General features: G+C 52.8%; 5 protein-coding genes across 21 annotated transcripts; 4 read left to right on the forward strand and 1 right to left on the reverse strand.

Annotated features, from left to right (window-relative positions):
- The first annotated feature begins 1,500 nt into the window (after positions 1–1,500).
- Positions 1,501–9,703, forward strand: SH2B1 (SH2B adaptor protein 1). Of its 6 annotated transcripts, none has more exons than XM_045848834.1 (10): positions 1,501–1,620; positions 3,587–4,614; positions 4,878–4,979; positions 5,228–5,319; positions 5,429–5,604; positions 7,273–7,476; positions 7,653–7,864; positions 8,005–8,232; positions 8,632–8,731; positions 8,910–9,051. In XM_045848834.1, coding segments are annotated over exons 2-10 (2,055 nt in total). In that variant the 5' UTR covers positions 1,501–1,620; positions 3,587–3,675; the 3' UTR covers positions 8,912–9,051. The 6 variants fall into 6 exon arrangements, with proteins under 6 accessions (XP_045704790.1, XP_045704787.1, XP_045704788.1 ...); XM_045848835.1 differs by having other exon boundaries at positions 1,502–1,620; positions 8,005–8,176; positions 8,910–9,089; XM_045848833.1 differs by lacking the exon at positions 8,632–8,731 and adding an exon at positions 3,194–3,221 and having other exon boundaries at positions 1,527–1,620; positions 8,005–8,176; positions 8,910–9,703.
- Positions 9,704–13,718: 4,015 nt separating this feature from the next.
- ATP2A1 (ATPase sarcoplasmic/endoplasmic reticulum Ca2+ transporting 1) lies at positions 13,719–29,760 on the forward strand. Of its 2 annotated transcripts, XM_045848830.1 has the most exons (23): positions 13,719–14,039; positions 14,363–14,380; positions 14,790–14,872; positions 16,273–16,377; positions 17,107–17,245; positions 19,188–19,268; positions 20,141–20,226; positions 20,382–20,679; positions 20,857–21,023; positions 22,706–22,794; positions 23,054–23,156; positions 23,402–23,533; positions 25,482–25,604; positions 25,720–25,938; positions 26,650–26,985; positions 27,174–27,394; positions 27,495–27,697; positions 27,886–27,971; positions 28,064–28,197; positions 28,311–28,428; positions 28,627–28,744; positions 29,025–29,068; positions 29,475–29,760. In XM_045848830.1, exons 1-22 carry the CDS (start codon positions 13,922–13,924, stop codon positions 29,027–29,029), a joined length of 2,982 nt encoding a protein of 993 aa, XP_045704786.1. In that variant the 5' UTR covers positions 13,719–13,921; the 3' UTR covers positions 29,030–29,068; positions 29,475–29,760. The 2 variants fall into 2 exon arrangements, with proteins under 2 accessions (XP_045704786.1, XP_045704784.1); XM_045848828.1 differs by lacking the exon at positions 29,025–29,068.
- Positions 29,715–40,905, reverse strand: RABEP2 (rabaptin, RAB GTPase binding effector protein 2). Of its 6 annotated transcripts, none has more exons than XM_045848837.1 (13): positions 40,263–40,904; positions 39,602–39,811; positions 37,432–37,589; positions 34,991–35,101; positions 34,554–34,904; positions 33,563–33,658; positions 33,366–33,464; positions 32,419–32,697; positions 31,406–31,583; positions 31,252–31,263; positions 31,109–31,164; positions 30,745–30,888; positions 29,715–30,315 (listed from the first exon to the last, which is right to left on the reverse strand). In XM_045848837.1, the coding sequence occupies exons 1-13, from the start codon at positions 40,555–40,557 to the stop codon at positions 30,214–30,216; spliced, it is 2,091 nt and encodes a 696-aa protein (XP_045704793.1). In that variant the 5' UTR covers positions 40,558–40,904; the 3' UTR covers positions 29,715–30,213. The 6 variants fall into 6 exon arrangements, with proteins under 6 accessions (XP_045704793.1, XP_045704795.1, XP_045704797.1 ...); XM_045848839.1 differs by having other exon boundaries at positions 30,745–30,861; positions 40,263–40,903; XM_045848841.1 differs by having other exon boundaries at positions 32,419–32,574; positions 40,263–40,902.
- A 3,232-nt stretch (positions 40,906–44,137) lies between these two features.
- On the forward strand, positions 44,138–50,226 carry CD19 (CD19 molecule). Of its 6 annotated transcripts, none has more exons than XM_045849075.1 (15): positions 44,138–44,287; positions 44,551–44,790; positions 45,331–45,522; positions 45,638–45,931; positions 46,943–47,053; positions 47,348–47,396; positions 47,718–47,806; positions 48,126–48,317; positions 48,440–48,541; positions 48,634–48,705; positions 48,821–48,880; positions 48,992–49,048; positions 49,594–49,686; positions 49,787–49,888; positions 50,056–50,226. In XM_045849075.1, the coding sequence occupies exons 1-14, from the start codon at positions 44,203–44,205 to the stop codon at positions 49,876–49,878; spliced, it is 1,728 nt and encodes a 575-aa protein (XP_045705031.1). In that variant the 5' UTR covers positions 44,138–44,202; the 3' UTR covers positions 49,879–49,888; positions 50,056–50,226. The 6 variants fall into 6 exon arrangements, with proteins under 6 accessions (XP_045705031.1, XP_045705032.1, XP_045705028.1 ...); XM_045849076.1 differs by having other exon boundaries at positions 48,198–48,311; XM_045849072.1 differs by having other exon boundaries at positions 44,156–44,287; positions 44,554–44,790.
- A 5,348-nt stretch (positions 50,227–55,574) lies between these two features.
- On the forward strand, positions 55,575–64,795 carry LOC123825641 (nuclear factor of activated T cells 2 interacting protein). The gene is made up of 8 exons (XM_045849233.1): positions 55,575–56,048; positions 56,600–56,672; positions 59,878–59,998; positions 60,654–60,734; positions 60,826–61,012; positions 61,994–62,138; positions 62,275–62,384; positions 63,805–64,795. The coding sequence occupies exons 1-8, from the start codon at positions 55,662–55,664 to the stop codon at positions 63,961–63,963; spliced, it is 1,263 nt and encodes a 420-aa protein (XP_045705189.1). The 5' UTR covers positions 55,575–55,661; the 3' UTR covers positions 63,964–64,795.
- Positions 64,796–66,641: the final 1,846 nt, after the last annotated feature.

Raw genomic sequence — 66,641 nt, forward strand, 5'->3', positions numbered from 1 at the left:
GCTGCCACACTGAACAGTGCTGATACAGAACATATTGTTGGACAGCTTAGGCACATTTCCAAACTTAACCTCATCACTAGCCCCTTGCCTTCCTTATATTCCTCACCTGTGTCTCTGTCCTGGACCACAGTGGGTCCAACTGCAGCAAAAGGATGTGTGAGGGTATCAGGAAGGAGGAAGATGACCAGAGAACTAACACCTTTTTCATTGATATCTTTCTGTGAACTGGGTCAATGGATGACTAAAGATGGTGATGGAGACAAAGGGCATCTGTGAGCTGATGCTGGTTCAGTTACAGCTGTAGAAGCTGGAAGACTAAGGCTGGATAGTCCAGAACTTGCCCTTCCACAATGAAATTTTCCAACTCCATCCAGCAGTCTCAGCCTTGAACATTTCCATGTGAATTAAGGCATTTACCCATCACCAAACTCTTGGGTCACTTGCCTCTGTGTTCCAGGATGAACACTTAATCCAAATCAGTAAGTTAAAGTCAATTTTGGGATATTGCAAATCTCAGAAAAGAGGCACGCTCCTATTAGAGTTGCTAAGCTATTAGGACTATAGTCCTAATGGTTTGGAGCTATAGAAAGCTATTTCACCACCAAGAGAGGAAAGCCTGCCTGAGAATGAAGCCAAATGTGTGGGGAAAGCAGAGCCTAGAGAAGATGAACCACAGGTTCCAGATAACTTTTGGCCCTTTTATTCAGCTAGCCCTGAAGAAGCTTAATCTACTCTGGAATTTTCAATAGCTTGAGTAAATAGATTCCCTTATTGCTTAGGGCAATTAGAGTTTGGTCAGTGAGAGACTTGAATTGATTAAGGATTTCTTCATGCTCTTGACTTAAACTACCCTCTATACCTTAATGATTCTCAATTCCTCTATCTGGTCTTGATGGCTCTTCTAAACTGCAGACTGTATGCTCACCTGCCTCCAGACGTCCACGAGCACGTCCCAAACTGACCTTATTATTTTTGGCTCCCTCAGTCGCACCCCTACTCCCGCCTTTATTTTCTGTCAGAGATGGAGTCTACTCCAACCTCCAGCCTGTTTCCTCGGAGAAGCCAAGGTCGCAAGTTCATGCTCCGCCTCCTCGCGGGGCCTCACCAAGGTCACCCGTTTGTTCCCTTGCCCAGCTCCTTGAGGGCAGTAAGCCGTCAGCAGCCGGGCCAGGCGCTCTAGGCTGCACTGGGCCTTCAAAAAGCTTTCTCATCTCTCTGGTTTCCACTACTAGGTGGCCACTCTGGCTTTCAACAAGCCCTCGGGACTCTACCGCCTAAAGTGGCTTTTCTATGGTTAACTTCTTTCCTTTGTCCTGAATTTCCTCTGGGAAGACGCTCTGATGGCACCCAACTCCCCCCCTACGGCTGCTTCTGTCACCGATCCCTCCAATAGTGACAACCCTGTTAGGTCTTCAGGGTTGCCCAGAGTGGGAGGATGGCGGAAGTGAGTGTGAAGGTGCCCTTCCCTCTCGCCACACTTCTCTATGATCGCTTCCTTCGGTGACGAGAAAAGGGGTCCCGGAGCTTGCGCAGAACGGGGTTGGGAGATTGTGGCGGAGGGGGGGCAGGGAGCGGGAGCTGCCGCCGCCGCCGGAGCTAACCGCGGGGACCGAGATGCAGGTGGGACCGGAACCGGAACCCCCCCTCTTCAAGTCCTTCTTCCCTCTCCGCGGTCCGGCCCCGGCGCCTCTGAGGAGCCCTGGGTGGGAGCGGGCGTGGGGGGCCAGAGGCAGGAGGGCACTCGGCCCAAGCGAGTGCAGCAGATAGGGCTGGTCCCCAGAAGACTGCGGCCCCGGGGTGGGTAGAGCGTGTCCAGAGAGTAGGGTCGGGTCAGAGTGGACTGCAACGGGCCCAGTGGGTACGAGCCAGGAGCGGAGCTTGAACCCTCCACCACCCGCCGTTCGGGAAATACCAGAACTGAGCCAAGAGGCAGGTGCACGGGGAAAATGTGTCTGAGTCCTGCTTGACAGAAGAGAAACTTCAATCACCGGCTCAGTAGCCGCAGGGTCAGCGGGCCTGAAGGGGGCTGGGTCTGCCTATGGTTAGAGGGTTGGGTGGGCCCTTGTGAGCTGAGGTGGCCTCTGTCTAGAGATTGGTTTCTCTTCTGTGTCTGCACCTCTTGGCTCAGTTTCCCTGTGCTCCATGACTCGTGCAACGACTGGCTTCTTCTCATTGGTTTGGAATTGTCCCTGTGGTTGGAGCCATCTGAGTGTGTAGGGCCTAGGCCAAGGAGGAAGGGGAGGGGTTGCTGACTGTGGTTCTGAACAGGAGTCTGAGATTTTAGGGAGACTTTCCTGAGCTACCCTCACCCCGGTCCTGCTGCCAGTCATCTTCCAGTATAATATGGGGGAGACACACTGACAAAAGAGCCATGGCTTGTAACTTCCATGCCCAGTTCTGCCATTTGCTATGTGTAAGACCTTGGGAAATCTTCTCTAACTTCTGTTCTAGAAGATTGGAATCCATAAAGATAATAATAATGGCAGTCGTTATCATGTGCTTACTTTGTCAAGCACTGACATGTTCCATTTAATTCCCCCGACAATTCTAGGGGTTGGAGATCATTAGCTCTTTTTTGGATACAAAAACTGAAGCTCAGAGAGGACATATACTTTGTTTGAGATCACACAGCTAGTAGGTGTGAGAGCCTGGATTTCTGATTGCATAACCCACGGCCTTAGCAGGCTAGCCAGCCTTTAGGGCACGCTCCCGAGTGAGAGAAGACAGCTGTGAAAAGTCGTAGGGCCCCAGCCCCCCGTAATGTTTTATTTACTTTGTGGTCAGCAAAGACTTGCCCTGACCCAACCCATAGTCTTTCTTCACCTGGTGCTGCTGCCTCTGAGCCCCAGACCGAAGGGGCACCAAAGAAGTGGGCTGTGACCATTCCAAGCCTTCCTCGTACAGCGCTTGGGTGTAGGGCTCTGGGGTCAGCTATCAAGACAGTTGCTGTTCGAATCCATCATCCATCCATCCTCCTCAGTGTGCATCCTCCCTCCTCAGAGCTGGACCTCATGATATATGAGGCAGGGTCTCTAAGCTCTGCAGACCTAGCTCCTCTGAGAGCTGGGGCAGTGAGGGGCTATGACTGAGCCTGGTCCAGCGAGTCCCTGGGGACAAGGACTATGCAGTGGGAAAAACAGTAGACTTGGAGGTCTGAAACTTTTCTGAGCTTCGGTTTCCTCATCTGTTGTAGAGGTTATTAAAGCCTCTCACAGGGAAAGGTAAGAACAGCATGTGGGAAGCATGTGATAAATATTGAAGGATCTGTTTTAGAGAAGGGAGATGACATGAAAAAGATTCCTTTTTAGAGGAAGGAGCTCCACAGCCATTTATCACTCCTGGAACTAAAGCCTGGGAAGCGGGGTTGGGAAGACAGCAGGATAGGTGCAGGCTAGACACTAGGGAGCCGGTTGTCTGGGGCTTGTGGGGTTTAAAGGTCGGGGAGAGGGAAGGGAAGCAGTTGGTGTTCTTCCCCATTGCTTTCTGAGGAGCCTAGACCAGAGTAGGGAGTCTGGCTCGGGTGGGGCTCTGCCCCCAGTCCCACCTCAGCAGTGACTCGGTGTATGTGCCTCTCTTCCTTCTGCAGCTGCTGCCGCTCACCCCGTGTCTTCTGGCCGCTTCCCTCTTTGCTGCCCCTCCCCACAGGTTCCCCCTCTCCACTTCCTGGGGACCATCATGAATGGTGCCCCTTCCCTGGAGGATGGGGCCTTCCCCTCTCCTCCCCCCTTGCCACCACCCCCGCCCCCTAGTTGGCGGGAGTTCTGCGAGTCCCATGCCCGGGCTGCTGCCCTGGATTTTGCCCGCCGTTTTCGCCTCTACCTGGCTTCCCACCCCCAATATGCAGGGCCCGGGGCTGAGGCTGCCTTCTCCCGCCGTTTTGCTGAGCTCTTCCTGCAGCATTTTGAAGCCGAGGTAGCCCGGGCCTCTGGCTCTCTCTCACCACCCATTGTGGCTCCTCTGAGTCCTGGTGTGGAGATCCCAGCACGTGACCTGTCCCTTGAGAGCTGTAGGGTGGGCGGGCCCCTGGCTGTGCTGGGCCCTTCTCGGTCATCTGAGGACCTGGCCGGCCCCCTCCCTTCTTCAGTCTCTTCCTCTTCTACGACCTCCTCCAAGCCGAAGCTAAAGAAACGCTTCTCCCTCCGCTCAGTGGGTCGCTCTGTCCGCGGTTCAGTCCGTGGTATCCTACAGTGGCGGGGGACTGTTGACCCTCCCTCCCCAGCCGGGCCCCTAGAGACCTCATCAGGCCCCCCAGTGTTAGGTGGAAACAGCAATTCCAACTCCTCTGGTGGAGCTGGGACCATTGGCAGGGGACTGGCTAGTGATGGAACATCCCCGGGGGACAGATGGACTCACCGTTTCGAGAGGCTGAGACTCAGTCGGGGAGGAGGGACCTTGAAGGATGGAGCAGGGATGGTGCAGAGGGAAGAGCTGCTGAGTTTCATGGGGGCTGAAGAGGCAGCCCCAGACCCAGCTGGAGTGGGCCGGGGAGGAGGGGCAGCTGGGCCTACCTCAGGGGGAGGAGGGCAACCACAGTGGCAGAAGTGTCGCTTACTGCTTCGAAGTGAAGGAGAAGGAGGAGGAGGAAGTCGTCTGGAGTTCTTTGTGCCACCCAAGGTGAGACCCAGAGGAGGGGGGTGACTGGGAATGAGTGATTGAGTTTCCAGAGTGGTAATAGCCTATATACATAGTTTTGCTTACTTTGGTTTTTAAAGCTAACTTCTGACTCTGAATTAGTAGCTCTGGGCAAGACTGAAAAAATAGTAGTACTCATTTTGTCTAACTCCCTTAGGATACAGAAGGAAAGATGAATCTCTGGAGGGACGGGAAAGATGGTCTTGGCCCACCAAAAATCTGGATCTCGTTCTCTTCCAACCTAGGCATCTCGGCCGCGACTCAGCATTCCCTGCTCTACCATCACAGATGTGCGGACAACCACAGCCCTGGAGATGCCTGACCGGGAGAACACTTTTGTGGTTAAGGTGGGGGCTCTGTGCTCCCCTGCCCCCTTGGAGCACCTGTGTTGGGGAAAACGCACTTAGCACATATAAGCAAGGGACATGGGTGGAGGGAGGTGCACGTGTGTCAGGTTCCTTGAGAATATGTCCCTGAGGCTACAGCTTTTCTGGGAGGAGGGGAGAGAGAGAGGATGTTCTTGTTCTTACTAGGGGTGGCTTAAGGCCTCCGGAACTGGAAATGGCCTGTGGGCCTCCTGTTGTCCCCATCATAGGTGGAAGGCTCCTCAGAGTATATCCTGGAGACCGCTGATGCTCTGCACGTGAAGGCCTGGGTGTCCGACATCCAAGAATGCCTGAGCCCAGGGTGAGGATCCTGATTCTGGCACTTAGGGGACCACGGGCTGGGTTGGGAGCGGCCTTGTGCCGCTCACCTCGTGATTTTCCTCCCAGCACCATTTTCCCTGTCTCTGCAGACCCTGCCCTGCTACCAGTCCCCACCCCATGACCCTCCCTCTGGCCCCTGGGACCTCATTTCTTACAAGGGAGAACACGGACAGCCTGGAGCTGCCCTGCCTGAATCACTCAGAGAGCCTGCCCAGCCAGGATCTACTGCTGGGACCCAGCGAGAGCAATGACCGCCTGTCGCAAGGTAAGGATGGAGCCTTGAGAACCACGAACCTCAGAACCTGCCACGTAAGACCTCTTCTGCCAGGCTCCACACCCTCTCTCCAGACTGTACTGTGTCACCCCATTCCTGCTCCTCAGCGACCCACCCCCACCCACCAATTGTTTGTCTTTTGTCCCCGAACATGCCAAGACACAGTTTGCCACTGAGGACCATCAGCATCACTGCCCCACACAAGCCCCAGCGAAACTCCTAGCCTGCTTTCTATGCCCGGCCTTGTCACCTTTTCCATAGCTTTATGCAGACCACCACTCTGGCTGGAGATAACAGGTCTCTCCTTCAGGCCTCCAGAACACTTTGTACACATCTCTGTCTTGCTCTTACTCTGTGTCTCTGTGCGTGTGTGGATGGTGCCAAATTTTCCTTTGAGTCTGTACTTGCTGGCCTGGCTAAACACACGCATCCCTCACTCACACACGTAAACACACAGAGATCCCTAAGTCTACCCGACCCCAGCACACCTTTCTAAACTCCAGTGTACCCTTTCCTCATGACCCTCCATTCTGAGTTTCAGTTTCACAGTGCCTTGCACACAGGCTGTATTCTGTGAGTAAAACAAATTATAGAATCTTAAAGCTAGAATGGACCTTGAAGCCGTCCGTTCCAATCACCTGTGTTCTCAGGCAACCAACAGCAGGGAGGAGAAACAGCGTTTCTAATCTCACCTGAGAGTCACTGACAAAGACAGGCTATGCCAGCTTGATGCCTGAGTCACCGCCCTCCACACCGCATATATACCTGTCTTCTGAGCAGCGACTATGCATGACAGTCCTGTGGGCTCAGGCCTGCCACTCAGCAGACATTTGGGAATGCCCTAGTACCGGCCTGGCCCTGTGCTAGGCTCAGGGGCAGGGTGGGGGAATGCAGACATGCCTCAGATGAGCTCCTTGCCCTCCAAAGGCTCACAGTCTAGCTGAATAAACATCACTTTCTAAAAAGCAGGACTCTAAAATGGAGAGCCTGTGCTGAGTGGCCTCTGAGCAGCACAAGAAGGAAGTACCTTTGGAGCTCAGAGGTGGACGAGAATCAGGGAAGGTGGAATAATAGCGAATATTACAAAGAGAAGGTGAGAGAAAAGAACACAGCTGGCGGGGTGGGGAAGAGCACAGCTTGGAGGAGGCACATGGTGAGAGTCGAGACCTGAGATGCAGGGAGCCTGGGAGATTGGAAAAAATTGGATGGGACAATTGGGTTAAAGTAGAAGATTCATGAATACAAGTTAATGTGAAGGTCAAGTTGGTTAGGTTGGGGAATTACTAGAAGGAAGATCTGATGCCTCTGAGAGTTGAAGGCTTTGTCCTATTGGCCAAAAAAGAACCCATTTTAATGCAAAAATATTTGAGGTATTCTTCGCTCCATTTCTACAACAGTAGCTGTTGATTCAAAAAAGATGAAGGATCTTTTGGATTCAAAGGACCTTCTTTCAGTAAGTGTAGTCCTTGAACAGTGGATGAAACAAGTTAGGAGCCATTGGTAAAAGACATCGGGGGTCCCTGCCTAGAGTAGGATCCAGCATTTCAGCCAGCTGACCCTGCCAGTGCACACGGGGTGAGGGGGCCCAGGCCCACCAGGCCTGCCAAAGAGTAGCTTCTCCAGTTCTCAACTTTGCCCCCCTCTGTTTTTTTTTTCCAGGGGCGTATGGGGGCCTCTCCGACCGCCCCTCAGCATCCATCTCCCCCAGTTCTGCCTCCATTGCTGCCTCCCATTTTGACTCAATGGAACTGCTTCCCCCAGAGTTGCCACCCCGCATCCCCATTGAAGAAGGACTCCCAGCAGGGACAGTGCATCCCCTCTCAGCCCCCTACCCACCCCTGGATACTCCAGAAACAGCCACAGGTACCAGAGGTGTGGGTGTGTGCCTATGTCCAGGTCCAGTTGCCTGCCTACTTGAAACTCTTGCCTTGGGGTCCTGAGGAATCTGACCCAGGGGGAGGGAAAGCAAGGCTTTCTTCTCCCAGGATGGGGGAAGCTTCCTTGACACCCAGGTTTCCCTCCCTCTCTCCTTCCTGAAGGGTCATTCCTGTTCCAGGGGGAGTCAGAGGGAGGTGAGGGGGACCAGCCCCTCTCAGGGTATCCTTGGTTCCACGGGATGCTCTCTCGACTCAAGGCCGCCCAGTTAGTACTGGCCGGAGGCACCGACTCTCATGGTGTTTTCCTGGTACGTCAGAGTGAGACAAGGCGGGGTGAATACGTCCTCACTTTCAACTTCCAGGGCAAGGCCAAGGTGAGTGCCCAAGGAAAGGGCTCTGTTCTACGCAGAGAGCTTGCGGGTGGAGTGGGGGGAACATTGTTATCCAGGGGAGAAGTGTTCTGTGATCGGTAGGGGCTTGGGCTCCTGCTTCACCTCGCTCATCCTACCCTCAGCACCTGCGTTTGTCGCTGAACGAGGAGGGTCAGTGCCGGGTCCAGCACCTGTGGTTCCAGTCCATTTTTGATATGCTCAAGCATTTCCGGGTGCACCCCATCCCTCTGGAGTCTGGAGGCCCCAGTGATGTTGTCCTTGGCAGCTATGTCGTGTCCTCCCAGCGACAGCAGGGTGAGCAGAGCAGGTCTGCAGGGGAGGAGGTGCCCGTGCACCCAAGAAGTGAGGAGGTGTGTGTGCCAGAAATGTGGGGTGGGGGACTGTGAGGAGCAGAGGCTTTGTTAGGGTGAGCAGGGAAAGAAGGGGCCAGTGTGTTGGGATTTCTGCGAGAAAGAAGTACACTGAGAGGAAGACAGAGGGTGCCTGGCTAGAACTGGGGAAGCAGCTGAGAGTGGGTTGGCGCATCCCCATTCCATCAGACCCTCTGTTCCATCATCTGTCTGTCTCCCAGATCCATCTTCCCAGCCTTGTCTTTGTCCTTCCTCACAGCCTTGCCTTGGGCCTGCCCTTCTAGGAATGCTCGGTTTGATATCCCTCCCACTTCCCTTGATGTTCGATGTCCCTGTCTGATCTGTCCCTTTTCCCCACCCCAACGTCCCATCTGTCCCCACGTTGCCCCTCCCCCCCAGGCCGAGAGCAGGCCGGGAGCCATGCAGGGGTGTGCGAGGGAGATCGATGCTACCCCGATGCCTCCTCCACCCTCATGCCCTTCGGAGCGAGTGACTGTGTGTAAGTGTGGTCCTCCTCTCACTGCCGCCCATGATCCATCTTCCATGGATGGGGGGTTGCTCAGGAGACTGGAAGTGGGGGAGATAGCACATGGCTCCTGGGGGGTGAGTGAAGGGGAGGCTGCTGCAAGAGCTTGCCTCCCTCCACAATCAGTCTGTCTCTTACCATTCCTATCCAGAACCGAACATCTCCCACGACTCACCCCCGCCCCCTGAACCCCCTTCATGGACAGATCCCCCACATCCTGGGGCAGAAGAGGCGTCGGGGGCGACAGAAGTGGCGGCAGCAACAGCCACAGCAGCCAAAGAGAGGCAAGAGAAAGAGAAAGTGGGCAGTGGAGGGATCCAGGAAGAGCTGGTCCCCGTGGTTGAGCTGGTCCCCGTGGTTGAATTGGAAGAGGCCATAGCACCAGGCATGGAGGTCCAGGGAGGCTCTGGATCTGGTGGGGTCTCTGGGGCAACACCGATGGTGCAGCTACAGCAGTTACCACTAGGGGGCGATGGAGAAGAAGGGGGCCATCCCAGAGCCATTAATAACCAGTACTCCTTTGTGTGAGACACCCTACCCCCACCCTTTCTCCACTTTCTTGCTCCCCAGCCCCTAGTTCCTGAGACTGGGGCTGAACAGGGACATAGAGGAGCGGTAGGCACCCCCTCCCCATATGCTTCCTTTCCCTTGATGGCCAAGGGCATATATGTTGGTACAAGAAGAGGTTCAAGAGCCCTGTCAACTCCCCAGTTCATACACTACAGGTGCCCCATCCCCTGGGGAGGGGGTTCGGGCTCCATTACCTCCCCAAGGGGCTCTTAGGTCAGCCCCACCCCTGGGGGCTATTTCCCCATTAACTACCCCCCAGCCCAAGGAAGGGTGAGGGGGAAGGGCTGTCAGTTAATGTTAAGGTGGTTGTTGTTGTTGTTTTAAACAAAATGGAGAAACATAAATAAATAAAAGGGTTTATCTCAGTTCATTGTGGTGGCTGTGGCCAGTGTTTGCAGTGGGGGCTGGGACAGGTGGGTCAGGAAGGCAGCCCACTCGTGCTGTGAGCTCCAGAGCTGAGAGACAGAGGGCTGGGTCAAGTCACGTCCCTGCCGCTCCCTTGGCCTGTGCTTTGCTCCTCTGTGGGCTGTCCTGTTTGTAGGCGGTAAGTGCAGAGCCAAACAGTGCTTCTCGAGGTCTCCAGCTGAGCTCTCTTAATGGGACAGGACAATGAACAAGCAGTGCTGACGATCTCCAAGGACCTCCTGCTCCGAATTCCTCAGCTAAGGCTTCCTACCCTGGGTAGAAAACAGGCAGAGAGAGATCATGGGGGTGGGGCTGGGGGCATGGTGGCTGTATTGGGGGAGGTTTGATGTGGCGGCCATGGAATCTGGCTGCAGAGGGGTCCAAGGACAGGCTGATTGTCCCCCTTCCCAGAGCCAAGCTGGGAAGCTGGAGAATAGATGGCAGAGACCACTGGCTTCTACTCCTGGCTTTGCCTCTTGTCGTGTGGCCTGGGCAAGGTGCAGCCACTCCAGGCCTCAGCATCCTCATCTGTAAAATAGGAAGTTGCCTCTAGGTTGGAGCTGTTGACATAATTTGCTTGTCCTGGATAATGTTTCCATTGCAATTCCACATAAAAGTTAAAGTTCAGATTATTGGCATCTTTTGAAAATCAGATGATCTCATGCGGTTCACCATCCACATTTTCTCCATCCCCACCAGATCACTTCACTCACATGACGTGCCTGGCCCTGTGGGTACTTGAGTTGGCAAAGTCTCCTCTTCCTCCTTGTGCCCACACCCCCACACCCGTTTAACCCAGGCTTTGCTCTCCAACCTGCAGCTATGCCCTCCGCCAGTGGAGGGCGCCCCCGGGCTTCCCAGCTCTGCACAAGGTGGGTGCCAACATGGAGGGGGCAGATTCTGAAGTCTTATTTCGCTTTGCCGTCTCCCCTTCCCACCTCCATTCAGCTCTGTCTCTTGCCATCCTGCCTCTCCCCTTCCCTCCCAGGCAGCGTGCTGGAGTTCTCCTGCCTCTCAGCCTCTGTCCCCACCTCTAGGCCCTACCCGTGCTTATGACCTTGCTATTCTGGGCCTTGTGTCCTGTTGGGAGATGGACAGGAGACAGCTGGGCTCACAGGCCTCCCAGGCTTGGGGCTAGCTGGGGGAAGCCTGCTGGCTCTCCCAGTTTTGTTTAATCCCTGGGACTCCCCAAAACCTTGGCTTCAGGAGACTGGAGATGGAATTGGCCTTGCAAAGGTGGGATGGTTTGGGGATCTGGGTGCTATATATTTTAAAAGGGAGATGGTGAGAAAAGATTATGGTGTCCCAGCGTAGGCAGGACCTGATCCTCTCCTAATCTAGCAGCAACTGGTGCTACCAGGCTCCCCCTCCCCCTAAACCCTGCCAGCTTTCTGGGACTTGCCTTGTGAAGATGGGTGGGGAGGGGTACATGGACCCTCCTGTACCCCAAGATTCGTATGCCTTGGCTGGAGGAACCTGAGACTATTTCCCTCTTAGCTTTTATGGAACGTTCAGTTCAAGTTTGGAATTGGTCAGGGATGGGCCAGCCTCTGTCTCCATGTCCTTCAGAATTAGACCTCTCCCATTCTGGGCGTCAGCCCTCAGATAGGAAGGGAAGAACACCTGCCAGCTCTGGGCTTGGAGACCCCCAGTGGGAGGGATCCGAGAGCACAAGGGCCTCCTCGTGAGCCTTCTTCCATCCCAGTTCACCCTGATGGTGGTGGCGTTTGCAGCTCTTGGCTGGTACTTTCCCTTTCTGGCTTCATGTTCCCCCTCTGGGAAGTTGAGGGAGGGGGATACCACTATCCTTAAAGGGCCCTGTTGGCAGCAGTGTCCTGTAAAGCCTGCCTCCTTTCCTCAGCCTTATGCTCTCAACTCCCTTGAAGCTGTGATCTGTCCAGTCTTCTCCCCCTTCTCCATGTTTGGGCATTCCTGCTTCTTTAAGACAGTGCTCCTGTCACTCCTCCAGGTGGTGGCGGGGAGAAGCCAGCCAGTGCAAAAAGCTTGGCAGATGCTGAGCCTGACTTTGGCCTAAGAAGGTGGGTGGGTGCTGGGCCAGGTGGAGGTGCCTGTCGGTGGACACTCATACCCCATTGTCTGAGCCCCCCTTTCCCCAAGTCACAGGAGGATTCTGCTTTAGGGGAGGGGTTTGTCGGAACCATGAAGAGGGGGAGGGAAGGAGTCCCGTGTCCTTAACTCACCCTGGAGGCTGCCCTCCCCTAAATCTAGGAGGAGGAAGGGATGAGTGTGGGGGACTAAATCCTTAAGTGTCATCTACTCCTGCTGGCCTACCCACTCTCCAGAAGTGGGGCTTCCCTTTCCTTTGCCTCACTGTCTCCTATACCATTGTCTGCTTAGGAACTTGAGCACCAGAGAGGGAAGTAGCCTTGAGAACCCATTGAGTAGACTATAATCCTCACTGTTCATTTCAGGAAATTGAAGCCTAAACCGAGGAAGGAGTTGAGGTCAGGGTCGTGGGGCTGCCTCCCCTCACTGACCTTTCACTATTACTGTCATCGAAACTCTCTCCTCTCTCTGCCCTCCTTTACTCCCGGCCACACACCCCATGCTACCCTCCCGCTGCTCCAGCAGCTGCCCTTGTAATAACCAAAAGATGCCCCCATCCCAGAGTGGGGGTGGGGTGGGGGGCTCAGCAGCTGCCTCTCTGAGGAAGCTGACACCAAGGCCAGCCGCTCAGCAACAACTTGTGGCTTTGCACCCAGCCCGGGGCCCCCACCTACCTGGCTGCCACATGTCAGCTCTCTGCTGTCCCTTTTCCCCACTGCTCCTCAGACTTCCCTCTGACCCTGGCAACTCTGCTTCTGCTCCCCCAGCTCCATTCTGTCCTTATTTTCTCTAGACTTGTCCTCATTGATCTGCCCCTGTCCATGCCTTTTGTCTGGAGCCTCTGCCGCATGCAGCTTCCCTGGGCCCCTTTCCGTGATGTCCCCTCCCTCGTGCCTCTTCCGATGGGGTGTGCCCAGGCTCAGAGCTCCGATCCTCCCTCTCTTTGAGGACAGCTACTTCAGGGCCAGGTGCGGTGCAGACCACAGGCTGTCTGGGGTCTGCCAGGTAAACCCCTTGGGTTAAAGAGAACAGTGTAGAATGAGGTAACCCTTATTCCATGACTTGGGGTGACCCCCAGCCCCATCCTAAAACACTTATCCCTCCCCCTCTGCCATCAGCACATTCTGTATGTAGCCTCTTGGGTTACCTTGCTGCCTGGGTATCCCATTTTCTTCAGGGCGGGGATTCACTTTTAGGGATGGGGGGGCCCTGAAGGCTATGTTCCCAGAGGCTGAATTAGAGCAATGGGGGTGGGGGGAGTTTAGGGGAGAGACAGGCAGTCCTGGCTTTGCTCACCAGGGCCTGGACACTAAATCCCTTGTTGATGGCTGCAGCAACCCCTCCCTAGGGTAGGGTTACCGTCTTCTGCTCTGTCCCCTTGACCCTCTCCCCTCCCTGTGTCCCCTTATTCCTCTGGAGCCGCTTCCTCTAGCCCCCAAAGGATGTCCTCCCCCCCTTCAATCCCCTTAGGGTTGGAGTGTCTCTGCTGTACTTTAAACAAACGAGGTGAGGAAGGAGGCCGCCGTGGACAAACAGGTTTAGGGTGGATGATGGGAAGTGGGAGCTGTGAGGAAAGTGGAAGGCGAAGGCCTGAGAGTAGAAGTGGGCTTAAGGGAAGACCTGGAGGGATGGGTTTGGAATGGGAAATTCAGTGCAACTGAGGAAGTTGAGGCAACTGGGGGAGGGGTCAGTAGCAGATGACAGAAAGTGAAGTCTCTCCCTAAAACCCCCTCCTTCCCTGTGGCTGGGGCCACCTTAGCTTCCCTCTGAGTGACATCTCAGGCTGCAGCCCCACTGTTCCCCCTCTGTCAGCAGAAATATCTCTCTTCTGACCCCTCCTGCTGGAGTCTCCGCCAGCCAATCCCTGATCTGGGTGAGGGGGGAGCCTGGCCCCCCCCCACTCCCTCATAAGGACCAGCTGGGGGCTGGGGGTGGTGGCCGGCTGCTGCAAGTGGTTCGGGGGTCAGAGCTTCGTGAAGGGAAGAAAAACCTGGGGGGGGGCAGGAGAGAAAAAGGAAGAAACCCAGACAAACAGGCAGGCAAACACACTGAGGAAGGACCCCCACGCGTGAGAACCCCCCAGAAGGAACACCGCCCCCTGGCCCCCAGGAAGGGAGCACAATGGAGGCTGCACACTCCAAGACCACAGAAGAATGTCTGGCTTACTTTGGCGTGAGCGAGACCACAGGCCTCACCCCGGACCAAGTGAAGCGGCATCTGGAGAAGTACGGCCCCAATGGTAAGTGTTCTTTGGAGGAGAGGCTGGCAATGCCCTCTTGAACCCCCACAACACCCACACTCGAATACCCTGGAGGCTCTCCCTCCGGGGTGTCTTAGGGTAGAGCTGGGCTGGGCTCCAGCAACTACAGTGGGGAAGAGGATACTGACAGAACAGGGTCCCCAAGACCCAGAGTTTGGGAGGTTTTATGGGATGACCTTGGTGAACCTCAGATGCCCTATCGATGGTCTGATTCTCCTACCTTAGTCACACACTCCTGGGTGTGGGGGCCATTGGACTGAACCCCAAATGAATATGTCCTTTTCTTCTTTTTCCCTGGGTAGAGCTCCCTGCTGAGGAAGGTAAGTTACTGGAATCCCTGAGCTGTCATAAATGACCCCCTCTTCCCTCAGTGCCCCACTTCGTTCTCCCTGCCGCCTCCCTACCGACTCCTGGGCAAACACCCCTCCCCAAAAGTTAGAGTCTGGCTGGGGACAGAAGTTTCCGGGCACTTGCTCCTTGAGGCATCCAGCCCTTGAACAATTGCCCATCGCTTAGAGGAAGGAGCCTGTTTTTGGAGCCTTGGCCAGCTCCTTCCGCCTTCTGTAAGTTCCAAGTGGCCTGCCCATGGCCCCAGAGCCTCACTGTTCCAGGCTGGAGGTCAGGGCACTTTCAGTCTCTGGACCCCAGCTTGCACGGGAGGGAGTCCAAGCGGTTCATCCACTAGACCTTAACCCTGGGGCGGGCTCCTCCTCTTGCCTCTTCCCCCAGGGAAGTCCCTGTGGGAGTTGGTAGTAGAGCAGTTTGAAGACCTCCTGGTTCGGATCCTTCTCCTGGCTGCCTGCATTTCCTTTGTAAGTGTGGGAGTGCATCTGGGGGATGGTTAAGCATGTGGGTTGGGGGATCTGGAGAGTGCTGGGGGTTGGGCTCCGAATCATAGGCTGCTGTAGCCCAAGCCCTCAGCATCCTATTCTACAGACCAGACTGAGGGAGGTGGGGCTCATTTTCGTCATCTTCTGTCCTTCCCCCACACCCCACAGGCAGGTTTTATTTTAAGCTTTAAGAGCGTTCTCAGCCAAAACACAGAAGCTAAGCCACCCCTGAAGCTTCAAGGGCTCCGATGGCTCAGGTTACCCCCTGAGCATAGGGCTCCCCAGCTCAGAGACTGCTGCCACCCCCAGCACCAGTACTCCCTGCATGCCCTGGGCGCATGCAATAGCCCACCAATCCCTGAGCATCCTAGTGCCCCTGCCCCGCCCTTCTGGCAATGATTGGTGGAGGCAGACTCCCTCCTAGAGGCGGGAAAGAGCTGCTGGTGTGAGGGTAACTCCAAATGCTGGAAGGCCCAGACTCACCTCTCTGGCCTTGCCTCCCCACCCCTCATCAGGGCTGGAAGTCCTGAGATCCCCCTCCTCACCAGCATGGCCTGACCTTCCCTGTCCCTGCCCTGCTCAGGCTCCTCACAGCCTCAGGGCTGGCCCCACCCTCTCCTCAAGGTCTTGGCACCTCTGGTGTCCTGGAGTTCCCCTCGGCACCCACCTTCCCAGCAGTCCATCCTGCATTTGGGAATTTCTTCCTTAACATCTTAGTCCTGCTGGAAGACAAGACTCTGGAGGCAAAAAAGACTCCTTGTCCCCTGGTCTCCTTAATGGAGGGCCTGTGGGCCCCTGAGCACTAGTTGGCAGGGCCTCACTTCTGCCGTCTCAGATTTGCTCCTTGACATTTGCCTGTGGCTGTTGCCTTTGCCTGGCAGAGGCAACAGCTGGGGTGGGGTGTGTACAGGAGGCCCAGTAACACTATCCCCCCTCTCCTGCTCCCTCATGAAATTGGAGCTTCCCTGGCTTGGGCTGTGGGGGAGGGGTATGGGTGGGCCAGGAGCCTGCGAGGACCACAGGGTTTTTCCTACGGAGTTTTGGCTCCCATGGGATGGATGTGGCCGTGGGGGTATTTGGCCTGGGTGTCCCCTGAGCTTCGTTTACAAGCCAACAGTCAGTCAGGGAAACCTGAAAGCATTCCTACTTAATCCCTGAGTTGTGCATATCTGTGCCCGCCTGTTCCCGCTGAGTATCAGCAGTGGCAGCGCTTGTGTGAGCATGCGCCTCAGAGCGCAGAACCTCGCATGGATAAGTGATGTAGTGCCCCTGTGACACCCGCCCCGTTTGCTCCTGCACCTGTTCTCACCTTCATTTGCTTTCTCTGTTTACCTGTTGAAGGGGCTCCATTTCCTATTATTCTCCCTTTCCTTGCTTCCCAGGTGCTGGCCTGGTTTGAGGAAGGTGAAGAGACTGTCACTGCCTTTGTTGAACCCTTTGTCATCCTCTTGATCCTCATTGCCAATGCCATTGTGGGGGTTTGGCAGGTTAGCTTTGACCCCCGCCTCACTCCTTCACACCTCCACACTGAATGGGAAGCCACCCTCCCCCCACCCTTCTCCATCACTTCCCTCGGGCTTGCCTTGCTCTCTGGTCCTGTCGCTCCATTTGGAAATGAGACAGAGTGTCGCTCCATTTGGAAATGAGACAGAGTGTCGGAAAAAGTGGGGGACTGTCGTTCTCACTGTCACTGGCTGGCTGTGTGACCCTGGGCAAGTCCCTTCATCTCCCCGGGCCCCAGTCTCCTCATCTATAAAATGGAGCTGATCAGCCTGCCCCTCAGAGCTGTGGTGAAGCGAAGAAGACAGTGGGTGCAGAAGTGTTTGGCGCGCGCCTGGTGCATAGTAGGAGCTCAGGAAATACCAGTTTGAATTTCTTCTTTCTCCTGCCTTAGCACCCTCTACTTTCCCTCTCCCCTGCTTTCTGATTTTCTTTGATTCTTTTTTTCTCCCTAAAACCCCCTGTTTTCAGCCGTAAGTGACAGTTTACTCAACACAAGTACACAGACCCTCACCTGGAGCTTGTCTCCGTCCCTGTGCAGGAGCCAGGCCTGCGAGGCCTCCTTCTTCCTCTGTGATCTCCCTGTTGCCCCCAGGACTCTGGCCCCTGCTCCGCCATCTCTACACGCCCCACACACCCCACCCCCACCACAGCCTTCCCTCCCCACACCCTTCCTCCTTGTGATGATCCTCCTGTCCTCCGCCCTGTGCCCCCAGGAACGTAATGCAGAGAATGCCATTGAGGCTCTGAAAGAATACGAACCCGAGATGGGGAAAGTCTACCGGGCCGACCGCAAGTCGGTGCAAAGGATCAAGGCTCGGGACATTGTCCCCGGGGACATCGTGGAAGTGGCCGGTGAGCGATGGGAACGAGTGGTCCAGAATGGGTTTGAGGCCAAGAAGATGTGTATGTTGGGGGAAGGGGCTGGTCAGCCTGATTCTGGTTTCCAGGAGGTAGCCAGAGTGGTGGAGTTTTTGCTTCTCCTTCCCAGACTCCTCGGGAGGTCGCCCCAGGGCACTGTGGCCGCCGTACCCCCTCCCCGTCAGAGTCTCAGCAAGAACAGCCAGTCCTGTCCCTGAAGCTGCAGGCAGACCCCCTGCTCCCCCGCCTCTCACCCAATACTTGCAAGCAACAGGTGGAACCCAGTCCCTGCCAATGGTCCCATCTCCACCCCCTCCTAAGGCCTGGCTTCCCTATCCTTCCACCCACCCCCAAGCTTGGTCAGCCTTAAATCTTGACCTCTCAGTGCCCTTGAGGCCTCTCAAAGGGGAAGGAGTGAGGGTAGAAGGGAAAGGGGGGGGCCAAAGGCTCAAGCCCCCGACCATGTAAGGGAAACTCAGGCCCCAGCAGAGAACACGGGACCTGGGAGGAGGAGAGCTCAAGGAGGGGCCCCGCCTCTCTGGTGAGGGACACTTAATGCCTGACCAGGGAGAGGTGGGGGCTGGGTGGCTAAGATTACTGGGATTCTGCCCCCTTCAGCGGTTTTTATATTTGCCCTTCGCAGGCCTTCCCACATCTCCAGGCCACTGGCATAGGGGAATGTGTCTTTCTCAGTGGGCTTCCCTCCACCAGACACCTCCGCTGCCATCATGGGAAACTTGGAGCGGGCGGGGGGAGGGGGGGGCAGGCTGAAGACCCCAGTGCCCCATCACAGGGCTGTCTTGCTATGGTGACAGTTTAGAGTCAGCGCCATGAATGTCTATAAATATCACTTCAACTTGGGTGACAGGGTGTCCCGCCCAACACCATGGCCAACCTCCTCCCGCCTCCATCAGCTTCCTCTGGCACGGGAGGTGGGACCTTAGAAACAAGGGAGGAAAGCAGTCAAACCGTGTCCCCAAAAGCATCCTTGGGACCAGGCAGGATTGGGCAGAGGTCCTGGGAGGCATTTAGACTCCTCAAAGATCTCCAGTCCAGTGGGGCATCCGCTCCGAAGTTTACCCGCAAGGTGGCTTCTGCACTGGGCCTTCCCCACAGCTTCTCAGCTCCCTGCCATGTGCTGCTTCCCCTGTCCCCTCACTCCTTCTTCCCTGCAGACTCCCATCCTCGTCTGCCCATCTCCCCAGGGCACTCACCCAGTTTCCTGCCCTTCCTCAGATGCTCGGACTGGACAGCGTTTCAGATGCGTGTCTTCTCCACGTGGGCCTGTGCCCTCTGCCTCAGCTGCTCTGAGATCCGCTCTGTCCTCCGCACCGTCCCTTCTCACGCCTCCTCCCACTCGCTCTCCTGCTTCTGGCTCTACCTCGTGTCTTGGTCGACGTTGACTTTCTCAATTCCCATATTTTCTCCTGTTTCCTTCTACCTTCCCTGGCTGTTCCACTTCATTCCCTTCCCCGACATGTGTCCCTCCAGCTCACCTTGTTTTCTTCAGTTGTTTGTTTGCCTTTCCCTCCTCACCTTTCTCACATGTTTCCCTCTCTGTTTCGCTGTTCCCCATTCTCAGTTGTAGTTTCTCGTCATACAACTGGATTATTCCTCATTTTCCCTTCAGTCATTCAACATAAGTTTACTCCGCACACCAGGCAGCAGGCCAGACTCTCCCTTCACAGGGCTCAGAGGCCAGGGGAGGGGCGCTTTCAACCACGGGGTCAGCCGGAATGCGCGTTAGGAGGGAGATGCTGGGGCTGCAGGAGCACCCGCTGAGGGCCCACCTCTAGTGCAGGGGTGGGCGTCTAGCCCAGGTGACCCACAAGAGCTGAAGGATGAGGTGAGGTAGTTGGACAAAAATTGCGTTTTTCTTAGGAAGGGAGAAAAATACTTTCTCGACTGAGTTCACTCTTCTCTCCTTTCTCCACAGTGGGGGACAAAGTCCCTGCAGACATCCGCATCCTCTCCATCAAGTCCACCACCCTCCGGGTAGACCAGTCCATCCTGACAGGTCTGGGCCTGAGGGGGCGGGTGCGTCCGGGGGGCATGGGGTGACGGTCTTCAGAGGAAGAGCTGGCGGACAGACAGGGCTGAAACTCCAGGTGCAAAGAGAAGCCCCAGCAGCAGGGCCCGCTCCTGGCTCCGCAGAGGCATCAGGGGTGGCGCTGTGCAGCTTCGTTCACTGCTGCAAAACTGCAGTGTGAGGAGGAGGGTGGGACGTTTGTGCCCATTCTCCAGGCGGCCATCAACCCATCCCTTCCACACACACACACACCGGTGCACCCACCCAGAGAGCTCCTGTCTCCTCCTCAAAGGCCCTCAAGTAAGGAACTGTAGAAGCTAGGCTAAGGTGCACTTAAAACGCAGCTGCTACTGCATCTCCACTGGAAGAGAGGGTGGTGATGAGCCAGTAACCATGCCCACGGACCAGGGTGACAAGTCTTGCCTGGCCTGGGGTGACTGTCTGAGCCCCTGCCATCTGGGTGTGGCGGGCAAGATCCCACGGGTCAGGGCCACTCCCTCCCAGGAGCGTGCTCTTCAGTGGACAGTGCGCTGTCACGTAAGTCAGCCTATTTGATGCCACCCGAACCTTGTTCTGAAGTGTGCGTGTTATCATCGCCACCTTACAGGGGAGCGAACAGGTTAAGTGATCCGAAGTCACGCAGCTTGTAAGTGGTGAAGCCAAGGCTTGGGTCGAGGTCTTTTTGCTCTAAGTGCAGTGACATTCCCATCTGCCTCCGGTGGCTTCTTCCAGATCCAGACTTCCTCTGCGATTGCTACTTGGTCCGTACCAGGCCCTGTGCTGCCGAGCAGAGAGGGAGTTAGGGAAGAATGGGAGAAAGACATGATGTCATCTGAAACCCCACCTTGTCCCCTTCTCAGGCGAATCTGTATCTGTCATCAAGCACACAGACCCTGTCCCTGACCCCCGAGCTGTCAACCAGGATAAGAAGAACATGCTCTTCTCGGTGAGCCACTCAGGGCCGGCTGTTGCACGCTCCAGCCAGAGGCCCTGGATGGGGAGATACGTGTGGGTGTGAGAAGAGATGAGTCCCGCAGATGAGGGGCTGCGGCATGAGCACCACCTCTCACCCAATTTCTTGCCTCTTCTTCACCCTCCCAGGGCACCAACATTGCAGCTGGCAAGGCCATAGGCATCGTGGCCACTACTGGTGTGAGCACCGAGATTGGGAAAATCCGAGACCAAATGGCCGCCACAGAACAGGACAAGACCCCTCTGCAGCAGAAACTGGATGAGTTTGGGGAGCAGCTCTCCAAGGTCATCTCTCTCATCTGCGTGGCTGTGTGGCTCATCAACATTGGCCACTTCAATGATCCCGTCCATGGGGGTTCCTGGTTCCGCGGCGCCATCTACTACTTTAAGATCGCTGTGGCCCTAGCTGTGGCTGCGATCCCAGAAGGTATGGCAGTCTCTCTCTTCCCCCCTCTCCCACCCCATTTGCTAATCTCATCTGCAAAGACCCTTTTCCAAACAAGGTAACAGTTCTAGGTTCCAGGGAGTGGGGCCTGTTATCTTTGGGGGGTCATTCCTTCCCATCTCTATTATTATTCCTTAACCCCTCTTCTTCCCCCCACAGGCCTCCCTGCAGTCATCACCACCTGCCTGGCCTTGGGCACCCGCCGGATGGCAAAGAAAAACGCAATTGTCAGGAGCTTGCCCTCTGTCGAGACTCTTGGCTGCACCTCTGTCATCTGTTCTGACAAAACAGGCACCCTTACCACCAACCAGATGTCTGTCTGCAAGGTCAGAGAAGGGTGGGCAACTCCCATTCAGAAGACCACCCTTGGGTGAAACAAGCCTTCCAAAGATGGCGGTACCCCTTTATCACTGACCTCTTCTCATTTTGACCCCAGAAAGAGATGCTCGGAGAGCAGATAGAGTGCCATCCTGTGAGCTATGAGAGGGATCAGTGAGGCCCCTCTGTCCAGCCCAGTAGCTCTCTCCAGCCACCTCCACATGCCGGACATTGCCCTGTTCTCTCTAATCCGCCACAACAGCCCCATCAGGGAAAGGCCTTGTTTACCCCATTTTCTGGAGGAGGAAACTGAGGGTCTGGAAAACTCAGTGCACAGTTAGTAAGAGCAGAACTCGGCTTCAAACCCCAGTCTGTCTGGCCCAGAGCTCCTGCCTGTGCACCAGACTGCCTTCCAGAATGGTCATGCACGGCCGGGGCCGGGGAGCCCAGCACACTCACCTCGAAAAGCATTTCCAAAACCAGGGCGCTCAATATTTTCTGTGCCTTGGGCTCTTTGGCAGTCCGGACCTCTTGTCAGTATAATATTTTAAAGTATAAAATAAAAAACATAGGATTCTGTTTTAAGAATACACCAGATTACAGAGGAAACCAATGATGTAAACACAGTTATCAGAATCTTTTAAAAGCGAATCTGTGATTTGGTAATGCTTAGGCTTCTTTATTAACACATTTGAGTAGCAAGTCCGGCAGAGGGTCTAAGAACTACCGTGACGTAGGAGCCGTAGTCCGCTGCCTGCATGCATGATTGGAAGGAAATGCTAACTGTCAGGGGGAAAATAAAAGGTGTCTTTTTTTTTGCCATCAAAGTTCACAGACCCCCCCTTAGTGGATTGAGATCATCCATGCACTGACCCCCAGGCCAAGAACCCCTGCTGTAAACAGAGTTCTTGGAATAGCATGTCCAGGAAGTACAAATTGTCGTTCCGGGAACTGAGGACTCTGTGGTCAGACCAGGATGAGAAAGGCTGTACCCTTGGCCCCTTGGGGAGACCCATCGCCTCTTGGCATTTGAAAGCCTCAGAGAAGACTGACTGTAGCGAGGGTGGATTTCACTTTGTTTAACCCAGAGTTTCCCAAACGGACTTTGACCACAGAACTGTTTTGTCTTGGAACATGTCTTAACCCCTGTCCCTTCCACACTCGCCCTGGTTCACTGTGGGCTGCTCCCCTCTGAGCACTGCACACTTGACGTCCTTCCAGAGCACGGGCTTCAATGCCAGACTGCAGGCTTGTGCAGCCTGGCTCCTGTCATGTTCCATAAAAATTAATTCATTGCCCACACTTGAAAGCCAAGAGATTCCATAGGAAAATAAACTGAATTTCTAGCTGTTACTGCAAAACTAGGAGATCTGGTCACAAGTGGCTGGACCTATATATGGGCCATGTGCCAACAGGTGGACTGGTGGCCTCAGTCCCCACCACACCTTGTTGCGCATGTCTTACCTTTTGTCTAAAGCCACTGACCGAACACAGAGAATGATCGCAAGGGCGTGGTGGCAGAGGGGAGGGTGCAGAGAGAAAAAGGAGAGGCAGGTCGGGGGTGGTGGGAAGTTAGTCTGCACAGGTGGCTGGGCGGAGGGACGTTCAGAGCCTGGGCCCCGCCCAGTGCAGAGTGCCTTCAGGGGGTGGGGAGAGCTACACATGTGTGCACGTGCCCTTCCCCCCACAGATGTTCATCATCGACAAAGTGGACGGGGACCTCTGCGTGCTGAACGAGTTCTCTATCACGGGTTCCACTTATGCTCCAGAAGGAGAGGTGTAAGTTCCCTCCGGAGTCTTCTCCTCGGCTCCTCCTGCCCCCTCCACACACCCCACCTTTCTCCCTGGGGCCCTCCATCTAGTTTTGTCTGCCTGTCTCTGTCTTCTGCCTTCCCCGACCTTGTTCTCTGTCCCGCCTGATCTTGGTTGCCATCTCCCCAACCGTGCCTCACTGCTCTCCCCTTGCTCTCTCTGTATCTCATTCCCTATTCTTCTCTACTTGTTTCTTTCCCTTCCTTCCTCCCCACCTCGCTGCCAGCTTGAAGAATGATAAGACAGTCCGGGCAGGGCAGTATGATGGGCTGGTGGAGCTGGCCACCATCTGTGCCCTCTGCAATGACTCCTCCTTGGACTTCAACGAGGTAACCTCTGCACCCCTGAAGCAGCCCCTCCTTCCCTTCCAGCTGGCTCAGAGTCCAGACGTCTTCAATGGGTCACAAGGAAGGGGTCATGGGAAGGGGGCCCCTGTGCTGAGTCTTTTCCTGGGTGAGAGAGGAAGGGAGTGGTTTGCTCCCTTCTCATTCCAGGTGGAAGGTGGGTATATCGGTGGGAACAAGGGACCAGGAGCCCAGGGCACCTACTTCCTCTTCCTCCTCTGCCCTCTCAGGCCAAAGGTGTTTATGAGAAGGTCGGCGAGGCCACCGAGACAGCACTCACTACCCTAGTGGAGAAGATGAATGTGTTCAACACTGACGTGAGAAGCCTCTCAAAGGTGGAGAGGGCCAATGCCTGCAACTCGGTGAGTCGGCTGCTCCTTCCCATGGGGTCCTTCTTCAACACCATTGCAGAATCTGGGCAGGACCCAAGGAGCCTCAGGAAGCAGAGGCTGGCCAGGGCCAGCCTCTGGCCCTGGGTCCCCATTCATGCTGGGACCCTATTTGGGACAGACAGGTGGTCTCTCCACAGGTTTTCTCGGTCAGGCTGCCTTTGAATAGGACCTGCTGCCCCTGGACCAGTACGGTTCTTTCCACTCCCCAGCCGCAACATCCCCTCATGAATTTAAAATTACTTCCTCCTGTTCTATCCCTAGTTGAAAAGGAATGGAGTTGGACAGACACCACAAGTGACCCATCCTGGGGCAGCCCCCACTTCAGCCATTACCCCGGTGTCTCTAGAAGCACACTTGTTTTTATCAGGTCTCAAGACCTGATCTAGGATTTGGGACATGTGACTACTGCACATTCTTTCACTTCCCCTTGCCAGATGAGCATGCCCAGTTCTGTTTCCTTTACTCTGAGTTCTTGCTTTTCATGTTCACTCAGTGTCTACACTGCACTCCTCTGGGGTTATATTCCCCATATCACCCAGTCTTACATATGTGTGTGTGTGCAAGATGCTCATGCGTATATCAGTAGATATTTGATATCGATTTTAATCATTTATAAATGATAACGTTTACAAATGATATTTTTAAATTTTAAAAAATTTACAAGTCCTAGCCCTGGCTGGTATGGCTCAATGGATTGAGTGTTGGCCTGCAAACCAAAGGGTCGAGGGTTCAATTCCCAGTCAGGGCACATGCCTAGGTTACAGGCCCAGTTCCCAGTCAGCATGTATGCAATAGGCAACCAATTGATGTTTCTCTCACACACTGATGTTTCTCTGCCTCTCTTTCTCCCTTCCTTCCCCTCTAAGAATAAATTTAAACATTTTTAAAAATTGAGCCCTGGCTGGCGTAGCTCAGTGGATTGAGCACGGGCTGGGAACCAAAGTGTCCCAGGTTCGATTCCCAGCCAGGGTACATTCCTGGGTTGCAGGCCATAACCCCCAGCAACCGCATGTTGATGTTTCTCTCTCTCTCCCTCCCCCCCTCCCTCCCTTCCCTCTCTAAAAATAAATAAATAAAAAATCTTTAAAAAAATAAAAAAAAATAAATAAAAAATTTAAAAAATTTATAAGTGATAATATAAACATAAACTTTATTTATTGTTATTTTTATTCTTGTTTTATTTTATGGAGAAATATCCATGATGCATTTGGTAAAAAAAAGGCTCTCTTTCATTAAAAAAAATATTTTATTTATTTTTAGAGGGGAAGGGAAGGAGAAAGAGAGGGAGAAAAACATCAATTTGTCAATGTGTGTCAATGTATCTATCAGTTGCCTCTCACATGCCCCCATCTGAGTACCTGGCCCACAACCCAGGCATGTGCCCTGACTGGGAATCAAACCAGTGACCTTTTGGTTTGCAGGCCAGCATTCAATCCACTGAGCCACACAAGCCAGGGCTCATTCATTTTTATGGAGCATTTATCATCTTATGCCAGGCACTAGGTCTGCACTGTCCCAACTGCACGTCTCAAGAAGCACACATGTGATTGTTTAAGTTAAAATTAAATGTAAGGAAAACTCGATTCTGCAACTGCACCAGCCACATTTCTGTGGTCAGTAGCCATCGTTCAGTTGTACCATTACTAAGTATTCTGTTGGACAGTGCCACACTACACATCTTCTCTTGTACTTTAAACAAGATACACTGTCACGCAGTGGTAGCACTAGCCTTGGAAATCTCTCTGTTGGTGTTGTTAGGTGCCACACTTGGCTTGACTGGGCTTGGGGTCCACTCGACCTGCAGATCCTCTTGATTATGTTTGGAGGGGCCTGGGACCCTTCCCTTCGGGCAAAGTGTCATCGCTCTTTTACCGCCCATCTCATGTCGGGCCTCCCCTTCCCTGTCTCCTCTCTACAGGTGATCCGCCAGCTAATGAAGAAGGAATTCACCCTGGAGTTCTCCCGAGACAGAAAGTCCATGTCTGTCTATTGCTCCCCAGCCAAGTCCCGGGCTGCTGTAGGCAACAAGATGTTTGTCAAGGTCAGAAACCAGAATGTGCCCTGGCCCCTTTTCCTCCTAATCCTGACTCCCCCTCCTATCCCTGCCTGCTCTGGAAGGGAGACTGTGGTCTCTGAATGCCGTTCTGGTCTCCTAGGGTGCCCCCGAGGGGGTCATTGACCGTTGTAACTATGTACGAGTTGGCACCACCCGGGTGCCGATGACTGGGCCGGTGAAGGAGAAGATCATGTCTGTGATCAAGGAGTGGGGCACTGGCCGGGACACCCTGCGCTGCCTGGCGCTGGCCACCCGGGACACACCCCCAAAGCGAGAGGATATGGTCCTGGATGACTCTGCCAAGTTCATGGAGTACGAGGTGAGCAGGTGGAAGCCAACCATTGGCCCAGAGTCATCTGCCTCACCTCCTCCACCACCCTTGTCATTTCCTACTTTGTCATGGGTCCTAGAATCCCCAGGCATTAGAGTTTGAAAGAACCCCAGTGCCACTTTACGTGTGATCTGTGAACCTGTCTGTGATGAGGTGAGGAGCGTGGATGCACCAGGACAGGAATCAACTATCACTAAACACGCCGGTTCAGCTGACATGTTTCCATAGTGAGATTTTCCTGATGCTGAATCAGCGCGTCGACCTGCATTCTGGCACAAAGCTCCTTTTTTTCTGTAGTGGATTGGTTCTCTGGAGAGTACCAAAGTCCACACCCTTTGTTTTAGAGAAGGGACGCTGTGGCATGACTGTTCACACAGATTCACTCAGAGTTATAGACCAAGTGAGCGGCCCTTCTGAAAGCAGAAACCACTGCCCTAACGTTCCGTTCAGTTCTTCCTGTGAAAGACACAGTCTGCCCCTTACCGTGGGTCTGGCGCTGCCAAGCCTGTGGGTACACCTGTGAACAAGGAGTGCCTCCTGCCCCTGAGCTTGCAAGGCCCTGCTGAGGTTTAAACGCCAGGCCCGGAGTCAGCTCTTCCTCCAGCTCAGACCTTTCTCCCCAGCTCCCCAAGAGCATCCTCCCTGGATCAGTTTTTGAGCCCCTCCCTGACCCTGCTGCCCTCTGTTCTGTCTCCCCAGATGGACCTGACATTTGTCGGCGTGGTGGGCATGTTAGACCCTCCGAGGAAGGAGGTCACGGGCTCTATCCAGCTGTGCCGTGATGCTGGAATCCGAGTGATCATGATTACCGGGGACAACAAGGGCACAGCCATTGCCATCTGCCGACGAATTGGCATCTTTGGGGAGAATGAGGAGGTGGCAGACCGAGCTTACACTGGCCGAGAGTTTGATGACCTGCCCCTGGGTGAGCAGCGGGAGGCCTGCCGTCGCGCCTGCTGCTTTGCCCGAGTGGAGCCTGCCCATAAGTCGAAGATTGTGGAGTATCTGCAGTCTTATGATGAGATCACAGCTATGGTGAGAAGACCAATGGGGCTGCTCAGGCTGGGGCCCCTGCGGAGTCTTGCACGGGGGAGTCTGCTTAGTGCCCACTGAGACCATTGTCTTCAGGAGCTGGGGCCCCAGGAAGGGAGGAGCCGAGGGCCCCGGTCAGATGCACAAGGGGTGTGTGGGAGGGGCCAGGTCCCACCTCTCTCTCCCCTCAGACTGGCGATGGTGTCAATGACGCCCCAGCTCTGAAGAAGGCTGAGATTGGCATTGCCATGGGCTCCGGCACTGCCGTGGCCAAGACCGCCTCCGAGATGGTGCTGGCTGACGACAACTTCTCCACCATCGTGGCTGCTGTGGAGGAGGGCCGGGCCATCTACAACAACATGAAGCAGTTCATCCGCTACCTCATCTCCTCCAATGTGGGCGAGGTGGTCTGGTGAGCAGCCAGGGCGGGCACCCACGAGGAACCAGGTCAGGGTGGGGGATGAGCACAGGTCTGGGAGCAGGACAGACATGTGACCATCTCCTTCTGGCAGCATTTTCCTGACAGCCGCCTTGGGGCTGCCTGAGGCCCTGATCCCTGTGCAGCTGCTGTGGGTGAACCTGGTGACTGATGGGCTCCCAGCCACAGCTCTGGGCTTCAACCCGCCAGACCTGGACATCATGGACCGGCCCCCCCGGAGCCCCAAGGAGCCCCTCATCAGTGGCTGGCTCTTCTTCCGCTACATGGCAATTGGGGGTGAGTAAGATGAAACTCCACGATCTTTTCTAAGCCTCCAAACTGACCCCTCTGGGACATCAGCCCCTCCAGAGCCGCTGCCCTGACCACTCCTTTTCCTCAGCCCACTGTTCATGGCCAACAGGTCCTCTTGACGCCTCCCATTTCCCAGCCCTAACCCCCCAACCCCCAACTTCTTTCTACCACAGGCTACGTGGGTGCAGCCACTGTGGGAGCTGCAGCCTGGTGGTTCCTGTACGCGGACGACGGGCCTCATGTCAGCTACAGCCAGTTGGTAGGGGAGGACTGAAGAGGGAGGACGGAGGGGCGCAGGGTGGCCTGGAGGCTTCAGTGGGACCCTTTCTTTCCCCCTCCCCTCCCCTGCAGACCCACTTCATGCAGTGCACCGAGGACAACCCTGATTTTGAGGGTGTGGACTGTGAGATCTTTGAGGCCCCTGAGCCCATGACCATGGCCTTGTCTGTGCTGGTCACCATCGAGATGTGCAACGCTCTCAACAGGTATGGCCTGCACAGCCTCCCCTGCCACCTCGCCCTCCACGCTCCTCTCTCTGCTTCACCACTCTTTCTTCTGTGTCCTCCACTCTCGCCCCTGCCCGGCCGTCCTTGTGCAGCCTCTCTGAGAACCAGTCCCTCGTGCGGATGCCACCCTGGGTGAACATCTGGCTGCTGGGTTCCATCTGCCTCTCCATGTCCCTCCACTTCCTCATTCTCTATGTTGACCCTCTGCCGGTGAGCCTTCCTCTGGCCAGGGCCCCCTGTCCCCCAGCTCACACAGAGCCTCTGTAGCAGCCCGTGACCACTGTAACTACAAGCGCTCACGAAGGGAAGGTGGGGTCAGGTTGGGGTACAACTGGGTCCTCTGGCCCCTGCCTGCCCTCCCCTCAGAGGGGCACATGGCCTTCTCACTGCCCTGACTGCCCCTCCCAGATGATCTTCAAGCTCCGCGCCCTGGACTGTACCCAGTGGCTCATGGTCCTCAAGATCTCATTGCCAGTCATCGGGCTTGACGAGCTCCTTAAGTTTGTTGCTCGGAACTACCTGGAGGGTAAGAGGCCTTCCTCCTCTGAGCGCTGCCAGCCCCTGGGCCCTGAGTACAGCCCCTTCCCCTCTGCGCTGCGAAGGCGCCCGCCCCGACCCTTTTCCTTTTCAGGTGGGTGTGTTATCGGTCCACCAGGGAGGAGCGCCCAGGTCCTTTCCCTCCCCTCCCCACTCCTCTGTGCCTAGAGCAGACACCTTCTCCTTGGTTCCCCCACAACTGCCTCAGCCCTCTTGGCCCTACACGCCCCCTCCGATAACGGCTGTCTCTCTGTCCTCTCTGGTCATAGGATAACTCGTTCCCCCTCCTCCATCTCTTTGAACCGTGTCACAGGTATCTCCCTTCTTGCCCTCACCCCCAGCTGCTGTGCCCCCCACCCAACCCTCTCTGCCCCACGGATGGCACCCGAGGCCACTTGCGCTCGCACACCGCCACTGCCGTGCTTCCAAGCCAGGGGTGGGCTGCTGCCCTTACTCTGCGGGTCGGCACTGCCCTGGCCTCTGGGCACCACCGCGTCTGCTGCGCTGCGCTGCGTTGCGCTAGCTGGGCGTTGCGCTAGCTGGGCGCTGCGCTGTCTGCCGCTGGGGCTGCAGTGGTTGGGAGTGGGGTCTGGGGACACAGGTGGGTAAGGGGGTGCTGGGCGACCCTCCAGGTGAGTCTGCAGAGGGTGGGGGCAGCGAGCCTGAGACGGACTATTCCCCTCCTGCTCCTGCTTCAGGCCTTCCTTTTCTCCTTCCAGATCCAGAAGATGAAAGAAGGAAGTAACCAGTCTTTTGCCCCTTCTTCCCCACCCTGATAGTGACACATCTTCAGCCTGAGCTGTGGCACAGACCCCACATCCCCTCTCCCCCTTCACATTCTTGTTTATAAACACAGTGTCCCCTTCACTGTTCCTCCCCACCCCAGCAACCCTCCCTTTTACCCTGTAAAACCTCCCCTTCCCCAACCTCGTGGGGCTTGCAGGGACAAGGCTACCGACTGAGCTGAGCTGCTTATTTATTGAAAATAAATGACAGAAAAGTCTGGCCTCGCCTCCATGCACATCTTGGGGCCTGGGTCAGGCCCTTGGGGACAAGCATCTTAGTGTCATGCAGTCCAGAAAGCAGCTGCCTGTCCAGGGTGCATGTATGGACAGAGGCTCCCAGCCACCACCCACAGCCTGGCTGTGCCTTAGGAAAGGGGACAGGGGCATGAGGGTTAGGGCCCAGGAGGCAGCATAGCAGCCAGAAAGTCACAGGGCTGAGCCTGCACCTTTGGTTCCAGGGGGCAGTTGGGACCCTCACCCAGTGTCATCCTTGGAAGCAGAAGGCCCAGTCACTCCTGGGAGGAGGCCCTGGAGGGCCAGGGTGGTGGTGGCCCCATCCCCTAAACCCCAGGCTTGGAGAGGGGAAGACTCCATCCTGAGGCCCCCAAAGCTTAGGCTTAATAGTTCTGCAGTGGAGAAAAGCAGTCTCCCCATAGTGGGTGGGTCTGGCCTCTCAGGAGTCCTTGATGTCCCTGATGTCCCTGAGGGGCGCCTCGTCCATGATGCTGCGCACTTGCTCCAGACTCTCTGCCTGGCGGATCTGTTCCAGGCGCACCTGGGGGCGTCCAGTGAGGAAAGCAGAGGGCCCTTGGTGCAGTCGCCACCCCACCTGCCAGCCCCCAAGGGGAAAGGGCCCAGCACCAAAGTACCCAGGGGCCCCACATCCCTCAACCTATGGCAAAACCAAGTTCAAGGGGAAGAAATGGGTCCCAGGGGAATAGCCTGAGGAAGTATGGGGCAGGGGCAGATGACATAATGAGCATGCAGCATGTCTGTGGGCCGGGCCCTGGGCTGGGGGCTTCCCGTGACCAACAAAGATGGGCACACAAGAGCTTTAACATGTTTGAGCAGCAGTGCAGAGGAAAGAACCGTGCCAGCCCCAGAAGGAGAGAGAAGACTGCCCTAATTGGGGCACTGTCCTTGCACGACCCAGGACAAGTCACCCGGAGTCGCGGCAGTCTGGTGGTGAGGGGACATGCCATACCTGCAGGGCCTGGGACAGTCGTACAAAATCCCTCTGCACCTGTTCACTGGTCTCCAATTCGGCCTGCAGCCGCAGCACCTTTGCCCTCTGTTCTGAGAGGAGGTCTGTGAGCTGAGCCTGTGAGGACAGGGCACCGGCTGGAGCCTTGGCCCAGATGGGAGGGTGTGTGGCCCACTGGAGGGACAGCCCCTCCACCCGCCCCTGACTAACCCCTTCTGTAGGGCCTGAGCCTGGTGACTGCCTCAAGGCTTTCTGCCGCCCGGTCTGAGACAGACACAGAGGGCAGAAGGGTCTGGTTGGGTAGGGTCTTCTCCACTCTGCCACCGCTTCCCCGTCATTCCGTCTGGCCTGACTTCTGCCTCACCTTGCTCTGTTCCTGATGGATCCGCTCCATCTCTGTCCTCAGGCTGCACAGGGAGGCTAGGAAGTCAGGCAGGGACCAGACGTCAGGCCCACACCCTCCTTCCTTCACCCACCCCAGCCCCACCTGCCCGGGTCCACACTTACCCTCTAACACCTCTGTGTGGAAAGGAAAGAAAGAGAGGTCAGGCTCACTCTTGCACTGTTTCCTCTCTCCCCTCCTGGCACCCAGGTGGTCCACTGTGGGGAGGTCACCCTCCCAGAAAGCTGGGGTGGGGAGTCTCATCACTTCTTCTCTCACCTGTCTCCTCCCGCTGCACCCTCAGCTGCCCCTCCAGGCTGGCCCGTGCCGCAGTCTCTTCCTCCAGCGCCTCCCGCAGCGTCACAATCTCAATCCGAAGGCGCTCAGCCTCATGTTCCCTGGCCTGCTGATGGGCCCTTGCCTCCTGCCCCATGCAGCGTACCAGCTGCTGCAGTTCCTGAAAGGGATGCAGTCACCGGCTGGGTGTGGGGTAGGAGGGGCAAAAGCAGCAGGGGCCACCAGCTACACGGGATTACGAAGAGGGGAAAGGAAGGGAGGAAGGAAACTGAAAAGGGGAGATAACCCAAACACCCAGCATGGGACATCCATTGCCCTTGCTGGGGCGAGTGGACAAGTACATTGTTCGCCAGTGACTTCCACTGCAGGCAGCCCCACCCTCCGGGGGCAGACCCTGCGGGACGGTGCAGGAGGTTACCCAGAGCAGAGACCCTTTAATAAAGCTCAGAAACACTGAAGTTAGCACTCTGTTGTTTAGGCAGGTACATGTTTATAGTAAAAGTGGTACCAAAGAAGAGCAAGGGAACTGTCAAATTCAGGAAGGTGGAAACAGCCAAGCAGTAGAGGTACACATAAGATTTCAGTTGTATTTTCAGGGTGGGCAAGGGTTCCAGGCGACCTTCATATTTTTAATACATTAATTTAATAATATCCACAAAGACCATGCACAGATCAATGAGGACAGATTACTATGAACCATGATGATTTCAACCATGTGGATCTCAGGTCGCTTAAACCAAATTACTGCTTTCACATCAAGCATTCTGTTAACTTATTTTCTCCTCAGGCCAAGGCTGGCAAGGGGGTTTGATCCCATTTTCAGATGAGGAAATTGAGCCTTAGAAAAGTTAAGTGAGTTGGCCAAGGTGATGCAGTTAAAACAGTAGCCTGGACCTGTCCCCAAGTCCCATGGTCCCAGGCCAAAGCCTCTCTGTGTATGAAGAGAAGTGCCAGCAGGGCGAGCCCTGGGCTCTCAGTGCCTGCACTGCCCTTACCAGGACTGAGCTGGGCAGCGCCTCCTCCTGGCCCGCATCCTGCTCCAGGACCCGGGGGGCTGCAGGTGGTGGCTGCTCAGCCCGGAGCCCTTGGTTTTCTTCTGTCAGCCGCTTTACCTCATGGCTCAGGCACTTGTGGGAGGTGGCCAGCTCTGCCTGGGTATGGAGAGTCGGTTCCGGGAAATGAGGGGGGCAAGTGTCTCTGTCTCCTGTGAGGCCAAATCCTGAACCCTCCTCCAAATGTGCTGACAGCCAGAAAGCCCCTACCCCCCTTCTCTGCTGAGAAAGGAAGGAACAACGTTTATTATGTGTCTTTGTCTCCCAAGTCCTTTATACACTCAGTGACATGGAGGTCACACCATGGCAGCCATAGGCCAGGTTGGGTGTTTTATTTGGTCAATGTTCTTTTTTTCTTAACATTAAATTAGTTTCTAACTTTAAAAATTTGGAGACTATGCACCAATATTCAGATTTCTGGCTTCCCTTGGCAAATCAGTAAACCTGGCAGCATCGAGCTCAAACTCCCGCATGGAGAAGTCGAGGAGCAGCTGCCCTGCGCACCATCTCTTCGCCACGCCACTCCTTCCGGCCTCACGCCCAGCCCGACTCAATAATTTACAGCTCTCGTCTGGCCTTGGGAAGTTCCTGATTTTGCAACCCTTGCTTTTAATTTTCATGACTCTCCAAACTAGGTCCCGTTATCTCAATATCAAGGCGGCAAGGCTGAGGAGGCTCCCTGCTTGTGGGATCAGCTCAGGATCACAGAGCAGGTGTGTCGTGGGCTCTATCTGAATGCACAGCCCCAGTTCTGGCCATAGTGCCAACCCTTTTACCCACCTGGCATCAACTCCAGCTATAGCCCACACGGGAAAGGGGGCCTCCACCTTCCACCTCAACCAATTCCCATCACTCTCCTCTCCCTCTTGCCCCAGCTCCAAAGCCCTCACCATCTGCAGCTGAACCCGCTCCTGAGCCTGGCTCACAGTCCCCTGCAGGGTCTGCAGCAGCTGCTCTGAGTTCTGGACCTGGGCCAGGAGCACCTGCATCTGTGGGTGGAAGAGGGCAGAGGTGAGGTGAGGCCAGGGCCCAGGAGGAGGCATGCAGCCAGAGGTCCTGCTGGGGCCGGAGTAGAGGCTGGACCCACCTGCTTGGCACAGTCCTCATTGCTTCGTCTCAGGCCCTCTTGCAGCTCATCCCGCTCACGGCTAATGCTCTCCAGGTCCTTTTGCAGCTGCCGCCCCTGCCACAGACCTTGGTCTCAGTCTCAACTTCCAGGAGAGGCTTCCCTTCTCACTGTGCCTCTTATGCCTTGCCTTTTCTCTTTTTGCATCTCAGTGGGTGGTACCATCATTCTCACAGTTGCTCAAGCCAAAAGCCCAGGAATTGATGCCCTTCTCTTTCCTCCACTCCCCATGTCTAACCTGCCAGCAGGTCCTGCCAGTCTGCCTACAAAGTAGATTTCCAAACCACTTCTCTTCATCTCTGCTGCCATCTCCTGGTCCCAGTCACAACCCTCTTCTAAACTACGTCAAGTGTCTCCCAACTGGCCATCCCACTTCTCCTGTTGCCCTCTACCCCCACTACAGTCCATTCCTACAGCGAGGCCCAAGTGGTCTCTTAAAAGCCTAAAGCATAGCAGGCCTCTCCCTGGTTTAAACCCCCCAGAGGCTTCCCACTGCTCCTTGTCTGAAATCTACTCTCCATGGAACTGACGCTGGCCTCTTGGGGACCCTGCCTTCCTTTCTGATCTCATCTCTCTTCTCCCTCTCGGCAGCCTTCCTGTTCCTCAGACACAGCACGATCTGCCCATTCTTAGGGCCTCTGAACTTGCAGTTCCTCTGCCCCCAATCTTCGAAGAGTGCCTCTTTTCCACCATCCAGGTTAGTTTCCAGCACTGCCATGACCCTATACATTAGTTCTGGGCCTGTCACCCTGTGACACTGACTTCCTCATGTGCTCATGTGCACGTGTGGGTCTGTCTCCCTCACTACGAGGAAGCGCCAAGAGGGAGTTTTCTCTTCACTGTGGAATCCCCAGCTCTAGCTCAGCCTAGACATAATAGGTGCTCAGTAAGGACCAGTGCAGGGACAGATGGATGCATGCATGTAGACACGTACCCTACTCACTCCACTCACCTCCATTTGCAGCTGCTCCCACTGGGTGTCTGGGACAAGCTGGTAACCAGGAGGTGGTAGGTAGATGCCCTCAGGGACAAGGGTGCCCGTGGACACCAGGGAGGCTGTCTCTTCCTGCTCAGGGCTCAGGGCCTGGCGGCTATGGGGCAGTGAAGCGCTGCTGCCAGTCCCGCCGCCAAGGGAGAAGGAGGAGATGGAGGCGCTGTCGTCACAGTTGTGGGCGAAGGCCTCGGCCGCTGCACCCCCATCTCCGCTCAGCTCCTCGAGAGGCTCCAGCGGGGGAGACAGGTCTCGGGACAGAGGCAGCAACTCCGTGGAACCATGCAGGGAAGGGGAATGCCGGGGACGTCTCTAGGGAAGGGGGTCAGGGAAGACGCTGGGGGCCAGGGTCCTACAACGCCCCTTCTTCCCTCAGTGCCACCTGGCCTCCCCCTTACCTGGATCTCTTGAATCAGCTCCTCCGCCCTCAACAGTTTCGCCTTCAGCTCCTCTATCTCCTGCTCCATGGGCAGCACAATCTCTCGCAGCTTCTCCGAGTCCTCATGGGCCTGAAGAAGTGGGTTTTGGGCAGCAACATTCCCTCTCCTGACTTCACGACCCCTCAGGTCTGTTCAGAGCTTTCTTTCCAAGCACTTCTAATCCTCCCAAGAAGGTTCTGTCCACCCCATTTTAGAGATAGCAAAGGCTACGGGAGCTCCATGACCTGCCCCAGGTCACGCAGTAAGTGGGTCAGAGTCACGACTATCTTCCTGTAGCCCACGGCCTCACCATACTTTTCTTCCCCAATATTCATTTTTCTCCTTTATCAAAGAACCTAGCCCTGGCTGGCGTAGCTCAGTGGATTGAGCGCGGGCCGGGAACCAAAGTGTCCCAGGTTCGATTCCCAGCCAGGGTACATGCATGGGTTGCAGGCTATAACCCCCAGCAACTGCACATCGACGTTTCTCTCTCTCTCTATCTATCTCCCTCCCTTCCCTCTCTAAAAATAAATAAATAAAATCTTAAAAAAAAAAAAAGAACCTAACATTTTTAGTTGGACACACAGCCTAAATTTTAGAATGCCATCTACATTTCTCAGCTTCCCAGCCTGGCCACGTGATTAAGTTACAGCTAATGAGATGGAGCAGGTGTGCCGTGTGCAACTTCCAGGACAGCTCCTTCAAGGGAGAGGGTGTGCTTTTCTTTACTCCTCCTCCTCCTCCTCCTCACTGGCTAGAACCTGGACGGGGCTGCCACTCAAGCAGTCACTTTGAACCCCGAGGCAGCAAGTTCCCTGTTTTACCTACGACAAAATGGCAACACAGAAGGAGCCCGAGTTCCTAATGGCTTTTAAAAAAATTTGTATAGCAGTTTATTTGAGACAAACTGAAGATATATGCTGGGGAGCAAGGGCTCAAATGCTCTGGAGTACAGCAGTTTTGCAGCTTCCCTAATGACTTGATGAGCTGCCGTATCAGTCCTGCAAATGTCTACCTCTGGACTTGAAGAGAAATAAACTTCTACCTTATTTAAGCCACCGTTGACTTGGGTTTTCAAAGTTCGTCCTAACTGGTATGTCCCCCCACACTCCCAATCACCACCATATTGCTGGCTACTTTTTGGTCCCTCTTCAAGTTTGGGATCCTGCTGAACATGCACAGCCAACAGCCTGGGGACAGCCCCACTTGGCTGGCGTACAGGCTCCTCCATCCCAGTACAGCCGCGTCTGAAAGGAGTCACGATGCCATTTCTCTTTCCACAGATGTTAGATCAGCAAGAACAGCCCCGCTAGCCACCCAGCTGTCCAAAGCAGAAATCTACCAGTCATACATCCTCTTCCAATTCATGCCGCATCTACTTCCTGAACCACTAACAACCTGTGTCAAACGAGTTCAGTCTAACCCTCCCATCTCCTCTGTGAGCCACTACAACAGGAGGGTAAGCCCGTGTGGCCCAAACGAAACACTCAGGATCCCACCTGAAGCCCTGGAATCCATGTTTTGTAGACAGCCAGGCCATGAACGGACAATGGCCGAATGCAGGAGTTGGGCCAGGAGTGGAACCGCCCAACCCCAGGCCTGCATTCCCTCCTGCTGTTGCAGGAGGCTCTCCGTGAGCAGAGCCCTCCTTCACTGCCCTGGGGGGTAGCTCCTGGAGGAACCCTCTGAGTGCAAGCAGCAGCCTCTGCTGGGTGTGGGTTAGACACCCTCCTTTCTTGGGTTCCTGTTTTGACCTTTGTCTTTCTAACCAGCCAATGGACTCATCTCTCTGGACATAAAATGAGCTAAGTATCTGCTTCACAGGGCTTCTGTGAAGATCAAGTGAGGTAACGATGTAGACTTGTTTTGAAAGATGAAGGGTTTGGTAGTACGTGCATCCTACTATTGTCAATAACAACAATAATAAAGGAGGTGATACACCACCTTCAGAACAAACTTTACAACCAGATTTCTTAGATTTTTAAGTCCCAAATCTCCTTTTTATGTGCAAAACCTGGGGAGAATTACTGAACTTCTCTAAGCCTCACCTTTCTCATCTGTTACGTGAATCTAAAGGGCCTTGTCTTCGGGAGAAAGGCTGGGCAGTCTGAATCTGATAGGCAGTTAGCAGAATACCTAGTGCGTGAGAGGCATCCTTAAGTGTTAGCTCCCTTTCCTCTACATGACTGTCCTTAATTTGGAAGGTAAATGGACCTAATGAAGCCACTAGTAAGTGGCAAGCCAGGACCTTGCTGAGTACAGAGCTAGCATGTGCTATGCCTAGAATGATGACTAGGTACCCTGTTCCCAATGATCTGGGAGTGGCACACCAACAATCCCTCTGCCCCACCATCACCTATGGCTGCCTCAACATCTTTCTAAATCTTGGGGGGTTGTAGGAAGGCTACCCGAACCCCAACCTTTTCCATCTGCTTCTCCAAGGAGTCCAGGGGGTGAGCCCGGGACAGCAGCTGCTTCAGGCGGCCCAGCTCCCGCTCCTTCTCCTCACAATCCTGCTGCTGCTGCTGCCTCTCCTGCTTCAGAGAAGTGATCTGGGCTTCGTAGCTGCTGATGGAATCTAGCAGGGCAGGAGGACAGAGGAGGAGGGTCAGTGTGCTGGCCCTACATGTGGGTGAGTGTGGGGCTCTCCAACACTGATGCACTCTGTGAAGCAATTTACCACAGAGGAGGATGGGGGCTTTGTGGAGAGATGGCCCTGTCCAATCAGTCAGCCTCTCTCCATCAGTGTCTTCAGCTGCAAAATGGGGACAGTATCACTGGGTTGTTACAGGATCAAAGGAAATGACATCTGGAAGGTGTTCAGCCCTCTTCCTGAAGATATATGGTCTCTATTCCATACATATTCCATATGTATACCAATAACAATATATACATATATATCAATATACACCAATGCCAATCAATATCTAATAATGGTTAATACATTTTTTTATGTGCATGGTTATTTTAACAGGTACTGACATTAAAAGTAAAGGTTCTGCCAAATTGGAACAGTTCAGCCAACAGCCAGGTAGCAAAACTTTATCAGGAAAACAAACAAGAATATGAGAAAAGAGTTTCAGCCATTGTTGAACAAAGCTGGAGTGACCCGTAACAGACCATTAGTCTATTATCTGTTTCATCGTTGTTGTGTATAATCTACCCCTCAGGAGAAGGGCTAACATGTTTTAAGTGCCATAGGTTTTAAGGATTCTGCAGGAAAAAAAGAATGTTGTTTAGAATCTACAAAAGCTTGTGTTTCTAGATTAATGTACTTTTTATTGCATGTTGTGAACTAAGTTATTGCCTACCTAAGTTTGTAATATATCCTATTTAAAAAAAAAAATTAAGGGTTCTGCTGCCAGACTGCCTAGATTCAAATCTGCTGCTTTCTAGCTATACAACCTTGAGCACATTACCTAACGTCCCCAGGCCGCAGGGCTTCCTCTGTAAAATGGAGCTAGATGATAGCTCCCACCTCATTGGGATTGTTATGAATACTCATAAGGCATTTAGCTCAGTGCCTGGAATATGGTATATGTCAGCCATTATTATTATCGCTGTCATGATGACGATTTGGGACAATTTCTCTTATAAGGACAGGAAATTTCCTTTAAAATAACTGTTTGTAAGTCTTTAAAAAGTGGCCCTACTTAAAGAACAAATATTAAGTAGATAACAGGGTAAGTCATAGGAGGAGACAACCATGTCACACAGGTCGTATGTGGAAGGGAGGCGTCATATTGGTGGAAAGGGTACTGAGTGAAATACAGCCCCAGGAGTCTGGAGGCAGGAGCAGGTGTCTGAAAGGGAAATGATGTAGTGGGATGGGAATTTGAGAAAGTTTATTCTGGAAGCCAATGTTAAGGCCCAATTACAGAAGGAGACCTGTGAGAAGTCCAGGGGAGTTGTCCAGAGCTTCACTATAGCAATGCCAGTGGAACCAGAGGGGTGGGACAGGACTGGAAGCTGTTTTAGAGACTTTGGCTTCTGACTAAAGGAGAAGGGGAAGATAGGAAAAGAAGCCAGGGGATCTGGGGCAAGGGATGGTGTTGCATCCCAAGTACATACAAAAGATGTAAAGGAGGGAAGGAAGTCAGTGCATGTGTATGTGTTGGGGTAGGATGTGGGGGGGGCAGGTGTAGGGATGCTTGGAAAAGGAAAGAAAACCATAGGATAAGACTCACAGAGACCGAGTCCAGGGCTGAGTCTGAAGCCCAGAGGCTCAAGTGAAGGTGCTTCAGGGAACTGAGAAGTTGCTCATCTCCAGGGTTGATCAGTCATCAGTGAGGAACAAGAAATGACAGGGGGCAAGGGAACAGGTAGAAGCTCAGAGCTAAACTTAGCTGGAACTGACACAGTTGATGCTAGCATTGGCAGCATCCCTGTGCAAATTAGAAAAGCGCGTCCCCCCTCCAAAATGAAAAAAAAAAAAAGGGTGTTCTGTCCTTTGGGTCCATAGGCCTGCCCTGGGTTAGGGAACCCTTCTGACTTATTACTCAGTAGCTTATCTGTCCCCTTGACCCTTTTCTGGTCAGGCACTCCCCTTTATGGGGCTGATGGGGAATCTGGGAAGAGACCCTGCCTCACCTTTCAGGATGGCCTGCAGGGAGGCCACCTCCTCTTGGCATTGCCGCTGCACCGCAGCCACAGCCTCGGCCTTCGTGCTCTCGCTCACCTCGGCCACAGCCTTCATGGTCTCCATTTCTGCCAGGGCGCCTGCCAGCTCAACCCGAAGTCGGTCGAGCTCCACTGATTCGGCCTCAGCCTTTGCCCCCTCCTGGGGCTGGGGATCAAGGGCTGTGGGGGAAAAGGATCAGCCTCTCTTCCCATCACTCCAGCATCCCCAGTAACCCAGGCTTCAAAATCCGAAAGTCCTGCTATCTAGTTGTACTGCAGCCGCGGTCCCCGCCCCTTTCCCAGACTAGACCTGCTCACCTGGCCCCGCCTCCTTACCTAGCTATGCGGCGCGTAGCTATAGCCCCGCCTCTCCCCCCTCCCACGGGTCACCCAATCTCCTTTCCTCTGACACGACCCCTCCCTTCCAGAGACCCCGCCCCCTCACTAGCTGGGTTCCACCGCTCACCTGGCCCTACCCCTGGAATCGCCAGGCCACGCCCCACGCCGGTGGCTCCAGACCCCGCCCCTATCTCCAGTATCCCCTTCACCACCCCCCAATCTGCCAGCTGCTGAGCTCGGCCCCGCCTCCGCCTTTGCCGCTCCTCTCGTGCACGGACGCGCCCTTACTTACCAGTCGCCGGCTGCCGTCCCAGGCCATCCTCGCCCGCGGCTGCCGGCCCAGCTGCCGCCATCGCCTCCGCGCAAACGGCGGGGTCCCGTACTCCCTGGTGACCGCGCTCACCGCTTCCGGGTGCGCTCGGCTGTTTCCGGATCCGCTCGGCTGTTTCCGGATCAGCCGGGCTTGAGGCTGAGACCGAAGATATCCGAAGCGACGCCGGGCCCGGCCCCGCCCGTCTTCGTCTTCCTTCCTGGGTAGCGCTGTTCAAGGAGGATACTAGTCCTTCAAAACCCGACGAAGTTCTCATCAAAGGCTTCCTAGTGTCTCCGTGTGACTTTAGAAGCTCTGTTGAAATTATACTTCCTCCGGGACCCCCGCCGCTCAGAAGACAAAGCTCTCGCGGTCTCTCCCGAGCCCCGGAGCTGAACCCTTGCTCAGCCCCTGGCCGCCATTCCGCTGGAGCCTGGCTCACTTCACAGAGAATTGTTGCCAGGCCTCCCTACACCTCTGCCCTCGTGGAACGTCCCTCGGCGCAGGGCTGGATTGGCTCCACTTTGGGGGTCTGTGTCCCCTCGTAGTCGGTCGTAGAAGTCAGGAACTTACACGTTCCCCACTTTGATATTCAACCATTCACCGCTTCCTGCTAATCCCCCTCCCCTTCCCAGTGCCTCTCAAATCCCTCCTCTCCTTCCGTCGCCACTGCCCTAGATTAAGCTCTTATTTGTGACCTCGCCCTCCCCCAGCGGACCAGTTATCTCTGGTTGGACGGGGATAGGCAACTCAAATTTAGGTACAGAGCCTTGATTTCCCTTCTCTCAAACACGTTTCTCCCTCTGTAAGGTACATTCCAGGAGCCTGGAAGTTCTGTAAACTCTACCTCTGAAGGACTGAGTATACCAGAATCTGCCCCCTTTTCTTCACCTCCGGTGCTAAAACCCAGCCCGTCCCAATCATCTCTCTCCTGAACTTTCAAAATGTCTCAGCTCTTCCCACGTATGGCCTTTGGGTTCCTTGAGTTACTCTCAGAGTAACTAGAATCATCGCGTCCCATTCCTGCTTAAAATCTAGTTCAATCCAGTTTGAAAATGGGCACAGGACAGTAATAGACATTTCGCTGATGTCACATAGCAAATACACACATGAAAAGATGTTCGACATCATTAGCCATCAGGGAAATGCAAAGTAAAACCACAAGGAGGTACCACTTCACACCTACCAGGATGGGTAAAATAAGATTGATAATACCAAGTGCTGGGAAGTGTATAGAGAAACTGGGTTTCTCATATATTCCTGATGGGAATATAAAATGGTATAGCCACTCTGGGAAAGAGTATGACAGTTTCTAAGAAAACTAAACATGACCTTACTTGAATACACCAAGCTTTGAGACCCCTCAGGTCTCAGCTCAGAAGTCTCTTCAGTGAGGCCTTCCCTGACCACCCTATCCAAAGTAGTGGTCCCCAGTCATCTGTCCACCATTAGACTACACCAGAGACTTTTCACCTTCTGAAATGGTTTATTGGTTAGCTTGTTTATTATCTCTCTCTTTACATTTCTGTGGCCCCAAAACTTGAATCAAAGCTCCATGAGATCAAGAACCTTGTTCTTCTTGCCCCCTGCTGTTTCCCCAGCACCTAGCCAAGAATGAATGAATCTGGCAAGTGAATGAACACTTTCCTTACTGCTTTCTCCGGCCTCCCTCCAATTCCTTACCACACTGCAACCAGGGGAGTTTTTAGAAAGTGCAAACCTGGCCAGGTCAATGCCTGGCTTATAAGTCCCCAATAGTTTACTGCCTTCAGTAGCTTCCTGTCCTTAGGACTCCCTGTGTACGCGGCAGGGTTTCTTGGGAAGGCAATGAAATGATGAGTATAAATAAAGCTCCGGTCAACTGTCAGGCTTGGGTTTTATCCTGAGGCCCATGAAGCCACTGAAGTCTGTTGAGCAGGGGAAGCATCTGGCTAATACTAAGGAAGCTCTCTCTCTGTGGAATGTAGGTGGGAAGCAAAAGAGGTAGAAAACAGAGCCCACAGAAGAGGCTGTTGACATGGTTCTGGTTGGGAAGGATAGAGTCCAAAAAGAGGAGAAAGTTGATTCTAGAAATAGACTAGAAAGTGGACTAGCCTTGGTAAACAGTACATGGGGGGAAGATAAAAGAAAGTTTTCTTTCACTCTTCTTAACTTCCTTCCTTTATACAACGAAACTGGGCAAGCAACTTCTCGATGTCAGTGAGCAAGACAGTAAAGATCCCCGTTTTCGAAGAGAGGACATTTAGGGGCAGGAGGCACAGGAGAAGACTAGCAAACTAGCACACTTTGGGATTGGGGGAAGTGCCGGGAAGGAAGTAAACAGGGTCAGAGAGAGCCTGTAAGAAGAAGCAGCGTTTGCACTGAGATGCGAGGGATGAAAAGGAGCTGTTCAGAGGTTCAGAGGAGGGGCAGAGTGGTAGAGGGTTGAGGTGGGAAGTATCGGTGTGGAAGCCTCACTCAGCCCTTTGGGGGCCATGGCTTGAAATGTTTCTTTTAGGTAGATGAAAAGCCACTGAACTGTTCTAAGCAGGAGACTGATATGCTCTAGCAAGAAGGCTGCCTGTGAGGCGGCTGGGAAGCTAATGACAGGATTGGAGAGATGCTGTTGAATGGAAAGCAAAAAAAAAAAAGTCTGGTTTTGCCCCGTTCTTCCCCTGCCAGCCACCCCAGCCTGACCGAAGGGAAGTGGAGGCCCTACCAGATGGAGGGTCCCCTGGGGTTTGCCTGAGGCAAACAGGAAGCCACAGCCCAGTGAGGCGACCCTGGGAACAGGCAACTGAGAAATCAGGTCTCCTGGGTCCCTGGCCCCTTTCCCTGAGTGACTGCCTCAATGAAAGACACAGATACGCATACAGAGAGAGACAGACAGACAGAGAGAGAAGCACAGAGGAAGGAAAAAAAGAGGAGCAGGAGGAGGAGGGAGAGAGATGGGGGCAGAACAGATTTAAGGGTCAGGACTCCTGGGTTCTAGTGCTTATTTTACCGCCTGTTCAATGTGTGATCTCAGGCAACACCTGGGGCTCAGTTTCTTCGTTCCCAAATGGGTTCCTCCTATAACTGAAGAAGGGGCTTTCTGGGGGAAGAACGGGGAGAGAAGGAGGGATTAATCAGTCATTTCTGAGGACTGCTGCAAAGCAGCTACAGTGGTACTCTGGCTTGAGCTCTTAGCCTTTCACTGATGCTGTCTCTCACTAACTGAGGGCCTACTCTGTGCGGGAGCTGGGCTAATACATTATACATCTATTGTCCTATTTAATCTTCACAAAAACATTTTAATAGTACTATTATCATCCCCAGTTTACAGAGAAAGAAACTAAGGCCGAGTAGTAGAGGTGGAGGATTCAAACTCAGGTCTGTCTCTGTGATGGGCTAGTTGTATAGAAGTGGACAGTGGCCCAGGAAGTGTTGGTGGTATGAATAAATTAGGAGTGTGTGTGTGTGTGTGTGTGTGTGTGTGAGAGAGAGAGAGAGAGAGAGAGAGAGAAGGGAGATGGATTTAGAGCCTGAGGCCGAAGGAGGGATGAGTGACTGGATTCACTCATCCAATAAATATTTTGGGGGCATCTGCAGTGTGCCAAGCACTGTTCCAGGGCACCGTGCATACAGTGGTGAACAAGATGATCTGTGCTGCAAGGGGCTTACTCTGGTGGGGAAACAGAAAGTGAGCACTAGACTTAAATAAGATCATTTCACTGGTGGTTAAGTGTTGGGATGAAAATAAGAGTATAGCAGGGAAGAGGGGAGTTTTGTGGGTCTGGAGAGGTGCATGGAGAAGGGGGCCTGAGGCGTGACCACCCCTTCCTCCCCTGGGGGACTGCCCACCCGCCCTCGCAAACACCCACGGTTCAGTGCCCACCAGGCCCCCACCTACCCCAGCATCCCCTGCGCGGGGAAGCTGGGTGCCTCGGGGAGTCTGGCCACCATGCCACCTCCTCTCCTCCTCTTCCTCCTCTTCCTTACCCCCTTGGGAGTCAGGCCCCAGAAATCACAGCTGGTGGATGCTAAAGGTATGTCTGAAGGGCACAGACATAAGGAGTTGGGGCTGGAAACCTGGGTTCTGGCTGGATGCCCTTGGCCAAGTAACTTACCTTCTCTGAACCCCCATCTTCTTAACTGTAAAATTCAGGCCAGGGTTGAAAGGATTCTGAGGGCTCAGCTGCTCCCAGTTGGTGTCTCAGTTGGTGGGGTCTGGGGTCATTGGGTTTACAATCCAGTGTGAGGAATGAAGGGGCTAGGGGCTCCTCTTTCCCCACCTTCTCTCTTTCCACAGAAGGAAGGAGTGCTCTGCTGCCGTGCCTCACGGTTTCCTCAGGTCCTCCCAATCAGCCGTCCTGGTATCGGAAATGCCAGGAATCATTTATACAGCAGAGCAGAGGGCTGCCAGGCCTGGGTGTCCTGCTGCTCATCTTCAACATCTCTGACCAAATGGGGGGCTTCTACCTGTGCCAACAGGGGACTCCTTCCAAGCAGGACAGGCAGTCTGGCTGGACAGTCAGTGTGAATGGCAGCGGTGAGGTCTAGGGTGGGGCGGGGTGGGGTGGGGTGGGGGCTGGAGGGTCTGAAGATCAAGCAGGAAGCCAGTTGTAGGTGGCTCCTAAAAATTCCTGTGGCTTTGTGACTTCAACACTGAACTGCTCAGTACCTCTCCCAGTCTTGTCTCTCTCTGAGACACTGTTTCTCTGTCTCTCTCTGGGTCTTTGTTTCTTTCTCTCTCTTTTCTAAGATTTTATTTCTTTTTATTTTTTAAGAGACTTTATTTATTTATTTTTAGAGAGAAGGAAAGGGGTGGGGAAAGAGAGGGAGAGAAACATCATTCAGCTGCCTCTTCCACGCCCCACAACCCAGGCATGTGCCCTAACCGGGACTCAGACCGGCAGCCACAGAACAGCCCCTCCCCGGAGGGTGTCGTGCCTCACGGTTTGCAGGACGATGCCCAACCCACTGAGCCACACCAGTCAGGGCTCTGGGTCTTTGTTTTTATTTTTCTGGGTCTCTGGATGTCTCTGACTCTCCTGGATGTCTCTGTATCTGGTTCCGGGTTTCTTCCCAGAGGAGCGGTTCTGGTGGAACGCTTCAAACATAGATGCCCCACACTGTGACCTGGGGAACAGGTCCTCAGAGGACCGCAGGCCCTCTTCTGATCGCTTCACGAGCTCCTGGCTGTATGTATGGACTGAAGACCACCCTGAGATTCTGAAGACAGACCCTAACTGTGGCCTACCTGAGGAGAGCCGAAACCAGAGTAAGGAGCTAGGAGAATGTCAGGAAGTGTGGGTGTCCAGGGATAGGGGATGGTGATTGGGTTTGTGGGGGAGGAGATGCCAAGGCCTGTACCTTCTTGGTTCTTCTTGCTCTAGACCTCATCGTGAGACCTGGTGACACTCTTTGTCTGCCCTGTGGGGTGCCTTCTGCCTCCGTGGCCAGAGGACCCATCTCCTGGATCTACGTGCATCCCAATAAGCCTAACAACTCATTACTGACTGTAAACCTGAGCGAGGATGCTTCAGTCAGAGAGACTCGGGTCTTGAACACCCTCAGGGGAGGGGCTGTTCTGTGGCTGCCCCAGGCCACAGCTAGAGATGCTGGCAAATATGATTGTAAGCTTGGCAATACTACCATTGAGATGAAGCTGAAGGTCACTGCCCAGTCAGGTAAGGTTTCTCCCAATTGTGGAACCTGTGTGTAGAACTACTGGGAAGAACTGGAAGCCAGCCAATCTGGGCTCCCCTCGGCTAGTACCAGCTTTAGGCTGAACCCCAACCACCGCCTCTTTCCTTGTCCTTCCAAGATACTACTTTTCTGGGTCTTCTCCCAGCACTGGCTGCGTCTTCCCATCAGCTTTGGTAGAGTCTTCCTTCCTCCCCCACACCTCACCACTGGCGTCCTGAGCCCTCTTCTTATCCCTGTCTACACTCTCTCTTTCTTGTCTACACACCCTTCCTATTTGACCTCCTTTACTTTTTTGGCTCCTTGGGCCACCATGCCTTGGTGACTAGATTCTAGGCTCCAAACCCCCACCCCGAGCCATCTCCTGGAATTGCCATTTGATGTCCCATGAACGCAGCAGGCTCAACATATATAAAAAAAATTAAACTTGACATTTTCCTAAGCATAGTCTTCCGGGTAACCCTGTGTAAATGAATGACACTGCCACCTGATCACATGCCAAAGCCAGGAATTTGGGCATTCTCCCTTTGCCTTCCCTTATCCATCAAATTTGTCACGATGTTCTGGTCCATTGTCTCCCCTAATACTACCCTACCATGCTACCCTAAACACAGTTCTCACACTTAACCTCAACTTTCACTGTAAACTTACCTCAGCACCTTGCTTCATCCCACCTTCAACCTTGTGAACTCGATGCACCCTTCATTTTGACCATGACTGTTCTTAACTGCAGCAGGAAGCTGGTAACCATGCTCGCCTTAATCCTAACATTGCCTCGGACTATAGTCATGGATTTTTGTGGTTTGTGTAATAGACATGGCTCCAGGCCAGGCTGAGGCACCGTCCCTGATCTCAGAGGGAAGCCCTTCTTATGGCTTGGGACTTCAAGGATCTACATCTTGCCCCTGTCCCCCAGATTTATGGCCCTTTGAGGTCTTGAGGCTGGGAAACAAGATGCCAGCCCTGGTCCTTGTCTCATAGCTCCTTCCCCCTAGCAATACGGCATTGGCTGCTGGAGGCTGGCGGCTGGAAAGTCCCTACTACGACTTTACTTTATCTGATATTCTGCATGGGTTCCCTTGCGGTCTTTCTTTATCTTCGAAGAGGTGAGTTATGTCCTCCAAAGAGTCTGCCAAACCTTAACTCTCCCTCCGGAGAGTTCACACTGGCCAGTCAGACAACTGTCTCTCTCTCCTCCCATGCCTGCTCCATGGACTTCAGAATCCTGCCCCTATTCTCTAAACACCCTCTGAACTTCCCTAGCCCCTTGGAACTTAAACTCCCATCTTTTCCATTGACCCAAGTGCCCTCCCCAGCCACTCCCCCCACCCCCCACCCCCTGCAAATCTTCACCTGGACAAGGAGTTCCTCCTCTGATCACTCCCATTAACTCCTGCCAGCCCTGGTCCTGAGGAGGAAAAGAAAGCGAATGACAGATCCCGCCAAAAGGTAATGATGCAGTGCCCCCACAATGTCCAGCTCCTGCACTTTCCACTGATGCTCTGCACCTGCTGTTTCCTCTGCTGAGGGTGCCTCTTCTCCATCTCTGGGGTTGAAATACCACCTAGCCTTCAAAGCCCAGCTCCAAAGCTACCTCTTCTGGGAAGACCTCCTTGGAGTGATCCCAGAGCCTTCTGTTGGCTGTCCCAGAACAAAGGAGCTACCTACAAGTGACCACATTTTAATTTCTGAGGGCCTGGCCTGATTTTTGAGCGTCTCCTGGTGCCCTCCAGGCCTGGCCTTACATTGCGTCTTCCCTCCCTCCTCCAGGTTCTTCAAAGTGACACCTCCCCCGGGAAGCGGGACCCACAACCAATACGGGAATGTGCTCTCCCTTTCCACACCCACGGGTAGCACGGGTAGGAGGCCCGGCCAAGTCTCGGACTCAAAACTAGGGCCCCATCCATTTGACCCATCCCTGAGATCTCCGGAGTTCCAGGCCTCCCCGAACTCCGAGCTCCGCCCCTAGAAAAGAGGCCCCCAGGGGCATGCGAGGTCCCGCCCAGATTTGAGCCCCGCCCCTAGGACCTTAGCCTGCCCCGGCACACAGACCTGAAGTCTTGTTACAAGAGCTAGACTGTGCCCCTAGATTTGAGGCCTCGTCCCTAGATTTAGATCCCGGGTGCCTAGATTCGGAGTTCTCCCGCCAATCCTGAAGCATCCTCTCCCGTCGTCCAGCTACACAGAGACCCTTAGCTCTGACCGCCCCCATCTCTTCTCACTCGCCCCCTACAACGCTCCTCACTCCAGGACGCTCCCTGCAATGGGCTGCAGGCCTGGAGGCCGCAGTCCAGTCCTACGGAAACCCTTGCAGCGACGTCCAGGAGGCTGGTGCAGCGAGGACCCGGAGCCAGACAGAAGCTGGTGATGGTGGACGGGTCTTTACTCATATAGGGGGTGTTGAAGCGGTCTGTCTGTGACAGGAGTAGTTGGCCGCGGGCCTGGAGGAAGGAGACCGTGACTCGGGTCCCACCCCTGTCCCCAAACCTCAGGCCCAGAAGAAGAAGGGGAGGCCTATGAGGAGCCGGACAGTGAGGAGGGCTCAGAGTTCTACGAGAATGACTCCAACCTTGGGCAGGATCAGCTCTCCCAGGGTAAGACTGCCCTCTCCCTTGGCTCCCCCACCTTCTCAGCAGGGGGTGGGGGTGCTGTGGACCCTCGCTGGACCCCACTCCTTCTCCACCAGATGGCAGCGGCTATGAGAACCCTGACGAAGGCGGGGCCTTGGGTCCTGAGGATGAAGACTCCTTCTCCAATGGTAATTTGCGGTCCTGGTGGAACCTCAGAGACTTGGGAGGACCCACAGTGCTGTGGAGCCCCCACAGGGCAGGAGTGGTCCCTGGAGTTCTCTCTTTTTTGTTTTTCCCCTGCAGCATCTGAGTCCTATGAGAATGAGGATGAGGAGCTGGCCCAGCCAGTCGCCAAGACAAAAGGTGTGTGTGGGAGGATGGTCACATTCCAGAGGAGTGTGAGTGGTGGTGGTAGGGATGGTGTGTGTGACCTGGGGGCGGGGAGGAACAGTGACTCCCCTCTTCCTTCTCCAGACTTTCTGAGCCCCCATGGGACAGCCTGGGACCCCAGCCGGGAGGCAGCATCCCTTGGTGAGAAATGCTTGGGACCTGCCCCGCTTTCCCAGACTGGGTTGACCTGGCCTCAGCTCTAACTCTAGGCAGAACCCTGACCTTGACTTTGACCAAGAACTCAAGCCCAATCCTGACCTTAGATTTGACTCTTACCTCTAATCTCAACATTTACCCCCACCCTAATCCTGATTCCAGTATTTACCCCATCCCTAACCCCAATCCAGCTGCAGCCTGGACTTTGACCCCCACCTTTCCCCAGCCCCAGCGCAGACTTCAGCTTTGAACCCAGCGCTCTCTACAGCCAACCTCCTCATGACTCTTTGACTCCTTCCACTTCTGTTCTTGACTATTTCTCTGACCATGACCATAATCTAACCTGCACCTGACTGAACCCTACAATTAACAAGAGCCCCGAACCTTATGCTGACCCTAGTACAACATGGGTCAGTCCTTCCACCTCTCGCCGCCCCTCAGACTCCCTCCCTATCTTAGGCTGAGCTTGCCTTCCCCAAGCCCCCAGCGTGGCTCCCAAGCCTCCAACTCTCTGTCTCCTGCCCACACAGGGTCCCAGTCCTATGAGGATATGAGAGGGATCCTGTATGCAGCGCCCCAGCTCCGCTCCGTTCGGGCCCAGCCTAGTCCCAGTCATGAGGAAGGTGGGTGCTTCTGCTATTCCCTGTTGTCCTCTGAGGCTGACCCTCTCCTAGGGCTACTTCCAGCTCTGTCTGTGTTTCACTCCTTCCTGGTCCTAACCAGATGCAGACTCTTATGAGAACATGGATAATCCCGATGGACCAGAACCAGCATGGGGAGGAGGGGGCCACATGGGGACCTGGAGCACCCGGTGATTCCCTTCAGGTGAGCTGAGGACTGCTCTTGCAGAAGGGGGAGAAGGAGGGAGATGATGAGCAGGGATGGAAGTAGAGTTCTGGCTCTCAGGGAGGGAGAGGAGAAAGGGTTCCCAAGGCCTGGTGGGCAGGGGGAGGGCTCCTAGACTCCTCCCCATTACAGTTTTTTCTGCATAGCCTGGCCCTCCTCAGGTTCCTGAGATCCACTGAAATCTGGTGACCCAAAGCAGATGAGGCCAGCCTTGAGCGACGTTGCTCAGGATGTGAGAATCTGTTTGTATTCGTGTACACAAGTGAGACTTCCAGTTCCCTTTGCACTGGCCAAATAAACTCTGCGAGTTCTTGCAATCCTGTGATGTGGTGCCCTTGTGTGGGAGGGGAAGGGAAGGTGAGGATAGTTGTACTCCCACCCTCTCTTGAATACAGTAGGGGAGGGAGAGCTGCATCCTGGGCACTACAGGACTTTTTCCTTCCTGTGGCTTGGCCTGCACCCATGTCCCCTACTTGCCGGCCATTGCCACCATCCAGTTATTCAACTTTTGTCTGTTCAGCAATTGTATTGTGGGTGTGCGGTGAAAAGGAAGCAATCCAGGAATTGGCAGTCACCACTGACATTTTTGAACACCTACTATGTTCTAACATCAATTAGCTTGTTTAATAATCTTTACAATAACCTCACAAGGTTATTAAGCACTAACGTGCCAGGATTTTCAGAGTATTTTATGTGTTTTACATATATATTATATATATGCATGTTTATGTATATTAGCTAATTATATCTTCACAGGCATCCCTATTTCATAGATGAGAAGACTGAGGCAGAGAAGCTAAATAACAAGGGGTCTGGTCTTGAACTCTGGCAGTCTAATTCTAAAGCCTATACTCAATCTTGACACTCTCCCTTCCTAGGTGCAATTCTGCAGATGGGAAACCAGGTGTCAAAGGGCCAACTAACATGTTTAAGGTCACACAACTAGCACTTCAGAGCTGGATCTGAATCCAGAAATCTGGCCACAGTGCTGGCCACTGTGCCTACCTCCAGATCAATTGCCTGCTTCTGATATAAACCATGAACACAGGGACTTTCAGAACTAAGTCTCCAGGCCCTGAAACCATTGAGCAGCAAGCTCCACCACACCCAACTTCTTGCCTCAGGCAGAGGCAGAATCAGTCTGTGGCAGTCCTGTTGTCGTCTGCCAGGTCTTCCCAGCTCCAGTGCCCTCCTGAGACCCAGGACTGGCCTCTGATACCCATTCCCTCTCTGGTCAGGAAGCATCGATGTCTTTGCAAGGCTCTAGACTTTTTCAGTATCTACATTTTTACTTCTAGAATTTCTTTTCCTAATGTACCAGCTCTTTCTTCCTAATATCCTATTTTTGTTTTAGAGACTCTACTCCTTCTTTATCTCTAACCCTTTAAAACTTACTTCATCTCTGACCCTTTAAAACTTACTTTAACACTATCATTATGTGCCAGGCATTGTTCTAAGAAGTGCTTTACAGCTAGCATCTCATTTTATCTTTATAACCTCCTATGAAGAAGGTACTCTAAAATTATTGTCAATTTACAACCGAGAAGGCTGAGGCCCAGAAAAATTAATTGCTTGCTGACCTTAGGTAACATACCTGAACTCCATGACCCTCAGCTTTCCCAATGATAAAAGAGCAGTAGGGGAGAGGCGCGATGTTGGTTACTACTATGTGTACAGCGGCGTGAATTCTCCTATGGCGGTGTTACCATGGGAGGTTTCTTTGACTTCTCTGTGTTTCTCCGGTCTTCGGGAATCCCATGAGTTACCTAGGCCCCACTGCCACTCCCTGGGGCCACCTTGCTTTGGCTTGTGCCACAGTCTTACAGGCTACACAGGTTTCTGACGATTATATTCACGAGTTTCTCAGCAGGTGTTTGCACCTGAGGCTTGGCCTGAATCCAAGTTCATACTGTGGTGGTCCTTGGGATTCTGATTTTCTGCTGTGACTTTTTCCATCCACTGCCTATTGGGTGGTTTGCTTCCATGTTGCACCTCAAGGCACACAAATGGATTTTTTCCTTTGTGTTGTCTGCTTAGAAGAGACAACCCTTTCTCAGCTCCCAGCCTTGTGCAGTGCACTCAGTTTCTGCCTCCACCTTGACCTCTGTCCCCAGTCCTAGGCATCCCAGCTTTCCTGCGTGTTGCTTGACTTGAGCCCCCTCTCACTGTTGCAACTTTGCTTTCCTTCTTTATTTCTAGCATCGGGAAGATTCTGTCTAGCCTTTGAGCTCAGAGGTATCTTTAAAAAGAAAGCAAGAAAACAATACTCCATGTTATATTTTGTGTAGTGTATGTTTGGAGTGTGGGTGGTGGCATATGAATCTCCAGCATTTCCTTGGGTTTCCATCTTGAACACACTCCCCATTGCAAAACATAAAAAATAAAAATAAAAAGATCCAGTTTAGCATCCACACTCCCACCTCACCTTTCAGCTAAAATAAGCTGTCCATGTTGCCATAATCCCTGCCATTCCCTGTTCCCTTCCATCCAGGCTGCCTCATTCCTTTAGGTTTCCTGCCTGAGCCTGAAGCATTTGAGCATGCAATTCCTGGTGAAAACATCCTGCCTTCTTGAGAGTAAACCCTGTCTGAGTCTTCTCTGTGTCCCTGGTACCCAGCCAGTGGACGGAGTGGGAAAGGAGGAGTGAGTAGAGGAAGGCCCTGAGATTCAGGGTGCAGAGGATGGAGACACTCTTGAGGACTCTGCCACCCAGGGAAGTCCTGGGCGGGGCGGTTGAGGAACAGAGGTGTGCCCACCCCAGCCCAGTGTTCTGGAATCAGACTATCTGAGTTTGAATCCCCTCTCTGGCTGTGTGACTCAAGCTCTTTGTGCTACAGGTTCCTGGTTTGTAAAATAGGGATAATAAATATCCCTATTTTAAGCTACCTTAATGAGTCTTAGATGTAAAGCACAGGACAGTGGCATAGTGAGCACTGAAACATTAAGTATTATTATTATTATTATTAGGCATTTATTAAGGGTGTACTGTGTGCCAGGAGCCAGAGGGCACCCAGACCATTGGGATTGGGCCTTCCTTTTAGGTGGCTGTCTACCCAGGAGAAAGCCATACTCCAGAACTTCTCAACTTCCCACTCCGTAAGATCTGGTTTTATGACAAGGGCTGGACCACTTACAGCCACTGAGGAAGGTTTAGGGAGGAGGCTTGAGGGAAGTTTCAGGCCTTTATGGCCACACCCTTCTTCCATAGTTTGCAGTGGCCTCCCAGGGGGGCCCAAGGCTGGCAGAAGGGCTTTTGGTGCAATCTATATCCTTCCAGCATGGCTATAAAAAGTGGCTGAAGATTTCCTGGGAGGGAGAGGTCCTTGTTCCCGGGAGCCTAGGAACTTGTTCCCCCAGGAAATAGCCCCACCTGCTGGGGATGTGCACCCTTAGCCTTGGCCTGGCAAATCCACAGGGAGGATTTGAGATGATGTGGGCTTGCTGCATCGGGGTATATGTGTGGGAGATAATCAGTGCAGCAGAGGAGAGGGATGGGATGGGATGTGCGTGGTGGTTGAGATGCTGCACAGGGTGGATGTGTGAAGTACATGTTATGTGAATATTATGTGTATGAGAGGCAAGTAGCATTGAGTGTATGCTGTGTGGGTATCATTGATGGAATATGGTGTGAGATGTCAGAGGCCATGCAGTTGGAGGCGATGCTGGAGATGCGCAGTGTTGAAGAAGTGTGTTTGCTGTGTTGGGTGCACGTTGTGCAGGAATTGTGAATAAGGTAGACGTGTGGAGGATGTGTAGCCTCTGAGTGTGCAATGTTCTTGGTGGGTGTTGAGAAATACAATGAGAAAACAAAATCTTCTCCTAACCCAGAAAACCCTTCCATAAAGGCACCATATTTTGTTGTGTATAATGAGCACTTTTTGCCCAAATTTTTGAGGAAAAAATAAGAATGTGCATTATACATGGGTAGTACTGATTCTGTATCCATATAGATGTTTTTAATTATTTTATTTATGCTTATGTGTTAAAAGTGTAACTCTAGAGAGCAATAACGATACCCATATGCAAAACAATACCCTTAAATATGATAATCAGTTTTGTTTCTAAGTATAAATAAATAAATAATGCTTGAAATAAAAATTTGAAAGTTTTTTTTCCTGAAAATTTGGGCCACAAACGTGAGTGTGCATTATACATGGCAAAATATGGTAGTAGAGACTAGAAAACATTTTTTAAAATTAAATAAGCATTTGCCCTGGCTGGTGTGGCTCAGTGGATTGAGTGCCGGCCTCAGAACCGAAGGGTCATCCATCCATTCATTGATTCCCAGTCAGGGCACATGCCTGGGCTGCAGGTCAGGTCCCCAGTAGGGGGCGCACAAGAGGCAATCACACATTGATGCTTCTCTCCTCTGACCCTCTCTCTAAAAATAAATAAAATCTTTGAAAAATATTTTTAAAAAGTTTAAAATGAAGTAAACGTTAAACCAAAATGTGATTCACATCACAGGCAATCCACTAAGAGATTGCAAAGGCAGAAAGAAATCTCACCCTTTTCAATAGCCAAACAGGTACAACCCATTATCTGGTTTTCAAGATAAATAATGACTATGCTTCAAGTAAGAGGACTTGACAACACCTTTAGTCACACATAGTCCATCCTAACTTTATAATGGCAATCGGCTTTTACGGTAGGAGGGGGAGAAACAAACTTCTCGTGGGGAGGTACTTTTGTATATTGCAGCAAGGCTCTGACCAAAGTTAGGCAGTTATTCTTCCACAGGAACTGAGGGGTAGAGAGCTACCTCCCGTGATGTTTGCCTTTTAAAAAGATGGCTCCCGGTCCCGGAGTTCCGGGGTTATGAGACTGGCAAGAGGCTTATTTAGCCATTATACAGATTTACATACATTTGAAAAGTTCTGAAAGAAAAGGGAACGGAGAGGAGTCACGTCCCTTATTTTCAACAGTGGGAATCGAGGCTCTTATTTTTCATTTGTATCGTGGGAGGATGCTGCAGGGGTGTAGCTATGTTAACACTGTGTGTGAAGCGTATCTGTGGAGATGTCTGGTGTGAGGGAGGGTTTGTATACTTTGGAGGCAATTCAGAGAGCTGAGTGGTGTCAGGTGGTCCAGGGTGAGGATTCTGCACACGAGGAGGGTGTGTGTGTGTGAGAGTGGGTGACACTGCGCCGGATCTCGCGTTTGGGAGAAACACTAATGGGGACATGGTTAAGTGTAAGGCCTAATTCCAAAATTCCATTTTTTTTCCCTTCCCCAAAACCTGTAGAGAATTTTTATGAGTTTGAGCCAAACTGACCACATATGCCAGGTGGGGGTGGGGTGGGGGCGGTGGTCGGGCAAGATCTCAAATGCTCTCCTACTTGCACGATTTCTGATAGCAATTTCCAGTCCACTTTCTTCCATCCTTTAGGCTTGAGGACTACAATTCCCAGGCTGCCGGGCTCCTCCACCAAACAGGAAAACGGATCTCTGAAGTGGGCGGGGCTGGGAGAAGGCTGGTCGAAGTGAGCCAGCCAATGGTTGATCCCCAACGAATTGAAACTTACGCTGATTGCCCTCAGGCCTACTGGAATCTTTGGCGCCTTGGTTTTAGTGGTGGATGTGTGATGAGCGAGTGAAACGACCAGTGAAAAGGCTGGGAGGTGGCTACAGCGAGCGTGGGCGGAGAAGCGTGATGACTAGCAGACGGTTCTGCCAATGAAGGGCGGGAGGCTCTGGAGGGGGCCGGGTGAATAACCTAGAAGCGGGCGACTTTGGCAGTCGGGTGTGTGCCATGGCGGAGCCGGTGAGGAAGCGGGGTCGGTGGGCCCGAGGCAGCTGTGTCGGCCGAGGAACTCGGGGGACCCGGGGCGGCCGGGGCCTGCGACCTGGCGCCCAGCGGTCTCCAGCCCGGAGCTCCGTGGATTCGGTACTTGTGGACTTGGTCAGCGACAGTGATGAGGAAATCCAGGAGGTTTCAACGACGCACGGCGCAGCGGACCCGGTCGAGGTCCCGCTCCCCGAGTCCCCCGGACCGGCCGCGCTTCGGGACGACAGCGACAGTGACAGCGAAGGGGCGGACGCACGGCCGGCTGGAGCCCCTCCGGCCCTGGTCAGGCGGCGGCGGCGGCTACTGCTGGATCCGGGGGAAGCACCGGTGGTTCCAGTGTACTCCGGGAAGGTGTAGCCGGGTTCCCGGGAGTGTTAGCGCGGAAGGGCTGTTTAAGAAGTACTGAGGCTAGGGTTTTAGGTTTGGTGATGGGAGACTAACCCAAGCAAGAGCTAGGGCCTTGGAGGCAGAGAGATGCAGGGTTCTTGGCGTTTCTGCAGACTGGGGAGATGGAGTTTGAAGTGTGTTGGCAGTTTGGGAATCTCGTCGGGGGTATAGAGAGGCTGTGGGGCTGGCATCCCTGAGGATTCAGAGGCGCTGGGAGGGACTGGGGTTTGAGGCATGCTCGGTTTTGAGGTTGGGGCCCGTTGCTAAAGCAACCTAGTGAAAAAGTAGAACTGAGTCTGTATCCTCAGAGTACCTTAGGGAAAGGGGGGATTAGGAGTAAGGGCACTCCGAATTGGATCCTGGCAAAACTGGGCTCCTGAGTCCTGGGAGAAAGCTGTGCTATCTGTATACTTAGAATTTGGGAGCCGGAGGAAGCCTGGATGTGAGGGAAGAATTATCCTGTTTTCCCTTTCAGTGGAGGGAGGACTTGGGCTGATCCACTTTTGTCTTTGCAGGTGAAGAGTAGCCTGCACCTTATCCCAGATCACCTGTCCCTCCTGAAACTGTGTCTCCCAGGGACAGAGGAAGGTAAGGTAGGGCTTCCAGGAAGAGATGCCCAGGGCTGGCCTCCCTGAGGAGACTTGGGGGGGTTCAATATCCCTGCAGTTAGCTGTTTCCTGCAGCTCAGGGAAAGGCATAGGAGAGGTGACTCCTGCATCCTAGCCAGGGAAAAGAAACAAAACAAAACAAAACAAAACAAAACAACAACACTCCAGTCCTGAAAGGGGCAGAATTGTTAATCAGAAGGCACAGGATGTAACTGTCAACCATTCTTCTCCCAACTCTAATAAGCATAAGAGTCTGCTAATAGATACATTTGCAGACCCCTTCCCTGGAGATTCTGATTCTATAATCCTGGGGACAAGGGACGGGGAGGTGTTGAGAATCTGTAACACCTTGTTACATCTGCAACAAGTCCCTTGGGAACACTCTGGAGACAACAGGGTGTTCTTTGAGTCTTATCAGGGCCGCCCAGCCTTTGTCCTTCCCCCATAAAGTGATTTTTGCCACCGTCCAAGGACAGTGACTAGGAATCCAGTTTCATTAAGGAAGCGGTTCAGTGGGTAAATGCAGACCATGGACCACATCTTCTGTATCTTGGGGGAGTATGGTAGGGTGATGAAGAGCTGATTTAGGAATGGGCTGGTCTGGGTTTAAATCTCAGTTCTACTCCTTATGAACTTGGGCAAGTTAATCTCTCCGTGTTTTCCATTTCCTTATCAGGAAAATAGTGATAATCGTGGACCTATGTCAAAGGATTTTACTGAGAATTAAACAAAGAGAAATAAAGAGAACCTTTTCTTGGGCTGCATATATAGTTTTGGATAGTACCTGGCATGTAGGCACTATGTAAAATGTACCTCTTCCTTGCTTCTCAAAAGGTGGGCTCAGCTCGAGCCCCACCAGTGCAGGGGGAAGCCCATCAGCCCTATACTTAAAATGTGGGCCCAGTAATGTTGGCCATCCCCTGGGAGCTTATCAGAAATGTAGAATCTCAGGCCATTGGCAGCTGCCATGTTTAGCTAGGACAAGGTTTCTTAACCTCAGCACAACTGACATTTGGGCTGGATAATTCTTCGTTGTGGGGGTCCGTTCTGTGCATTGTAGTGTGTGTAGCAGCATCCTGCCCTCTACCCACTGGATACCAGCGCCACAGCCCGAACTCCTCCCTCCCCCAATTATGACAACAAAAATATTCCCCAGATACTGCCACCTGTCCCCTGGGAGACAAAATTGCCTCATGCTGAGATCCACTAATGTAGGATTTATTATCATTGTTTTGTTTACACAGTACTTATTTTTATGGGTAATGACCGTCTTTTATTGGTGGCAAGCAAATAGAAAAGAGCCTTTATATTCTAGAATAATACCTGGTTTCTGATCATTTCACTGGGTACACAAATACTGAATCATTGTGCTGTACACCAAAACTAATATAATGTTATATGTCACTTATGCCTCAATAAAAGGGAAGAAATATCTACTTTCCCTTTATAAATAGGAATTACCGTATTTTGCTGTGTATAATATGCTCTCATGTATACTGTGCACCTTGGTTTTGGCCCAGACTTTCAGGGAAAAAATTTGTTACTTTAATTTTTTTGAAGATGTTATTTGTTTATTTTTAGAGAGAAAGGAAGGGAGGGAGAAAGAGTAGGAGAGAAACATGAATGTGTGGTTGCCTCTCACATGCCCCCTACTGGGGACCCAGGCTACAACCCAGGCTTGTGCCCTGACTGGGAACTGAAGCAACAATCCTTTGGTTCGCAGGCCAGCACTCAATCAATCCACTGAGCCACACCTGCCAGGGTCGTTTTAATTTTTTAATTCAATTATTGATTTATTTATATTTAGAAACAAAACTGATTATCTTATTCCAGGTACTATTTTGCATACAGATATCATTATTGCTTTCTAGAGTTACACTTTTTTTTTTTAAGATTTTATTTATTTATTTTTTAGAGAGGGAAGGGAGGGAGATAGAGAGAGAAACATCAATGTACGGTTGCTGGGGGTCATGGCCTGCAACCCAGGCATGTACCCTGACTGGGAATCGAACCTGCGACACTTTGGTTCGCAGCCCGCGCTCAATCCACTGAGCTATGCCAGCAAGGGCTAGAGTTACACTTTTAATGCATAAGCATAAATAAAAGAATTAAAAAAATATAGATATGGAATTAGTACTATCCATGTATAATACACATCCTTATTTTTCCCTCAGAAATTTGGGCAAAAAAGTGAGCATTATGCACAGCAAAATATGGTAAGTGATTTAAAGAAAGATACTGCCCTGAATGGTGTGGTTCATTTGGTTGGGCATAGTTCCACAAAGCAGAAGGTTGCCCTTTTCATTCCCAGTCAGGGCACATGCCTGGGTTGCAGGTTCGAGCGCAGGTCAGGGCAGTTAGAAGAGGCAACCGATGGATGTTTCTTTCCCTCTCTTTCTCCCCCTCTTCCCCTCTCTTCCCCTCTCTCTAGAAAAAAATAATTAAAAAAAAAGAAAGATACTAAATAATAATGCAGAGATATGGCCAAATGTGATAATGATACACACGTGGATGAAATTTGAGAAACATGGGCTTAGAGGGTGGATATTACTTCTTTACCTCATTCTCTTCTTACCCCAATGCCCGACTTACAGAGTCTCTCTCTGTGCCCACCAAGTTGAGTGCATTAAGAAAATGAAAATATTTTTTAAATCATACTTTGTGAACAACAATTAAAAAAAATTAAAAAAACATACTTTGACAACATGTTTTAATGTATGTTTTATAACATACATAACAGTGCAGTAGTACATAATACTAGTAGTATTATAATTGTATCATTAAATAGTATAATAATATTAGGTAAATATATTTTTTCTGGGTTGTGTGCTTGGTACTTTTTATTTGTGGGATACAAGTGACTGAAAAAGCGAGGACACTGCTTTGGCTGGAGTGGGCCACGCTTGCTACACTCTCTCCTACCTCATGTCTCATGCATGAGGCTGGGACACTTGCCTGCTCTCATCTTTCAGACTCTGGCTTGTGCTTTTGTCTGAGTCAGGCATTTCCTTTTTGACCCATGTCCCTTCGGCACTTCCCTAGCATTGTGATGTGGTCCTATGTGCCTGGGGTCCCCACAGTCCCCTCCTTTCTGAGACCTACTGAAGGCGGGGACTTGTATCTTCTTTCCTTGGCCTCTTGCTGCCCTCTTGGCTAACCCTTTACATGGTCTCCTCTGTCCCCAGAGGAGGATATGGCAGATTCTAGCAGTCCCCATGCGGAGGATCCCCCAGTTCCAGAGTCTCCCTGGAAGAAGAAGCTGAGGAGTAAGGCTGAAGAAGGAAACAAGAAAAAGAAGGTGTCTCCGTGAGTGGGGCCGGGGCACTGAGGCCCCTGAGGCCCCAGGAGCGGGAAGGGAATTGGAGGGGCAGGCTGAGGCCACAGGACCCTCGGGCAGCTCTTGAAGGAGTAAGGAAAAGGGATAGAAGGAGTGTTGTGGCCCAGGTGAGGAATGAGGCTCTCAGGAGAAGAGGTGGCCCACACGAGAGGATGACAGTGGGCCCTCCAGGACTGCCCGTGGGAGTGGGGGTGATTCCTCTTTGTGTCTGAGATGGTAGTAATGCAGGGGGCGAGGGTGTGGCTCTGGAGACCGCCCTTGTGCACATCTAACCACCTGCCTCTTGATGATCCTCTCTGCTTACTTTCCTGTTTGTAAAATGAGGATCATAGTGGTACCTGTGTCGGAATTTTTGAGTAGATTGAGAGTTAATACTTGGCATACAGTAAGTGCTTGGTGTTAGCAGAAACATTCATCTGCAAAATGACTTACCAGTAAGAATGCCGCTCAGGTCTCCCCTCTTGTTTCCTCTCTTTGTCCTCCAATAAGATGGATGTTACTGGAAGGTGTTCCCTCTTGATTCTCCAACTCCCCTCTGTTCCCAGGGGTCCATAGCCCATGAGGAGAGGTGTGGGGCTGGGGTCTCTCCTCTTCCTCCATCTTGCCTTTCTCTTCTCTCTGCAGGGCTCAGGACACCTCCCCTTTGCCCCCATCTCCACCAAGGACCAAAAGCAGAAAACATACCCGGGCACTCCGGAAGTTAAGGTGACAGGGACAGGAGGCTATGGATGCTGTGGAGAGGGTCAGTGCGGAGGTGTCCCACCCCAGCTGACATGAAGTCCTTTTTGCACCGCAGGGAGGTGAACAGGCGCCTCCAGGATCTCCGTTCCTGCTTGAGTCCCAAACAGCGCCAGGGCCAGGACCAGCTGAGCCAAGATGATGAGGTGGTCCTTTTGGAGGGGCCCGTCCTCCCAAGGAGCCCCCGTCTCTTCCCACTCAAAATCCGGTGCCGTGCTGACCTGGTCAGGTTGCCTGTCAGAATGGTAAGTGCTTGAAGGACCTGCAGGAGAAGGGCCCCGGTGCTGCCTACGGAGGGGCTGCCCGTGGTGTCTGGGCAGAAGGGACTGTGTCTTCCTTTGCCCGCCCTGCTCTGTGGATCTGCCCAGCGCTCTTTCAGGCTTCCGTGCCTTTGTGCTCATTATTTCCCTTGTCCGTATTGTCTTCCTTACTCCCTCTCGTGCTGGTGCATTTTTCACCCATTTTTCAAGGCTTCATGTAAGCATCCTAAGAAGCTTTGCTTGGTAGCCCCTTCCCCAGGGTATGTACCTCTCCTTCCTTCCCTGAGACCCTGTGCTTCCCTCTCGCTTAATGCTCTTAATGTGCTTAATGCTCTTACTGTATTAAACACACAGATGTTTCTCAGTCATTCTGAGCTCTCCCACCTTCCTAGTAAAGACTACTATTTTTGTGGGGATGATTCTATCCAGAAATAAGACTGATAATAGAAATAAGCCATAACCATGCATTGGCAAGCAACTAAGCCAGAGGTTGCAAACTGGCAGCCCATAGCCTTAAAACAGCATCTTCTTTTTGGCCCGGGAGAATGCTTTGAAAACATAGGGGTTTATTGTCGGCCTTTGCATTGGGTGATTTTGCTGGATTCCTTCTAGTCTGGCTTCTCTTAAATAGGAAGACGTAGCCACGGCAGCTGAATTCTCACCCGGCACCGGTCAGCTGGAACTGCGGAACAGCTGGCCCGTCTGGATGGGGCATGCGGGCTGCACTTTGCTGTAGTCCCCGCAGTCCCTTTTTTCCTCCATTCGTGGTTACTTCATTTCTTTGTGTTACTTGCCTGAACCCCTCATTGGTATGATTGTACTCTATATTTTCCCAGGTAAATATGATGAAGCTCAAAGCTAAGGAGCTCAGCGAGTAGCAAAGGCCATAAACTTATTTGGGGGGTGGGGTGGGGTGGGGCGCATCAAGGCAGGAAGTCCTCCTTTGCTTCTTATTATCCTCCCTAGTCGGAGCCCCTACAGAGTGTGGTGGACCACATGGCCACCCATCTTGGGGTGTCCCCAAGCAGGATCCTCTTGCTCTTTGGAGAGACAGAGCTGTCCCCTACTGCCACTCCCAGGACCCTAAAGCTTGGAGTAGCTGACATCATTGGTGAGAGGAAGGCAGGGAGGTGGAGCCTTGAGAAGGCTTTTGCCACAGGGAGGGGGAAAGAGGAAAGGCCCAGCGAGGGCCCTGCTTCCGACCCGACCCGTGCTGAGGCCTGGCGACCTGGTCCTGCCTCCCACAGACTGTGTGGTACTGGCAAGTTCTCCAGAGGCTGCAGAGACATCCCACCTGCTGCAGCTGCGGGTGCAGGGGAAAGAGAAACACCAGATGCTGGAAGTCTCGCTGTCTCGGGTGAGTGGAACAGATGATTCTCTTTGTCCCTTATCCTCTGCCGTCTGTCTTGTCAGTTAACTGAGGATAGATTCCTTCTAGTCCTGATTTGTCGGAGACTGCCCTCCCTGGCCTTGGGTTCCCCCCCGTCCTAGATAGTGGAAGAAGCCCATTGTTCAGCTTCCTTTCTCCTCCTTCTGCTGGAAACCTCTGCTCTAGTCTCCTTCTCCTCCTTCTGGTTGAAATGGAAAGGACCATTCCTGGCTGGGTACTCAGTTGGTTAGAGTGTTGTCCCAGTATGCCAAGGTTGCGGGTTGGATCCCCGGTGAGGGCACCTACCAGAATCAAGTAAGTAGAACAACAAATCAATGTTTTCTCTCTTTCTCTGTCTTCTCCTTCCTCTTTCTCTCTAAAATAAATAAAATAAAATAAATTAAATTTTTTAAAAATGGAAAGGACCCTTGGACAATAACCACCAAAATCCATCAAAATAACAATTAAAGCCACACTTCTAAGTGACAGATGCTGCTCCAAGAATAAGCACTTCACCTTGAGGAGGATATTGTTGAATTTCACAATAGTCTTGTGTGGTGAGACACCGTTACTCTCAATTAACCAGTGAGACAGTGGGGACCTGCATAGGTGTGGTGACTTGCTGTACCAGTGTCCTTGGGCTGCTGTCACAAAGTGCTGCAAACTGGGTCGCCTAAAGCGACAGAGATGTGCTCTGTCACCGTTCTGGAGGTTAGGAATCTGAAATGAAGGCACCAGCGGGGTCATGCTACCCCTGAGACCAAGGAAAATCTTTTCTTGCCTTTTCCAGCTTCTGGTAGTGGCCGTCGGTCCTTGGCAGTCCTTGGCTCGCAGCTGCATCCCTCCATTCTGCCGTTTTCGTCTCAGGGCATTCTCCCTGTGCGTCTGTTTTCTCTTCTTACAAGGACGCCAGTCCTGCTGCGTCCATGCTCACCCTGATCCAGAACGATCTCATCTTAACTCGATTACATCTGCAAAGTCCCTACTTCCGAGTAAAGTCACATTTACATTTACCAGGAGTTAGGACCACAAAGTTTGTCTTTTTTGGAGGGGACACTTTGAAATTATAACACTCGCCTGAGGTCACATGTCCAGGCAAGTGGGGGAGCCTGGCCTTGAGCTGCGACCATCCCCGCCCCAGAGTCTGGGCGCTCCACTCCGCAGGAGGGTGTGCCTCTGTGGTGGGCAAGGAGACCGGGACGTGGAGGTCCTGCCTGACCCAGCGCCTCAGCCTAAGCCTTGGGCTCTGTGGCCTGGGTCCCTAGAGAGGAACCAACTCTACTGGCCTTCCCCTCCATAGGCACTGACTTTACTTGTCCCCCTGTCCTCCCTGTCCCAGGGCCTCTGACCCTACAAGTTCCCCCCAGCTCCTCTTTTCATTCACGTTCATTTTTTCCTGCCTGTCCAGGATTCTCCTCTCAAGACCCTCATGTCCCGCTATGAGGAGGCCATGGGACTCTCCGGCCACAAGCTCTCCTTCTTCTTTGACGGGACAAAGCTTTCAGGCATGGAGCTGCCGGCTGACCTGGACATGGAATCGGGGGACCTCATTGAGGTCTGGAGCTGAAACCCCACTCCTTATTGGGAGGCCCAGCTCGACTTGGGGAGAATGGCTGTCCCCTTTTGGCTCTATAAGGGCTGGCTGGAGCTGAGGTGGAACTTATCTTTCAGCTGAAGCAAAATCAAGGCGTGGTATCTGATCTCCTCTCCCGTGGACCCTGGATTTAAGCTGTTAGTTACCTGCTTAGTTGTTTGGTCCTCACTGCTGCCCTGGGCAGACCATCTCCATTCACACGGTGTGTTGAGTTGCACAACCTCCTGGGACACCCCTCACTCCCACCCTTTCCTTCACCAGAATGTCTGTTTTGAAATGAAATTGCTCATGTTTGAAGAGGGAGTTGATAAATTGGGCCTGAGAATGGGATTCCAGGCCTGGGACTCACGCCACATCTAGGGCCAGCGGTGGCCTTAGCTTCATTAGGGGGTAGGTAGTGAAGTTTGCTTGTGGCACATACACCTGCGTGGTTCCTTGGCTTGCAGGAAAATAAATGATCGAGCTTGCATATGCACAAACTTAAGCACAGGACTGTGGGTTACTCCTTTAAAGGGTATTGAAGGGCTCAGCCTTGGGTGTCTAACTCACCCTGGGACCCTTGGCAGTCCCTTTCTGATGCGCACACATTATTTGAGGCACAGTTGAGCACAGGGGGCCTTTGGTTTCAGATCTCAGATTCTAGTCCATGCAAGTCTTCTCTGGTCTTAATGGCTTTTCTCCCCTTCCTCTCCCATAAGCACCGAGCTAGGGTGTTGATTGCATGTCTTTGAATATGAATGTGTCCTCGTAAAATGCGATACTGCATGTGTGAACATCCTCCTTATATATGTGGGTTTGTGCTATAGATGTTGTGTGGCTTTTCTTTTGACTCAACGCGTGCTGCTTGTTTTACACCTGCTTCAAACTGATCTCCAACATTCCGCAGTGGGCGTCAGCTGCGTGTTGCTCACCTGTTCACTGGCGGACTCCCAGGTGACTGCAGCCTCGGGTTCCTACAACATCTTGGCATGTAGACGAGGCCACGGAGATCATCTTGTTATGTGTCTCCTTCCGTGCCTGTGTGGAAAGTTCTCCAGCATAGGTACCCGGGTGGGATTACAGGTCAGGCAGGTTAATTTATCTATGGTCCTGCCAAATTTCTCTTTAGATGGTCACTGACCCTCCCCCGGAAGCTTCCCATTTTCCTCACCTCTCAAGCACTTTCATGGCCCAGCGTTCCATTCCTGCCAGTCTGAGGGGTGCAGGTGGCGCTGTGTTTTCATGCACATTCGTCTCATCCCCGGGATTCGTGGGCTTCCTTCACACGCCTGTCAGCCTTTCTGGCTTCCTTTTCTGTGAACGGTTCATTCCTCTTTGTTCATTTGCTCATGGCAGCTTCCTGTGTCTTTGTTCTCCAGGGCTGCTTGTATATTCCTGGGCAGTTGCAAATACTCTCAGAATGGCACTTGGGTTTGTATATCTAGGGGTGCACTTTACAGAACAGAAAGTTTTACTTTTAATAGAGGTGAATTAAGTCTTCTGTCAAATCATTGTTGCTTTTTGACTTCTTATTTATAAGTAGTTAAGATACTTTACATTTTTTTCTGTTAGCTTATTAACTTTTCCTTTCACATTTAAGCCACTGAATAAGACTGAAGTCCAGCTAGTACATGCTGGCGTTTGCAAAGGCTGGTGTCCCCCTACATGGTCCAGTGTTTGTTCTCATTGGTTGATGCCAGGCTGTACTGGTTGCCAAATATTGAATGTAACTTTTAAACTATTTGAAATTCACATTTGTATAAGAGATCCAAGTTTTATTTTCACCATACAATGAGCCACTTTTCTCAGAGCTGTCTACTAAAAAAGGCATTAACTTTCCACTATATATGGTATAATTTTGGCAGTAGTATCACATTCTCAAAATTTTTTTGTTGGAATGTGGCATTCCTTTGCCTTATATTGTAGGAAAGAAACCTTTATAATATTTAAATAATACGTAGTTTGGTATAGCTTTCATTTTTTTCAGATCTTTTATGTCTATTAATAAGTTTTAACACATTGAAATTATGTGTTCAGTCTCAGCAGAATACATGGGGCTACGTCCGGCTGTGTGCACTTGAGGGTTTCCGTTCGGGTGGCCCTTGCAGGCCCCCACTCTGTCTCTGTGACCAAGACCATTAGTTGTTCCCTCATGTCCATTCTTTTTCCTTCGGGGTAACAGATCCCCTGGTTTTTAGCAAAGCACAGAGACTTCAGAATGAAGGCAGCACTTCCCAGCCTCGGTTGGAGCTGGGTGTGGCCGACTGCCGGTTCAGGCTCATGGGGCCCCAGGGGTGGAAGACTGCAGTGTCCAGCGTGAGGCCATACAGGGGCAGCGTGTGCCCCTCTCCTTCACTTTCTTCCTGGAAGTGGAGCAGCCCGACTGACATGAGGTGACCTTGGGGATGGGAGCCACCCAGGGAAGGACAAGGAGAGAAGGAACCTGAGTCTTAGTTTCCACGCAGCGTTTTGCCAGTCCCATGCCACTGAAGGGGAACTCCTGTCTGCTTTAAATCACTGCTAGTTGGGGATTTCTGTCTTGTAATGAAACCCAGCTCTAGACCCAGGATGCTGCTATTGCAAGCAATGTTGTGACCCTCTTTGGGAACCTAGGTGCAATCTCAGGTTTATATCCAGCTGTGAAATCGCTGGATGTTGAATGTGCACCTCCC

This window comes from Phyllostomus hastatus, unplaced genomic scaffold, assembly GCF_019186645.2.
Source record: "Phyllostomus hastatus isolate PE091 unplaced genomic scaffold, TTU_PhHast_1.1 phas_contig_64, whole genome shotgun sequence".
Taxonomy (NCBI): Eukaryota; Metazoa; Chordata; class Mammalia; order Chiroptera; family Phyllostomidae; genus Phyllostomus; species Phyllostomus hastatus.

What these genes read in the sequence shown, in the direction of transcription:
- SH2B1 (XM_045848833.1), top strand. An exon ending in AAAGCCTCTCACAGGGAAAG is followed by an intron (nt 3,222 to 3,586) that starts GTAAGAACAGCA and finishes TTCCTTCTGCAG; the next exon opens with CTGCTGCCGCTCACCCCGTG. An exon ending in GTCCTCCCAGCGACAGCAGG is followed by an intron (nt 8,177 to 8,909) that starts GTGAGCAGAGCA and finishes ATTCCTATCCAG; the next exon opens with AACCGAACATCTCCCACGAC.
- ATP2A1 (XM_045848828.1), top strand. Translation starts at nt 13,922, where the DNA reads ATGGAGGCTGCACACTCCAAGACCACAGAAGAATGTCTGGCTTACTTT. An exon ending in AGACCAGTCCATCCTGACAG is followed by an intron (nt 19,269 to 20,140) that starts GTCTGGGCCTGA and finishes TCCCCTTCTCAG; the next exon opens with GCGAATCTGTATCTGTCATC. An exon ending in CCTCCTTGGACTTCAACGAG is followed by an intron (nt 23,157 to 23,401) that starts GTAACCTCTGCA and finishes CTGCCCTCTCAG; the next exon opens with GCCAAAGGTGTTTATGAGAA.
- RABEP2 (XM_045848837.1), bottom strand. Translation starts at nt 40,557, where the DNA reads ATGAGAACTTCGTCGGGTTTTGAAGGACTAGTATCCTCCTTGAACAGC. An exon ending in TCCATCAGGAACAGAGCAAG is followed by an intron (nt 30,889 to 31,108) that starts GTGAGGCAGAAG and finishes ATCTGGGCCAAG; the next exon opens with GCTCCAGCCGGTGCCCTGTC. An exon ending in GACTGTCCCAGGCCCTGCAG is followed by an intron (nt 30,316 to 30,744) that starts GTATGGCATGTC and finishes GGACGCCCCCAG; the next exon opens with GTGCGCCTGGAACAGATCCG.
- CD19 (XM_045849075.1), top strand. Translation starts at nt 44,203, where the DNA reads ATGCCACCTCCTCTCCTCCTCTTCCTCCTCTTCCTTACCCCCTTGGGA. An exon ending in GCAGGATCAGCTCTCCCAGG is followed by an intron (nt 48,542 to 48,633) that starts GTAAGACTGCCC and finishes CTTCTCCACCAG; the next exon opens with ATGGCAGCGGCTATGAGAAC. An exon ending in TAGTCCCAGTCATGAGGAAG is followed by an intron (nt 49,687 to 49,786) that starts GTGGGTGCTTCT and finishes GGTCCTAACCAG; the next exon opens with ATGCAGACTCTTATGAGAAC.
- LOC123825641 (XM_045849233.1), top strand. Translation starts at nt 55,662, where the DNA reads ATGGCGGAGCCGGTGAGGAAGCGGGGTCGGTGGGCCCGAGGCAGCTGT. An exon ending in AAGAAAAAGAAGGTGTCTCC is followed by an intron (nt 59,999 to 60,653) that starts GTGAGTGGGGCC and finishes TTCTCTCTGCAG; the next exon opens with GGCTCAGGACACCTCCCCTT. An exon ending in TCAGGTTGCCTGTCAGAATG is followed by an intron (nt 61,013 to 61,993) that starts GTAAGTGCTTGA and finishes TATCCTCCCTAG; the next exon opens with TCGGAGCCCCTACAGAGTGT.